The sequence below is a fragment of the Balaenoptera borealis genome (assembly GCF_965194805.1).
Source record: "Balaenoptera borealis genome assembly, chromosome: 17".
NCBI lineage: Eukaryota > Metazoa > Chordata > Mammalia > Artiodactyla > Balaenopteridae > Balaenoptera > Balaenoptera borealis.
The window spans coordinates 27471266-27543354 of NC_138876.1; the positions used below are offsets into that span (position 1 = coordinate 27471266).

Below are 72089 nucleotides of genomic sequence, written 5' to 3' on the forward strand. Positions count from 1 at the left end.
CACAGCCTTCCGACTCTTGACTGTCATATATCACCTGGCCAAAGAGTTTATTGAACGAGAAACCAATAACGCTGAAGAGCAATCAACCTTCCATCCAGCACCTCATTTTTCACATTTGTACCACATATGATCAATATTTACATCATACCCACACAGTGGGGAAATATGATCATAAATAAAATGACTTCTATGCCCTTAAGAAGCCCAGGTAAGTAGAAATGTAAATACAGATGCAAAATGAGAGGAAAACTTCTGTGCTAGAGGAGATAATAATGTTCTATGGCAGCAAGAAGAGAGAAAAACATTCTTCCTCAGGGAATTAGGAAAAGCTAGGCAAGGGGAAGATGATGTCTGAGTTTTAAGGATAACGATGAGGAGAAGGTGAAGAAATATAGGAAGATTTTTCAAGCATAAGGTACTACAGTGGATGAATGTATAGATAGGAGAGGAAATAATACTAGAAATACAGGTTGAGGCTATTGGGAAGAATTTTACAAACCCTATTCACTTCAGGGGCAGAATTGTGGTTTCAAATCAATTAGGATGATTCTGTTATGCACTGTGTAGAGCATCATTTTTCTTAAAATGGTTTTTAAGAAAAACCATTATTCTATTGGGTCAGGTATCATTATATACCAATCAACCGAGAAACCTGCTGTGCATGAGAAGCATGTTTGGGAAAGGGAAAATAGATGTTAACACTGCAAAAGAAAAAATCAGTTAGGATGCTTTGGGCTGGGGAAAAAAAAAAAACTCAAAAACTCAAAATGGCTTCCCTAAATATCTCACCTCATGAGAAATATTGAGATAGGCTCCTTTTAAGGTTGTTTATTTCAGAACTCATCAAAACCATCAAAGGCTCAGGTCTTTCCTTCTTTCACCTTGGCCACCCTCAATATATTGGCTGAGGCTTTGAAACTAGTCCCTTCACAGTTGCAAGATGGCTGTAGCAACTCCATGCATTACATCTTCGCACAACACAGCTCAAAGGCAAGAAGAATGTCTCGTCCTCTTACCCCTTTGTAAATACAGAAGAAATTGTTTCCAGAACACCTTAATAGATATTCCTCCAAGTCTAATGACTAAGAATTATGTTAGATGATTATTATTCCTAAGCCAATTAATAGTGAAGGGGAATGGAATTAACATGATTAGCTGAAAATAATCAAGATTCACCCAGTTCATATTGAAGTATATTGCCCCCAAATGCCAAATTTAAACCTAAGTTTGCTAGTTAGCTAAGGATAAAAAGAAGAAGGGTTATCAGGTAGTGATCAAATAGTGTTTTCCACAAGAAATTAGCCTAGGGGAGGAATTATTATTTTGGTATTATCGGGGTTTTCTTTGAAGACAAGACTCATCCTATCTCTGTCTCGCCTTACTCTATCTTCTTTATCATATTATCCTGTTTAACTTCTTCCATCAAGTTGATCAATTTCTGAAATTACCAATTTTGTATGCTAATTATATGTATGTCTTCAATCTCATTTCACTGTAGGGGGTCTTTTTCTTGCTCACCACTATATCCCAATGTTTAAAAGAGTGCCCACAATAAATATTTATTGGTGAAATTTATAAATGAACAATATTGTTTTCGTTCTGTGGACAATTCGATTAATGCAAATTTCTTATTTATTGAATATTTATCCTTTTTAAACTATTATATGTATAATTTGTGAAATATATGAAGTCATTCGAGGAAAGACAATAGGGCAGACAAAAAGAGAGGTACAGGAGGATTTTTCTTCCAAGGCACAATCTGCCAATCAAAAGTACAACTGGTTGCTTAATTTTAAAGCTTTAATTCTCTCTTCTAGACACTATATCAATAAGAAACCTAATATTCTGACTTTTCCAACTGAAGGGGAAAATGTTTAATAGCCTCAGTTCCTAGATACAGAGATGAATTCAAATTAAATACACAATAGACTTAGGCACATGTAGGAGCACTGTCATGATGTTATATACTACTTAGCCATGTTCAGCATCCAATACCACACTAGCTGTTGCAATCTCTTGCTATGACAGTCTTCTTTGGTTAATTTGATTTCAATTTGTCATACAGAATAAATTCTAAAAACTTTTGTACCTCCCACCAATGCTGAACTCATTAAAGATAATATGGAGAAATTTCTTAGTTTATTCTGGGTCAGAATGCCATAATTCTGGAGAAGGCACTGGTACTCCAAATATTAAGTGACTATTTTCAAATATCTTTCCACATTCTCCCTACAAGTTTAAAAATCAGTTGATCAGCCTGGGGCTGTCATAAATTTCCTGGAAAAATAAATGGTTGTCTTTACAGTAATAAGAATAAGAAGGAAAAAGCTGACCATTTCTGAGAATTTAGGAAGTGTCAGACACTATTCTCAGTATTACACATGAAATAATTCAATTAATCCTCACAACAACCCTATGGAATTATCCCCTTTTGACATAAAGGGAACTGTGGAACAGAGATGCTAAATGGCTTTTCAAAGCTCAGAGTAAGTGGCAAAGACAAGGCTCAAACCCAACAGGCTGGCTCCAGAATCCCTGCTCTTAACCACTTACATGCATGGTCTTTCAACTCCTCAACTGAATTACTGTCACTGAGGTCACAATGAAAGCAAGCTTTGAAAAGAAAAAAAAAATTTATATAAATTCATTTCCATTCCTCTAATTTTAAAAGAAAAGCAAAAGGAGGTAAACATAGGGCTAGGGAAAGGTGAAAGAAGGCTTCTTCCTATCATCTCTCCTTTGTACAATTTTCACTAAAGTTCTTGCTAGTGACCTTAGACTAGTATTGAATAGTCAACTTTTCTCAAAACCTCTTCAACATGAAAGTCTCACTCAATTATGTAAGGTAAGAAAAGAAATTAAGTAGACATTATACATCCTATTTTACAGATAAATATGTACCTATATAAATATGTAGACAGATATAAGGAACCTAAGATCTCAAATCTATATTCTGTCTTTAAAGGGGCATCCTTCCATAAAATATTCCTCAGTGATGTGTGTGCACAAAGAACAAAGAGAAGGAGATAAACACTTTGCATATTAGCTGGCGCGTTGATTCCAAACTCTACTTTAATTCCCTAATGTATTAGCTGGGCCACACAAAAAAAAACTACTTTGCCATAGCTGGAGGTAGACCCACTGCTGGAAACTAAATCAGGCTAGACAGTCTTCTCCATCCTTTCATCCCTAAATTCACACACAAATCGTAGATCTTACCATTTGATGGGGGGGCTTATTAGACTCCTCTCTTATGTTATTATTGCTCTTATGTATCCACTGAGACAAATGAAATGAGAAATACCATCTTTCAAGACTTTATTTATATCTTTTTCATATTATACCAGAAACTTCCAAATGTGCCAAGATAAAATCATCAATTAATTTTATCATGAGATCATTCTCTTAAGTTGAGAATTCACCTCATATTCTACTTCCCTGCTAGAAAAAGTTTCAGTTAAGTGGCCCAACCAAACCTAGCAGATAAGGCAATGCGATACGATCCAGATGACAGAATGGCCTGAATAATAGGATGCCCATAGAACAAAATGCCTCAAACTTTATTCTTCACTGTAAAATGTAACCAAGTAAGCTCTCCTCTATTATCAAGTTTATCTTTGTTCTCACAGAGAACAAGATCTAACTGTGGATTTTCTTTGTCTATAATTTCAAGGTATCCAGGATAATCACCTTTCATTTTCTCCAATAAACTCCAGATACCTGGATATATCAATCACAAAAATCAGTATCATTTTTCACACAATGATTTTTGCAAATATTATACATATATACATCACAGCCACCTGTCCAGTTAGGTGTTATTACCCTTATTTTACTTAAAATATTTTACTTACTTATTTTAATTAAGTAAAGAAATTAAGAATCAGAAAGTTCAAATTACTTGTAAGGTCACACAGCTAATTTAATCTCACCCAAAAATCTTTTTTATTTCCCTATTCATTATACTGTCTCATCTGAGCAACTTAATAACTCCCTTCATTTACTCAATGTTATTTCTCTCTCCTTCTTCCCTATTGAATGAACAAATAGGAAAGTATATTCCCAATTACAGCTTTTGTAAATGCAAGAAGGCCAGCCCCTCACCTTTGTGGCATCAATTAGAAACATGCTAGGAAACAACAGAAAACCAGACTCTGCTGTTTTCACAGCAAACATAAAAGCTATAATAATATTCTAAATTTTGAAAATGCCCATTAAGAGGATTTATATGCTTTATTTAAATTCGTCCTGTTTAATGTGTGATGAGTTCAGATATTTTCCCAACCAGTATTCTAATGTTTTCCATTTTATCAATGATGATAAACTTTTATGTTAAGAAGTTAATTCACTTTTTAAAAGTCAGTTTACTTTAGTGAAGAAAGTCATCACAAGTTCCCATTTTTTCCTGACTCAATATATAACTTACTTTTGGTGTTATGTAGGGCTTTTCCCTGAAATATACTTCTCTGTGTGTTTTCTAGGGTAAGAGTATTTCTCTCAGTGACACCTAGTCATTGAATAGTTGACTTCCAGTCTTGATAGATCATCAGTCTTGCAACTTAGAGTCTTCCAACTCTGGATTTATGTTCAGTGTCAAACTCTAATGACTTTATATGGGTGATTTTCTTCTTTCAGCAACAGGAAAAGTACTGCTATTAGACCTAGTTTTACATATCCTCTCATTCAGTCTAAAATTTCTGAGTCAAGCTAAGCATCTGCATTTTTTCTCTAAGTCACAGATACAATGTTTCAAAATAGGAAAACAACTCAAATAAGATAAAATCTTTGTTCTCTACATAATTACCAACTTCTGTCTAGGTTGAATAAAGATTTACCCTTTACGGACTCTAATGTTTCATGAAAAAACAAAGTATGGATATAGAGGAAGCACTTTCTGCCTTTAAAGAGTATTATCTAGACTACAAACTGCTTCACTGTAATGTTCCCTTAGAAACTGAAACAGCACTGGGGAGTTTCCAAATTTCCACTTAGTTTAAGAGATAGTCAGTACAAATCTACTCTCTTAAATCGAGAATTTGGACATGGATTTCCTTAAGTGAAGGTTCATATCCAGGATATATTAAGAGGGAACTAAAATTTGATGACGCAACATTATACTCTCTAAGGAGAATCTTCTAATTAGAAATCTCCCTACAAGTGAGAGTGGAGCTTAATTAATTTTGAATCCCACTCATTTTATGATGTTCCAGGATGCAACTGCTTTTCTCATATCAGTTCATTGAGTCTCTTTTAGTTTGAATATGATTATACCAGTTTTTAAAAAATATATTCAAAAGGAGATTCAACGCACATAAAGTTAATTTTAAGTCATTCTAAAACTCTTCTTATTCACTCAAAATTCAGTGACAATTCCAAACTATTTGTGAAGGTCTATTTAAAATATAGTATAATTTAACATATATAGTATTTAAGGATAGGCAATTTTAATAAAGGCTTAAAACTATATTCAGATTTATGGACGTCCAGTAAAATAAATATTTTTTAACTGAACCAATAAAATGTATTGTCTCTGAAGAGGTTCTCCCAGTAATTTTGGAATAAGGGGAGGAAATAAAGCTTCCCAGCTTTAGAGTGGGAGGAATATAATGTTCTTGGAAAATATCCATCTCTTTCCTGCTGTTCAATTAATTTCCTACTTTATTTCACTTTTCCTTTCTTCTTTTATAGTATTTATATATTTTCCATACGTAAATGATCTTTTTTCCTCTTTAGTTCTTGAACTTTCCATAATCTATATGTTTGAAAAATGTAGACTTGAAGCTTGATTAGTGATTCCAGGTAGAGATTTTCTTATTATGTTACTTAGAGACACATGCTGGGGTGTTATATTTAAAGACAGATGGCAAAAATCATATGAACACTCCATGTGGCTAGCTCTGTATCCATCAATTTTCAGCTGAGGAGGCTAGCTCAAGCATCTGCAATAACTGGTAGAAGAGAAAATAAAAATGGAGAAGACTAGAAATTTTCACTCACTAAAAAAGTGGTTTTATTTGCTCTGACACCAAAATATACTGAATTTGAAAGTTCTTCAGATGGTTGTGGTGTAAAGCACTCCTACAGAGAAGTGACTGTTTTCTAAATATACATAGCTCATTTCCTCTGAGTCGGAATTTTAACTGGGAGCCAGGAACATATACAGCTATCTTAATGTTTTATGGTGCCAGCAAATAGAACTACCTATCATATAGGATTGCTTCATTGCTAGATTCCAAAAGTGCTAGGTTCGAAACTAATAATATCACCCACAGATCCTCCCTTCTAGCCGTCCTCATCTTTATCTCAAAAATTTGCTACTGCTGTTAAATGTACATTTCTGCCCCTGAAAACCCTGTGCCTTTCAAGAAGCCAAGAATCTCATCCAAGAAAACAAACTCTCCATTGTTTCTGTGACTCACCAAGTTTCACTTTATCCTTAGGAATCCTGTTCCATCTGTGAAGTCCTGACTACAAGTTAGACCTCTCCAATAAAGTCCCTGCTCCAGTTCCCAGACTCTTTCCAAGGGCAGGTATGTCCCAGGAATCATTACTCCCATCATGACTCAGGTAACTCTGACTCCATCTCAGAGTGAAAGAGGACATATGTGCTCAATCACACAAATGTAAGGACGTCTAATTTAATGTAACAAGTTTATACACAGCCATATAAGCATATATTCACACAGACATGCACACACACACACACACACATGCACATGCACACATGTACTCACTCTCTCTCACTATTGATGTAAGAAAGTAAAAATCCTGAAAGGATGGAATAATATAGTACTATGGACTGAATATTTGTGACCCTTCATAATCCATATATTGAGACCTAATCCCCAATGTGATGATGTTTGAATTTAGGGCCTTTAGGAGTTTATCAGGTCATAAGGGTGGAGCCTTTGTGAATGGAATCAGTGTCCTTATAAAAGAAGCTACAGCTAGATTCTCACCCCTTACAACATGAGAGGACAGAGAGAAGATGGCCCCATCTACCTATGAACCTGAAACCAGACACTGAACCTGTTGATACCTTCATCTTAAACTTCCCTGCCTCCAGACTGTGAGAATAAATGTTTATAATCCATCCACTTTATGTTATTTTGTTACAGTAGCCCAAACAAACAAAAACATAAAGTATGAGAAACAAATATTAGAAGAGTGTTAAAATGTTAAAGTGATAAAATGATCAAATGAAAGCCAAACTGGTTATGAGAGGTTATGAGTAAGAAAGACAAAAAGTAGAAGAGACAGGGATTTGAGGAAATGAAAGAAACAGGAACAGAAAAGACTCTGAGTCAGAGGAAGATAGATGTTTTTGGTCAGCAACGTTACCAGGATAAGCTTACAACTAGTAAACAATATTACTTTCAGTCCTAACTGATGCCTTTGTCTTAGTCTTGAATGTTCTGCTAGTTTAATTCCTTAAACCTGCTCTAAGAGCTCAGGTAAAGCTCTCAACTAAAGTTTACCAAGAAATCTCTTGGAACACTTGGAGCATGAGTGCTTGGGAACAGGAGACACACCCAGACAAGAATAAATCTTTCTCTGAACTCAGTTCTGTATCTCTTCTCTTCTCGTCAAAAAAATCTTCTCAGCAGTTCATGAATTCTGCACCTACTACAAGCTGAACTGGTTCTAATATCCACCTTTAACATAGGTGAAAGGGTTGTTTATTTCAGAACTTTATAAAGACAACTAAAGAAATAATTGACAATAACAGAAACCATACTAGAGAACAAAATCTTAAAAAAAAAAAAAAGCTAACCTCAATCATTGAGACGAACACATCTTAGAGTTAACCCAATAAGTCACCTTAAGATGTATGGTCCACTCCTCATTTGCATAATCTCTTCCCCTTGAGTGTGGGCAAGACCTGTGACTTGCTTCTTACCAATAGACTATAACAAAGGTGATGGGCAACCATTCCCTTGACTACGTTACGTAATATAACAAAAATGATAGACTGTCAATCTCATGGTGACTCCATCTTAGACAACTGAGTTAATTAAATCTCTGGATGAGATCACAGGCCCAACTGCACCTTTATTTCAGCCTGGTTAGACTCTGAACAAAGGACCCAACTATCCCATGCACTGAGTCCTAGCACAAGGAAACTATGGAATAAAAAATGTGTTTTGTTTTGATCTGCCAAATATGTGGTAATTTTTTACATAGAAATAGAAAACTAAAACAAACATACATGCACATAAACCTATTCTGAATTGTTTATGACAACCTTCCTAATTTTAACCTTCTTAATTTTAACGGTCTCCCTGTATATTATATCAAGCATATTTTTAAATGCCATCACACGCACGTTAAGAATATTTTTACTATAAAAGTTTTTGGAGAGATTTTCATAATTTTGCTTATTTGAGAACAAATATTTCATTTCATTTTCCCTTGTTATTTTACCTCTATCCTAAGATATGACAGTTGAGTTAAGCTGCAATTAAACAAGTGATAAAATGTTATGCTCTATGGATATTTCCTTAAATGTTAACTTTCTTTAGTTTCCAAGATTTCCAATTCTAGAGTCATTTTTCTGGTTGTACATATATTTGTAGGTCATCTGAAAGTTTATAGCCCTACAAATTGTGCCTATATTACGTAATGGATAAAATGGCCCTGCACAAAAACAAATTATAAAGAATAAAAGACAGAGTTGTGAAATTCACTTCTAATTCTACTTCAATAAGCGTTTAATGAAACTTTTCGCAAACTCTGGCTGAGGGAAAAATTTCCCTGCTGGTTCTTTTCTTATCCTCTTTTTTTCATGGTCTAATTTGGGATCCTTGGCAGGCCCTATGTTGTGTTCCATCTTGATCCGCGTCGCATGTGAATATGCACTGAAAAGACAGCGCAGTCGCAAAGGCATTTCATTCTTTCTGAAGATAATGTTCCAAATGATCACTCTAAGAGTTTTTATGAATTAATGCGTATAGTTCCAGCTGTTCCCAACCCTATTAGTTACTACACAGATTGGTTCAAAAGCTAAAGTCATGGAGATCTTGTCTCCTTCAATTCTCTTGAAAATGACTGCCTCGGTTACCAATTTTTCTGGAAATGACTTCCCTAATTGGCTGAATCTATCTACCAGGCTTTGTGAACATTGCTCTTCTCTCTTCTGAGAAGAACCAACTCTAGGAGGGGTTTTATGTGGTTTTGCTGGGGAGGAAAAGCCTTTCAGGTCCTGAGCACTCCATCCTCAAGATGCTCACTCCCCTCAATATGAACCCAGTTCAGAAGTTATTCACTCCACAATGATTTCCTTATTGTGATATCAAACATCATCTTCCCACTACCACAGCCAGGATCTTGCTGTTAATCATTTTTTATCAACCATGTGTGACCTACATTTTCTCAACTTTTTTTTTACAACCATGTCTATGACTTTGGAAAGAAACAGACCCCTTAAGGGCAGTTACCGTGTACCAAAAGGAAAGGAGACTAAACAGAACATTTCCACTTAAACAAATCTAAACAGAAAAATATGACAATGGATAATGACATTTGAAGGTCATGAAAAGAAAGACAGTAGCAAAGGCATTTGAAGTACAACTTAAAAGAAAGAAGCATAACAGAAGATGGCTAGAAAGTGCCAGGCAGTATTTGCTACATTCTAAAAAGGGATTGCTGGATGTATTTCTCCATATGTCATTAAGAGGTATGCACTTGTCTTGGGTATCATACCAAGTCACATATAGAGACAGACCTCGATATCATTTTGGGCAGTAAAGGAAAGATGTGACAAAAGATTTGCTCTATCAAATTTCCAAGCAAAGATATGAATAATAGAGTCAAAACACCTAATGTTTTTTAAATTGTGTATGCTCTTGATAAAGATTAAATATTCTACTACATCAAAAACCTTTGAAAATCATACAACAATAATAATAGTCATTTGTTACATTATAATTAATATCAAAATATAGTATAGTATAATGACTAATCATCATGAATTTTGGAGTCAGATAAATCTGTGTTGGAATTCAGCACCCTCCATTTAGCAGTGGAAGGCCATGGAATGAGTGAATTAAACTTTCTAAGCCTTAGTTTCTTCATTTGTAAAATATAGGAAATAACCCTTTTTTCATGGCAAACAATAAATTAGATATGCTTTATATAGTGCTCATCATAGGGTCTAGCAATTAGTAAGTGTTCAGTATCTGCTAGCAAGTTTTATATTTACTTCAAATGTCTTATAGAGGAAATTATTTTTTATATTTATATAAAGAGAGGAAATTGTGAAGAAAAGGAAAATACAGCCAAAAATAATTAGTTGAAGACAGTGGTGAGATTAAAATACACATCATAAAGTCATACATACTCTGCTAGATATAAACCATGAATTTAACTCAGAGGTCCCTAGAAGCTGTTGTGAAGAGGAAAACGTGATCAGTCATCTGACTTTAAAAAAAAAAAAAAAATAGAAAGCCATGTTTAAAAGAAACCCAGATAGGGGAATTCCCTTGCAGTCCAGCGGTTAGGACTTGACGCTTTCACTGCCGTGGGCCCAGGTTCAACCTCTGGTCGAGGAAGTGAGATCCCACAAGCAGTGCAGCCAAAAATTTTTAAATAAATAAGTAAATAAAAGAAACCCAGATATTCTTAAAAAAATGTGTCACATCTCTACGTCCTCACAATAAGGCCTCTATGTGAGGTGTAAATATTTTCCTCAATTACTTTTTTACAGTAAAGCAAATAGACAAGTGTTTTGATTTTCTTATAACATCCCTCAAATTTGGCTAATGGAATAATACTAAAATGCAGTTTAGTGACAGTAATTTTAAAATGGTGCAGTTTGGGTGCATGACTTTCTGATGAAGAACAATACATCAATAAATAAGTCTTAGTAATAACCATCTTTCTGTAGCACTTTGAAATCCATGATTATTTTTAATTCTAAAAACTAGGTAAAGCAAGTATATTCGTCCTCATTTTATAGATATGGAAACTGAGTCTCAAACAGGCTCTATGATTTGCCCAGAGTTATGTAGGAGATCGTAACAGAGCACAGACTCTATCTTCTGTTTCTTAATCTCATACCCTTTTCACAAATCCCATTCCCTCTTCACAATAATGTTCTGAAATGGACTGACTATTGGAAAAACATAGAAAGGACTCTAGCTTCTGCCACTCTCAGGGATAGAAGCCATCTTGAACAACCTTGTTTTGACAGATAAAAATCAGATTGGAAAGTCTCAACCAGGCAGAGTTACTTCCATGATACTAGTGACTTGGGGGACTTCACAAAGGTAATTCTTAAAATGCAAGTCATCTATAAGCCATAAGAAAATAATAACAATAATGTTTTTTATTTTCATAGTGCTTTAGATTTCTCAAAATATTTGCATATGATAGTTTGTAGTTTCCTAAAGAAGGCTGACCCTGTTAAGGGGCAGCTTCTTTACAGCAAATGAGATGTCATTCAAGTACACCTTTTTCAGAGAGCTGCAGATTAAGCAAGAAAAATAAAACCAAATATGGACACTCTGAAACAAGATCCTTTTACACAGCACAACCTTAATAGGTGGCTTTTACGAATACATCCACATGGCATAGAAATTACTCGTATATTGAAAGAAAATAGTATACGTAGGGGCTTATTAATTTGTAAGCTGATATTTTATAGCACATAAGGAAGAAATGGCAAAACTCAGCAAAAAGTAAACATTTTAAAAAGGAAAAATTCATAACATATACTCAGACCTCAAAAAACAAAGATTCCAACTGCAGTTTGAAAAGGTTACACTGCTATTTTTAAATGCAACCCACAACTAAGTGCAAAACCTGGTTTTAGGGAAAATATTTGCTAAGTACTTAAATTATGGAATATTCTGGTTTCCAAAGGATGCAGATATTTGGTCTGTCAATAATTAAGTTTCTATGTTTCCTGTAGGAAGTTGGTGCAAGGATAAGGAATGGTGGTGTGAAATTCAACAGTTACTAAAATTGAGCAACTCGGAATGAAAAAGGGCTTTTTAAATTGTATTATCTAATATAGTCTGAATATGGCAATGACCTAAGGATTATGAATATGGAAAACATCTCATTTTGAGTCTAACGTTTTGATCCTAGTACCTCATTTTCTTCCAAGAAAATAACGTAATCAGGTTGAGAGAATACATGCAGAGCAAAGATTAGCCAATTTTAACTAATGCTTTCTGGAAATAGTGCACAGTGTACAAAAGGGGTTTTCATTACCTGGGTGACACATGGCTGGTGACAGGAACCTGACTTCACTGATTACTGAAGGCTTCCATCTGGTGGCAAAACATGCTCCTTGTTCATCTGATACAGGTTGAGATCTTAAGGCAGTGTCTGTCGGGGAACTGTCTTGAAAACAATCAATCCAACAAAGCCATAACCTCTCAGAACAAGACAGGTAAATTATTTCTTTGTAATCTATCAAAACCCCAACCAATAACCAAAAAATAGTTTTCTTATTTTTTAATTTTCAACTGAGAAAACAGAGCTGCTATTACAGTTGCATTTTGGAAATTATTATTTTGCTATTCAGACTGTAAAGCTCAAATTTTTTAAAAGGGTATATTGCATTTGTTCTTAAACAACATCTAGCAAAATATATACTCAGTAGATAGCAATTACTTGTGATAATATACCCTTTAGTAAAAGACCTTCCCATGGTCCTATATTTAATAAGGAACATAAGAGACTATCACTTGTTTCCTTTACTTATCTTCTTCTCCTGCTTTGTTCCTTTGTTCCTTTTGTTTGTTTTGTTCATCTATGAACATAGTTAGGTAATTAACATAAAGTAAATTTATGAAAAATGTAATATTTTTTAATCTATGAAGAGGACTCCAAAGGTGATGGAAAAGCTCATAGAAACATATTTGGCTCACTTTTTACTCAAAAATCATTTTGGTTGCCAGATACTGTTTTGATGTATAATACCAATTCTCAGTCTAAATGCAGATTCTGCTCCTATGACAACCTAAGCACAAATGCTTTTCCTTCTCCTGCCATTGAAATAGGTGCTGAGGACACCTTGTATGGCAACATCATTATTCCCAAGGCCTCTGGACTGGAATGATGAAGTACAGGTGACAACTTAAAACTGGCTGACATTTTCTGGATTTACTTTGTTGGAATCAATAAGGAAATAAGAGGAATAAAGGGGGGAATATTTATCCTACTTCTAGAAGGAGGTAAGAATGTTAGGAAGAAAACACATCCTCCACTTAAAAGGATTGAAGGAGAGTAAATGTCATCATGGGAAAGCTAGGGTTCTATTAGAAAAAGAAGATGAAGGGAATAGGAATGGGCAAAATGGGATGAGGAATGAATTTGGTAAAATAACAGGATACAAAATTAATGCACAGAAATCTCTTGCATTCCTATAGACTATTGATGAAAAATCTGAAAGAGAAATTAAGGAAACACTCTCATTTACCACTGCAACAAAAAGGATAAAATAAGGAGACAAAAGACCTGTATGCAGAAAACTATAAGACACTGATGAAAGAAACTGAAGATGATACAAACAGATGGAGAGATATACCATGTTCTTGGATTGGAAGAATCAACATTGTGAAAATGACTATACTACCCAAAGCAATCTACAAATTCAATGCAATCCTTATCAAGCTACCAGTGGCATTTTTCACAGAACTAGAACAAAAAATTTCGCAGTTTGTATGGAAACACAAAAGACCCCGAATAGCCAAATCAATCTTGAGAAAGAAAAATGGAGCTGGAGGAATCAGGCTCCCAGACTTCAGACTATACTATAAAGCTATAGTAAGCAAGACAGTATGGTACTGGCACAAAAACAGAAATATAGATCAATGAAACAGAATAGAAAGCCCAGAGATAAACCCACGCACATATGGTCACTTTATTTTTGATAAAGGAGACAAGAATACACAATGGAGAAAAGACAGCCTCTTCAGTAAGTGGTGCTGGGAAAATTGGACAACTACATGTAAAAGAATGAAATTAGAACACTCCTTAACACCATACACAAAAATAAACTGAAAATGGATTAAAGATGTAAATGTAAGGCCAGACACTATAAAACTCTTAGAGGAAAACATAGGCAGAGCACTCTATGACATAAATCACAGCAAGATCCTTTATGACTCACCTCCTAGAGAAATGGAAATAAAAACAAAAATAAACAAATGGGACTTAATGAAACTTCAAAGCTTTTGCACAGCAAAGGAAACCATAAACAAGATGAAAAGACAACACTTAGAATTGGAGAAAATATTTGCAAATGAAGCAACTGACAAAGGATTAATCTCCAAAATTCACAAGCAGCTCATGCAGCTCAATATCAAAAAAACAAACAATGCAATCTAAAAATGGGTAGAAGACCTAAATAGACATTTCTCCGAAGAAGATATACAGATTGCCAGCAAACACATGAAAGAATGCTCAATGTCACTAATCATTAGAGAAATGCAAATCAAAACTACAGTGAGGTATCACCTCACACCAGTCAGAGTGGCCATCATCAAAAAAATCTACAAACAATACGTGTTGGAGAGGGTGTGGAGAAAAGGGAACCCTCTTGCACTGTTGGTGGGAATGTAAATTGATACAGCCACTATGAAGAACAGTATGGAGGTTCCTTAAAAAACTAAAAATAGAACTACCATATGACCCAGCAGTCCCACTACTGGGCATATACCCTGAGAAAACCATAATTCAAAAAGAGTCATGTACCACAATGTTCATTGCAGCTCTATTTACAATAGCCAGGACATGGAAGCAACTTAAGTGTCCATCGACAGATGAATGGATAAAGAAGATATGGCACATATATACAATGGAATATTACTCAGCCATAAAAAGAAATGAAATTGAGTTATTTGTAGTGAGGTGGATGGACCTAGAGTCTGTCATGCAGAGTGAAGTAAGTCAGAAAGAGAAAAACAAATACCGTATGCTAACACATATATATGGAATCTAAAAAAAAAAAAAAAAAAATAAGTGGTTCTGAAGAACCTAAGGGCAGGACAGGAATAAAGATGCAGATGTTGAGAATGGACTTGAGGACACAGGGAGGGGGAAAGGTAAGATGGGGTGAAGTGAGAGAGTGGCATGCACTTATATATACTACCAAATGTAAAATAGATAGCTAGCGGGAAGCAGCTGCATAACACAGGGAGATCAGCTCGGTGCTTTGTGACCAGCTAGAGGGGTGGGATAGGGAGGGTGGGAGGGAGACACAAGAGGGAAGAGATATGGGGATATATGTATATGTATAGTTGATTCACTTTGTTATAAAGCAGAAACTAACACACCATTGTAAAGCAATTATACTCCAATAAAGATGTTAAAAAAAAAAAAAAAGGATGAGGATGAAAGGAATTTTCCTAATGGCAGAAGTCACAGCAGAAGTGTTTAGGAAGCCTGTGAGATGCGGAAGACTGGGTCAAAAAATGGAGGCAGATGGACAAGGGAACAGTATAGTAATGGGTCCTGCTGATGGATGACATAGGCAGTTGAGGTTCTAATGGTGACTAATCAGAAGAGGGATGTGAGCCATGATAGGATGAGTCCTGAGAAGGCCTTGAGAGACATCGAGTATGTTCGTGATGGATGTTTTGAGCCCAAGGAATGAGTGAACACCTTCTCAGAGGACTTTGGCCACAACCCCCAGTCACTCAAGGGCCTCTTCTCTCTTAACAGCAAAGCAGTGGTGCAGTCTAGGAAAGGACAGATCCTCGTGGACTAGGAGGCCAGGACCTATTGCTTTCCTTAGTGAGCGTGGTGTGGTACCTAAAGAACCTACATCATAAAAGTGATGGAAAAACTAAATCATTGCAGGATGTTTTGTCCTTGTGTTAATGGATATATTATTTTCACTAATATAGGATACTAAAGGATCTGTTATTGTTCTCTTCCCTTTCCCCCAAAAGTGACTAAAACTTGGTACTCTACCTCAGGCCTCTCTGCCTCAGAGAATCTGAGATTTGAAAGTAAAATCTGCTATGCATAAGCAATAACTCCCCCACAGGTTAAATCTGAGGTGAAGACACTTGGATGAACAGGATGAAGGCTGGTGCTGAGAAAGAAGACCAGTGAAAGAGAAGTTTCCTCAGGCAAGGTAGACTCTAGGGGCTTGGGGAGATGCCATGAATGCAGGTAATATCCCTGATGGTAATGCCTTGTGGGATACCCATGGAGGCCAAGAACTGGTCAGAAAAGGTCTTTAGGGACCAAATGTATGGTCCATGCATCCTCCCTAGGATTGCTGGAGAATGCATTTCTGAACTTGCAGAAAGCATCAGGGCTTGGTAGGTGGTGGAGGGAAAAATGGAAAGTAGCTTTTCCAGAAAAAGGAGCTACACGAACAGGGAGGGCCATTCCACCTCCCACATCTTTCTATATGCACATAAGCATCCTTCTTCCCCCTTCCAAATTTGGAATCCAAGGAGTGAGAAGACAATTAAAACACGTGACTGAGATTTCATTTCTCACCTCCTTAGAGAGTAGGGGCACGGAGACTGATTTTCTTTGAGTTAGAAAATTAAACCAAAATAACATTTCCTGTACTGATGTGTGAGAAGGAAATACTTATCACTTCCACATATAAAAAGTCCTTGCAAGTTATTTATGTTGGTTATTAGTCCAACTCCTCTCAATCTTCCAAAGTTGCTATCAAATCAGGATGTGCTGAAAGCCTACCATGTGCCAGGAGCAGTACATATATTACATGATTTAATCCTCACAAGTTTTCCAAATAAATAGCATCACCCCTATTTTTGAATTGAAGAAATGAACTCAGACAGATTAAGAAATTTGACCAAGGCCTCATAGATGGTAAGATGTTAGTCAGGATTTAAGTCTAAGGTTGTATAAATCCAAAATTCATGTTCTTTTATTTCACCACGCTGCTACAAAAAACATACATGGAAGTATTTTTTAATGCATAAAATGATACATAAATGAAAGCATCATTATTATGTTAAAGACTCTGGGGATCAGAGAACATAGGCATAGTATTCTCAGAGCTTTTTCTCATTTCCAGGCATAACAAGGGTACATGTGATTTTGAAGCAAATAACTTTGGGAGTAAAATGTAAAGAAATTGTATTTCTCTCTTAAAATATAGTTTCATAATGGTCAAATGTGGTTTTATAAAGAGTCAGGTATTCAGACAGGCTGTCATTAGAGTAGCTTCAATTCTCTTTTAAAAGTGATCAGATCATTAGAGCAAGTAATAGAACCAAGGTTATGTAAAATTAAATTTACTAGTAAAAAATCAGTTTTTAACCCAAGCTAAAGGGAAAAAAAAGATAAAAGTCACTCACTTCTGATTGGAAGAAAGTTCAGGGAAATGTACGTTGATCCGTGTGGGGGATACATGTAAGATCTATCGTTGTTGTTAATTCAGCACTGAAAAGAAGACTCTGGCTTCTGAAAAGCTCATGAAATTGACATAACTTCAGTGAAAGTAAATCTGAGCCTCAGATAGGGATTTCAAACTGTGTTCCACTCAAGTCTGGACGTTAAAATTTGGTGGTACTTAAAATCAGATTTTTATAATAAATGAATGTTAGTGTGTTTATACTTTATTAACTCAAATTATTGTATAATTACTCAACAGATGGTTGAAAAGCAGCAATGTGCCAGAAGGGAGATGAAGAGTTGGGAGAAAGGGCAGAATAAGGACAAGACTGAGACTCAAACAAGGAGGGAGTCAGGGAACAGATTCCCAGATGGTTCCAGAGAGGAGGCCCATGTGGTCAAGACACAGTGTTTTAGGACCCAACTCTCACAACAGAGGTTCTGGAACTAGTGAGCAGCATGGTTTTCAATCAAGAAGGTAGGATGGAGTAACCAAGAGATTGCTGCACATTAGATTCCCAAGCAAGAAATAGTTGATTTACAAGAGATCAATAAATATGACCCCCCAAACAGAAGATTGGTTCAGTCTTAGGGTAACTGGTCCAACTAGTCAAATAGTTGAAGTCAGGACTCCAGTTCTGGAAAGAGGGGGAGACAAGACAAGGACACTACTTAGACTGAATGAGGGCGGAACCTGGGTCGATACCCAGACCTGGGGATTGGACCAAAAACATAGGAAAAGAATAACAGATGAGGATGCGTGGATGTTTGGTCTTCTGAGCTGGTCAAAAACCCAAAGTTCTTCCCTTGTGCACCAGATACCGAGTCTACGGATGGAAAAGAACGTAGTGGGATAGGGTAGGGAGCACTGTACAGAGGTAAAGAAGTTGAAATCGAGTGCAGTAGTCATTACTAGGACACCAGATTTATTCCAATCTCCAATCAGCCATGTCAAACATGAGGAGGGTAGAGAAAGGGAAGCTTTGTTGAAGGCTTTTAAGTCACGCACAGGCCCTGTGAAAATTAATTCCTTTTCCAGGGAGAATATGAATTTATAGCCAGACTCAGCTTGGAATAGCTGGAAAGACCGAGGCTAACAAGTATATCATACCAAATGAAATGAACACATTTTAAAGCACCTATCTCCCCTTCGGAAACTGCTGACATTAGATCCTATATTCATTTAAACTAAACTGTGTTGTTTTCTCCCATTCAAATGTAAAAGTGTCCTAAGAGATTTAAAAGCAACCATTCAGCCGCTGTGACACAGCTGCTGTGTCACAGCTGCTGTGTCACTAAGCAGGTTAGCTAAGAGTTAGCTAAGAGGAGGGAAGGTTAAGAGGCACCTTGCAGAAGCCAATGTCAAAAGCCACTTATGTGGCCCAGGCTCCTGACTTCAATCCAGATGTCAAGATCAGTTCATTACTGGGGATTCTCCCTGCCCTGTATCTTGTCCAAAATGGATTAGCATCTTCAGGGCATTATTATGCCCTCTTTACTTTCTTATCATATTAACTTTCTTCCACAAAAGAAAACTCTTGCTGACATAAATGTTTGATTAGAAGCTTTCATATATCCCAATATGAAATGTTCCCTCTCAACCAGGGCTCATGAAATATACATCAAACAAGTTCTTTGTGCAGCATAAAACAAATTTCAATACTCCTCTTCAAATAAAATAATAACAGCGTTAGACTACTTCTAATTCCTATAATTGGCTTCTGGAGGTAGTTATTATAACCCAAGGATATACATACATGCAAATTCGATTTTTCAATTAACCTAACCTGCCAACCTGTGAATTCCAAAGACCAAGGATAATGACTTTTTTGGCTTTTGTTCCAATTATCTTACTAGGAGACATTAGATTGGGGTATTTTTCAGTCACCTTACTTGTAAAATTTTGCTAAACAATTCTTCATAATCCATTTTATTAATAATAGCCTTAGCTCTCAATTACATTAAAAGCTGTGGTACTACGGGGTTCAGCCCCAGATCTTATCTCTTTTCTATCTGCACTCATTCTTAGGCAATCCCCTCCAGTGTCAGAACTTTAAACATCATCTGTGAGAATATTACTGAGAATATAAATATAAGATTTATATTGAAAGATTCCATTACGACTCCATTTTTGGCAATTGAATAGTGTCAGTCCCTCAGATAAGAAACAAAAAAGAAGACATGTTTGAGAATGAAGATAATTAATTTATCTGGGAATTGATGGTTTGGGGGAACTAATGATATTGTCAAATGAAAATACCCAATAGAGTCTGGATATCTGGAGAGGGCCTGGACTAGCGATGTAATTTTGAGAGTCATCAGGAGATGATGAAAACCGTGGCTTTGGTGACATTACCAGCGAGTTTATGTCTCATGAAAAGAGAAGAACCAAGGTAGGAAACTCGGGAATACTAAAGAGTAAAGAGAGGGCAGAGGAAAGACACACACTGTTATGCTATGAACGTTTGACTCAAATGTTGAATCCTGACCCCCAAAGGTGATGATTGGAAGAGTGGGGTCTTTGGGAGGTGATTGGGTCATGAGGGTGGAGCCTTCATGAATGGAATTAGCCTTCTTATCAAAGAGATCCCACAGAGATCCTTAGCCTCTTCTAGTATGTAAGAATACAGCAAGAACATGCTGTCTAAGAACCAGGAAAAACACCGTCACCAGAACACAACCATGCTAGCACCTTGATCTTGGACTTTCCAGCCTCCAGAACTGTGAGAAATAAATTTCTGTTGTTTATAAACCACCCAGTATATGGCATTCTGTTATAGCAGCCTAAACAGACTAAGAGAGAAATTGGTACCAAGAAGTGGGGTACTGTTGTAACAAATATCTAAAAATGTGGAAGCAGCTTTGGAACTAGGTAATGGGCAGAGGCTGGAAGAATTTTGAGTTTCATGATAGCAAAGGCTCCTTTGCCATGAACGGACTATTAAGGGCAATTCTGGTGAGAGCTCAGAAGGGAAAAAAGAGAGCTGTAGAGAAAGCCTCAACTTCTTAGAGAATACCTAAGGAATCATAAACAGAATGTTGATAGAAATATATGAACCATAAAGGCCATTTGAATGAGGTCTCAGATGGAAATGGGGAACATGTTATTGGAAACTGGAGGAAAGGCTATCCTTGTTATAAAGTGGCAAAGAATTTCGTTGAATTGTGTTCATGTGCTGGTGCTTTATAGAAGGTAGAAATTGCAAGCTATGAAATTTTATCTTTAGCCAAAGAGATTTCTAAGCAAGGTTTGAAGGTGCGACTTGGCTCTTCCTGATTGCTTATAGTAAAACGTGAGAAGAGGGAAAATTACTTAAAGATGGAACTGTTAATCAAAAATGAAGCAGAACTTAGACATTTGGGAAATTCTCAGCCTATCCATATTGCAAAGAATAAGAACACTGAGGGTGTGGCCAAGTGACCTTTTCTTTACTTTTCTTTTTTTTTTTGACAAACATATCAACACAATTTATTTTCTCCTAGACTTCAGCTCTTAAGAAGAATGACTGCCAAATAGATACTAAAACATTGCTTCTTTTTCTATTTAGGTAAATATCACCACCCAAGTGACCTTTTCATAAGGAGATTAGTATGGATCAGTCATCTCTATAGAAACCAGGTGTCATTCTTTGCAACAATGGAAGAATGACTCTGAAAGCAATTCAGAGATCTTCACGGCTGCCACTCCCGTCACAGGCCAGAGTGCACAGGCTTGGGGGGTGTGGATGCCTTCACCTAGGTTTCAAAGGGCCACCTGGCAGAGCCACGGGAATAGGACCCCAAACTGCCAGAGCTTTGGAGCCCCAGCAGAGAGCCATGGCATGTGTGGAGCCCCACCAAGTGATGGGGGTGAAATTGCCACACCCTGTGGGTCTGGAAGGCAGAACACTGAGTTCAAGAGGACTGTTCTTGAGACATGGTCTAATGGAATTTGCTCCGTTAGGTTTTGGACTTGCTTGGGACCTATCACTCCTTTCTTCTGTTAAAAGATAAACTGAGGCATATTAAAATTTTTCAGAGTTTATTTGAACAAAAATTAGTTGGAATCAGGTGGCACCAAACCAGAAGTAGTTAGAATCACTTCACCAACAGAAACTAGAGGAAAAACTTTTATAGAGAAGATGCAGAATCAAAGCATAGCAATTATTTGATTGGCTACAGTTTAAGCAGTTGCCTTATTTGGGAAAGGCTAGTTGGCTGTTTGTGATTGGTTGTCCTTAGGTTTCAATTTCTTAACCTTGAGGCGTTACACATTTAGGTTTTGGTCCATTTATATAGGCTACTATGGCATTAAAGCCACCCCAGTCTCATGGCTTCTTTAATTGATTTAATACTTCTTACCTATTTCCCTCTTTTTAAATAGGAATGTCTATCCTATCTCTGTCCCACCAGTGCATTTTGGAAGCATATACAGTAAGTCACCTACATACGAAACTTCAAGTTTCGAACTTTCAAAGATGCGAACGTGTGTTTGCGTGTCCAATCACGTAAGTTAGTTCACGTGTCTGGCGTACATTGTCACGTGCGTGCATCCTCTACAAGTGGTTGCTGCAATGAAGGTTGCAGCAGCCGTTCAGAATGCAATCCAGTGCTACTGTGTCATCTATGATGAGAAAAAAAGAGCCACTACCCAGACATCACTAGATCGTTTTTTCAAGAGGATAGATAGAATTGAATGCCAGCCATCAACATCAGGCTTGATTGAAATTGCAGTTTGCCCTCCGTCTCCTATTGCGGATGATCCTTCAGCTCTACCATCTCCCACCTCCTCTCTCTCCTCCGGTCAGTAACTCTTCTTGCCTGTTCACTTGATGCCAGCCCCTGTATGCCAGCTGTTGTACTGTACTACCATACTTTTCAAGGTACTGTACTGTAAGATTAAAAATGTTTACTTTATTTTTTGTGTTTTTTAATGTATTATTTGTGTGAAAAGTATTATAAACCTGTTACAATACAGTACTATATAACCGATTGTGTTAGTTGGGTACCTAGGCTAACTTTGTTGGACTTAGCGAACTAATTAGACATACGAATGCGCTCTTGGAACGAAACTCATTTGTATGGAGGGGACTTACTGTAATTTGTTTGGTTTCACAGGTTCAGAGCTGGAGAGGAATTTTTCCTCTGGATAAACCTTACCTCAAGTCTCACCCATAACTGATTTAGATGATATTTAAATGAGACTTTGGACTTTAGACTTTAGCGTTGATGCTGGAATAAGTTAAGACTTTTAGGGTTGTTGGGGTGAAATGAATGTATTTTGTATGTGAAAAGGACATGAATTTGGAGGGTCCAGGGGAAAAATTCTATAGACTGAATGTTTGTATCCCTCCCCCAAAATTCCTATGTTGAAACCTAATCCCCAGTGTGATGATGTTTGGAGGTGGGGCCTTTGGGAGGTGATTAGGACGTGAGCATGGAGCTCTCAAGTGTTAATTCCTTCTGTTTCTCTATCTGGGGCTTTTTCCAGTGCCACAAGAGCTTGTTTGATGTGTATGCAAGGTAGTCCAAGATGCCAGGTAACCCTCAACCAGTGAGGGATGAGAGTTGTCTAATAAATAAGCCAGTTTCCTCTTCCACTGATGCGATAATACTGAAGTACATTCCACATGATTCCTCAGAAGATCCCCAGAATTGAGCCCCAGTTGTCCATGCTGGTAACCCACTCCTTCATGCTCTCTTCATTGGCTTTTCTACTTTTTCTCTCTCAGTGTCCCCACACTATCTCTTGTGCTTTCTGGAATCACCTCTCAAATAAAATATATGTAGTTATTTTACTGTCTCAAGGTCTGATTTGGGGTAAACCCAAACTAAAGAAAGTATCCTTCCTTCCTTAATATACAACTTAAGCATGTTTTAGGACTAGAAGTTAGAGCAAAGGAAAATATCCTGGGACAGGTCCAGAAATATGTAGGCCTGACACAGTACCTAAAAGCAGACAGCTTTAGTGATAGCTTCATCTTTGTATCAGATGCCTGCTTGTAGACAAGATCAGTTCTATTCAGATATAAGGATCTTAATCTCTGACTTTTTGTTTTTTAATTTGTAAAGTGTAAGCCACTGCTATGCTTTGGGGAACCAGATGACTTATGTTGGCTTCTGTATGTCTCTGCTTCGATCATTTTAGGAGGCATGTCATTTTCTGTGGGACGTGTCATTGCTCTGATAAGCTTCTCCCAAGCCAATGGAAAATGGGGACCACTTTAAATTTTCATTAGCTTCGTGATGCCTCATCCTACTTGTCATCCTGCTTGCCTGCTATTAGAGGGCAATTACTTGACGAGTTCTTTTAGAGGAATGAAAATGCTAAATGGTGTTCACTTAGTGGTAACTTAAAAATCTGATCTCATTACAGACCCAGAGATCCTGCTATAGGAGAAGCCCAGAGAGAGGTTGAATACACTTCATCAAGTGGAAAGAAGCTAGTTCCTGCTGGGATAGACATTGTAAAATATTCTTAATGGCACCTTCTCTCAAAAAGTTGACATTTGTTAGTCTCAGAGTTCAAGTGAGTGATTCTCTCATTGATTTCTAGATTATTTGAACCACCTCCTAATGTTAAAGTGACAAGACTTCATTTCATAAATTTAAATGGCTAAACCATATCTTCATTCTATCCCTACTTCGAATAGACCTACTCTTATGTTTGTGATGCCATGTTTACAACTCAGCATTTTGACTCATATGACTTTCTGTGGCTCTTCCAGAATACTGCCCATAGATTTTACTGTTGAAGTGATGTCTCTTCTTCTTTTAAAGCATAATAAATATAATAGCTAAACCAAATGACAACAGAGAAATCAAGCGGAAAACTCTAAGAAAACTCCACAAAATCTGCTCAGCTAGAATGAAAACATTGCTCTACCAAGTTGGACAGATTCTATAAGCCATTAGCATGTTTAAACTTTGGGGAAACTCATTTCAGCATTTGCTGCTTGCTTAAACTTGCCTAAGAGACTCAAAATGAAAAGATCACACACAATGAATAGCCACCCCAGTTGGCAAGTAGGTATTATGCACCCAGAAGAGGAAATAAAATCAGGGTCGGACCCATAGAATAAGCTTTATGAGCAAGATGTATATCATCAGTAGGGGGACTTCCTTATGGAGAGAGCACTCATGATACTACACAAAGTAGAGAAATTATATTAACTATGTGCCTTTGCAACCTGTCTGCTCCTCCCAGAATTTCCAGTCAACGAAACACAAGAAGGATCATCCCACTGGGGGCAGGATTTCTGAACTGGAGTCTCATTCTGAATGTTATTATTTTTTAAGGCAGTGATCCAAAAATTGAAAGTTAGAGTAGACTAGTGATTGTACCAATAGCTCAAGCCAAGCTAGAGAGGAGAAAGTGATTGCACATCTGCTCTGACTTTAATGCCAACTTTCCTTCCTGACACTAAGTTCTCAGAGAGCAGAGAGTGGGAGTGCCTAAATTGGGTACCATATAAATTAATCAGTCAGCTAGTTACAAATAAACTCATCCAGTCTGATATATCTCCACTTTATTAGAAAATAATGAGAATAAATTAGCAGTGGCGTTCTGTCCTGTACATATTTTATTCACTCTCATGGGTCTTTAATATTTTAAATATTGTATAGATATAATTAAAATTTTTAGCTCATTTGAAAAATATAGTTTCCTCTATTTACTAGATAAATCTGCTGCATTAAGAAGCTAAGGAGGAAAAAAGTTGTGTCATGTTTCTTTCCAAGAATGAGCCAAAGTGGGGCTTTCTACCTTGCTACTCTCTAGCTATACTAGAACCATGGACAAGTAGCTTACCCTCTCTAGGTCTCAAGTGCCTTATTTTTAAGGAGAGGAGATTGTCCTAGATCATTTGTACAGACTCTTGCAGCTATAACATTCAATAATTATTCAATGATCACAAATATTTTTATTTTGACATCCAATTTTGGGTTATTTCATTTTATTCCAAGTCAGAGGTTTTTTGTTTTTTGTTTTTTTAATAAAACTAGGAATATAGAATTGTTAACTTAGAAATACTCTGCCCAGGATCATCTCCATTTGGTTGGTTGTTTGTTTCTTTGTTTTATTGGGGTATAACTGCTTTACAATGCTGTGTTAGTTTCTGCTGTACAGCGAGGTGAATCAGCTCTATGTATACATATATCCCCTCTTTTTTGGATTTCCTTCCCGTTTAGCTCACCACAGAGCACTTAGTAGCGTTCCCTGTGCTATACAGCCGGTTCTCATTCGTTATCTATTTTTGATACAGAACAACCATTCAGATTTTCTAGCTAGTTATAATTCAAGGGTCATAACTCTTAGCCGTATTTGTGCCACTATGTGCCTGGCATCCTGCAAAGTGCTTTACATATATTGGCTCATTTGATCTGCATGTCAGCTCTGTGAGGAAATCAATTCAGAAAAATCAAAAACTCACCCATTATCTGGCTTTAGAAAGTAACTGAGGCAGGAATGGCTGGCTCAAAGCCCATGCTCTTCAGCGTTGCATTATAGTAACTTAATTAAGGGAAAGAAGAAAATACTTACATTGGGCACAGCCTTTCAGTAGAAAAAAGGTGTGGGTTGGCACATCCTGAGGAGCCAAGAAGTACTAACAGGTGTGCAGTAAAATCAGGACAGACATCCACTACTAGTGTTCTCCCAATTCACAAAAATCCAATGGCGGGTTGTAAACAATTCATTTGAAATAGTCATTTAAGATATGAACTATTTGAAAAAGACAAGCAGTTCTACCTGGTACATGAAGATTTATTTTGATTTCATCATAACTTCAGGAATGCACAGTTGTATTAAATGATTTCAGATTTTCTTTGAGAATGATAAAAGCATAGGTTGAGTTTATTTTTTTTTAATCTTATTTATTTTTGGCTGCATTGGGTCTTCGTTGCTACGCATGGGCCCTCTCTAGCTGCAGTGAGCGGGGGGCCACTCTTCGCTGTGGTGCATGGGCTTCTCATTGAGGTGGCTTCTCTTGCTGCGGAGCACAGGCTCTAGGCGTGTGGGCTTCAGTAGTTGCAGCACACGGGCCCAGTAGCTGTGGCGCATGGGCGCTAGAATGCGGGCTCTGTCTTCAAGGTCCCTTGTAAAATATTTTCTGTTAATTTCTTTACTTGAGTCCTTATGCCTCAGTTTTTGTTGAATAATAAATTATCTGTCATTGTAAACAAACAAACAAAAAATTACATAGTAAGTGATGTAAAGACTTGAACTCAGATCTTCAGAATGTGAGTGCAGCCTCAATCTCATGGGCAAGAAACAATACCTAATTTTTAAGAATGACTTTAAACAGTATTAAGATTTTTTTTAATGTCCAGCATTAACCTGGAGTAACATTCAGGCACTAGTTTGGAAAAATGTGCAATTGTTTTTCACACATATATTAAATACACAAGTATATTAAATATCTAACATGTTCCAGGTCCGAATCTAGGCATAAGAGAGAGGATAATACAAAATTAGTAATGTAGTTATTGCTACTGTGGAGCTCAAAGTCTAGTAAAAGAGAAAGACAAATAATTCCAATGAAATATATGCGTTGTAACACTATGAGCAACAATGACTACAGAGGAGAGAGCAACTACATGTGCTCAGAGATGAAGAAACTCTCACAGAAGAAGAGATATTTAGGTTGAAACTAGAAGAATAAATAAAATCTTGCTAGATAAAGTGGGAAAGGAGGCTTTCCAGACAAAGGGAACAGTGTGTGAAAATGCTTGGATACAAGAAAAAAAGAAACGTAGGTTCAGAGAATTTCAAGTGGTTTATTGTAATTGGAAAATGGAGTTTATGTTTGAGGGAAAGGAAATGCTGAATGAATCTGAAAAGAATAGAATGTGGCCATCTAGTCCTAAATTTTTTATGCCACACTAAGGAATTTGGACTTGATATGCAGTGATGAGCCATTGCATTTTAACCAAGAAAGAGACATAATCAGTTGTATAAGAGCACAATAATTCCGGTGGCAAGGTGGAGGTAGGACAAGAATGAGGTGGGAAGATCAGTTAGGAGGATACGTCAATTTTCCAGCTGGTGCTGAAGAGGACTTGGGTTACAGTAGGACTTGGGTTAACTTGGGTAACACTGTAACCCAGTAGGACTCGGTTTACAGTGTCAGTGGGTTGAAACAGTAGATTTAGAGATGCTTTGAATAGAAATCTCTTTTGTAAACTCCCTAGATGGCATCATCACCATCTCCTCTCCAGAGTCGGAACACTTTGTTCATTCTACAGTGATTATATTTGATTAGATGTCAATTTCAATTTCTAGAACTGTGATTTCATCAAGGACAGGAAATATGTCTTACTTTTCATGTTCCCACAGCAACAAACATAATATCTGGAACTAACAAGAACTCAGTAAGTTGTTGATAAATGCTTACTGATGTGTTCAGAAAATTATTGAGAAATTGTATATGTATAATGGTTACTCTTATGTATCTATTTGGTTAGACTATAGTACCTAGTTATGGAATGGAATTTTAATATAGTGTTGTTGTACAGATATTTTGTAGATGTGGTAAACATCTACAGTCAGTTGACTTTAAGTAAAGGAGATTTCCTCAACAATGAGGATAATGAGGTGGGCTTCATTCAATCAGTGGGAAGATCATAAAAGCCTTAAAAGAAAAACTAATTTCCTTGAGAAAGAAGAAATTCTGCCTTGAAACTGCCATCATCCAGTCCTGCCCAAGATGCTGCCAGACTGCCAGCCTGCCCTACAAATTTTAGACTTACCAGCCCCCCCTTGCATAAGCGAATTCATATTTATCAAATCTCATCTATATATTGATAGATCTTGACATATTTACAATTAAACCTGTTGGCTGAAGGAGAGGAGGGGGAGTTAGAAGAGAATGGAACCAGTGTTTGAAACTTAGCTAAATGCCACTTATCAAAATAAGGACCACCAGGAGAAAACCAGTTCAGGTTGAAACAGTGGCTTCACTTCTAGACATGTTGAATTTCAGATATGTGGAAAATTCCAGCAGATATGTAGAGGAGACAGATGGAAATAAGAATCTTCAGTTCGTAAGAGAAATTATTATAGTCAAAATATTTTATTCAGCCAGAATAAATAAAGTTTCTGGCTGCCTAAAAAGCACATACAACACACATTCACAGTCAGGTTGAAATTTACACACCATAACTCATATATAGAAAAGAAAAATCTAGCTCTAGTTATTGTCTGAACATAATTTACCTTCTAACCTATTCCACTCAAAATGTAAAACTTGTCTTGCAAAATAGCTCAGTGTTAACCTTGCTTAGTAAAATAACTCAGCATCTTCCCATTTAAAGCAATTTCTTCTGGGGTAAATATCTCCTCTAGCCAGAGTTGAAACTCGCCGTCAGGGCTGTTTCTCCCTCCACTAACTTTTCCTTCCCTAAGTTTGCTTATCACCAGGACAATCAGATGGGAGAAGAATGAGGGTTGTTTCTGTGTCCCACAAGCTGCCCTTGAGGTTGTCACTGACCTTCACTGAGATGTCCTCTTCCTGCCTACTTACTGGATACTCTATGCTTTTGTGTGCTTATAAGTGAGCCAGATCTATTTGGGATAAATTTGAGCTAGATATATCTGGAATCGAATCTCAGGTAAGTCACTTAGTAGCTGCAGGCCTTTGGGAAAGCTGCTTAACTTCACTGATTTTACCTTACTAATCTGAAAATAGAGTTCTTTTCTACTTCCTAGAGTAAAAAGCAAATTAGAAAGCAATTGTGCATAGAAGGACCCCATGCCACCAGAGGAATAGCCACACCCAGTGATAAACCCTTATACAGCAAACAAACAGTGCTCTCCGTATCAGAAACTCAGGTGATAATAAAACTAAGAGTTATTTTCCTCAGCTGAACCTGTATACAAATACAAAGATTTAGGCACTATACTGTTTAATATTGTGCCTGTTGTTTTGTATATCATTCCTGATATGCAATGATTAAGAGAAGAAAAAACTATAAGAAAATTTTCTCCTAGCATATAAAATTTTGTCCACAATCCCACAGGTTTAAGCAAAAAGACTATACTTTTAGAAGACAAACACTTTTAGGATGAGTAGAAACAATAAGTAATCTAAGATGTTTCTTTAAAGGGCTTTGCCTGGGTGGTTCTCACTGGCAGGGGCTGACATCACTGGTGCTTATCCTCTAAGTAAACCAAATGAAGTCCAATCATTTAATAACAATAATATGTCCTCTTTGCCTCTTAGCTCTTCCACAGGTGAAGCAAGATTATTTACACCAGGAATCAGCAAGCCATGCAGGAGACATCTGTGACATGTGTCATGAGTTCACAGCAGTGACATCTCCAAGGCAGCCACCCCACCCCCACCCCAAACCCCCCCACCTAGTGTTTACTTACGTAAGTCCAGACCAGAGGTGTCTGCTGATGATCAGCTGACACCTGTAGTTTCAAAACCGCTACAAAGGAAAGCAAGGAAATATCACAGAACCCCAAAGGAGGCTTTCTTAGGGAGAATGATTCCTACATGCAAAAAAAAAAAAAAAAATCGAAAATTAGCAGAACTATGGTGGTGTAGCTGCTGCTACAATGGCTGATTTCTGCCCTGCATCAGCATCAGTAGCTGCCAAGACATTTTGAAATGACTCATTTTTAGCAGTAAGGATGAGAATGGGGCTGGCTCTGGGGCTTGGAAGAACCGAAACCCACCGTGAGACACAACACAATGTCTGCTGTGTTGACAATTAGTTAACACTGCCTTAGTTTTTCTTGCCCTCACCCCATTCATATTATTTAGACTAGAACCTCCCAAATGTAATTTGGAGCCTCCCCTCCAAGCTTCTTGAAGGGAGGATCTTCCACAGTGATGAATGCTCATTTATTTTCATATGTGAAAACACCATATATCTCCTATCAGAAAAACAATTCTGTCTGCATTTTTAAAAATAGTTTATTCTTGTTCTCTTATTCTCTTCTGCTCCATTGCATGCTTTGAGTTACTTTTTCCCTCCTCTCAAGCTGTCAGTATTATCAGCTCTCTCATATGAATATAACACTCTACCTGGCAGGTTACAGCAAGCAAGGCAAAGACCATAAGGGCAGTCAGCTATCTGACTTAGGCTATTGTATTTAGGGTCCAATTAAATTTGTGCTCTCATATGTTTTAGGTTGGTTGTAGATTATAACAATAAGAAATAAGAAAAAAATTGTAAGTAAAAAGAGACATGAGCAAAAAACCTTAAAATATAGCACTAAGCTATTTATTTCATTCTCCTACTGTCAATAATACAATGAAAATTTCACTTTTCAAGCTGGCAAGAAAAAAAATTGAAATTCTCTGAATTGAATGCAATGAAATACATACACTTGTACTCTTGAGAGTAAGAGTTCTTACAACCTTTTAGGAGGCCAATTCAGTAACATTATCATTATTATTTAGTATCATTAAGGGCCTTAATGCATTCTGATTCTTTGCCTCAACAATTCTACTTCTAGGAATTTACTCTAATAATCAAAGACATATATAAAAATTTATTTACATTATTTATAACCAGAAAAAAATGTAGAAACAAATACCCAAAAGCAGGACAATGGTTAAGCAAATTATTGTATATCCGTATTATGGTCACTTTTAAAAATCATCTTAAAAAAATAAGAAAATGATCATAATATACTTGGTGAAAAATGTGACTATAAAATTATGTAAAATGTTTACTCCCCCCTGGGAAATAAATTCCTTTTTCGGAAAGCCATTTGGCAATGTTTCATTAAAGTTACATTTATATGCATATGTACATATAAATATATATGCACACATGTAAAATTTATGTACATACATATATATTTATACCTTTTAACTCAGTAAACCAATTTCTGGTCACCTATCCTAAGGAACTAATCCCAACAGATACAAAGATCTTTAGTAATTATTAATGATTTAATACTAAAAATATTAGAAAAGAAAGATTAATGTTTAAGCAAACAATAATAGGAAGGAGCTATTACAGGGACAATGAAGATAATGCAATAATATAAGAAGTGTCTGTAATCTGAAGAAAAGGAGGCTGAAAAGATGTTTATAGAATATAATTACAACTAGGAAAAATATGCATGCAGAGGAAGCATGACAAGTTATAAATAACTGAAAATAAAAATGCTAATGTTAGGGTGAAATGACCTTTGGGTTTTTGCTTTTTTCTATTTTTCTCTCATTTATTGAAATCTTTCTAATAAATATAATAAAGTGCTTAGAAAAGCATGGAAAAGGGGAAGTGACAGAAGTTTAACTGTAACACAAAGACGCAGCTTAGAACAACTGAGAAATGAGAATCCATGAGTCAGGAAAAAGCTCAGAAGGTAATTTCTCTGCTTCTGAAGGGAGCAATCGGATTTGAGGCTGAGTTAGTGAGGAGTATACCCAGAAAGAGGAGGATTCAGATGCCTCAAGAACTTGGGATCCTGAAAGAATACTAAGTTTGGCCTTGCAGTGTGATGATTTACTGGGGATGGGAGGAGGGGGGCAGATTAATGTTAACACTTTTAATGCATGCCAGTCTGAGTGAAGTGGTAGATTTTAAATTGTGTCCAATATTTACAGGGTCCACGTTCAAGCTCTGCTAATGGCAGGAAAAGAGCTACTCTCTGGAGTATATACCAAGTAGGAGGTTGACAAGAGGTCCCAAAAGATATCTGAGAGCCAGAAAAAAAGCAAGAGACAATGTCATGGTAGCCAAATTGGAAACTTTGAGCAGATGTGAGAAAAAATACCAATATTGTACCATGAAATACCTACTCCCAGATTATCAAAAGCAGAACCAAATCAGCTGATCCTACCGACCTAGTCCTAGCCAAAAGGGAAAAACCTGAATGGAGCATGGAAGAAGGTGAAGGTGGGACCAAGAATTGCAATAAAACCCTTCATTCCAATCAAAACTTTAGCTTTCCATTTATCGAGTTTTCACAGATGGCAAAAGCCTACCTTACATAATAGGCATGATCCATCACAATAAAATAGCATTAAAAAGTTTCATGTCACAAAACAGAGCAAAGCAAATTATAGTTCCACCAGCTGAGCGGGGACTTGGAAATGCTTCCTTAACTTGATGTTTTACCATAAAAACACTAAGCACTGAATTAGTTTAATCTGTTTTTCAGACAGAGAACATGATATCAAGCCAAGATGACACAGAATGAAACACAAAGGCCCCTGGCAGTCAGTACACTGAGACTCTACCAATAGGTAGGTACAGATATGAGTTTACCCAATGGCTACCTTTAACATTAGGTGTGAACAAGAGAGGTGAACAGATTGAATTTGATGTGTTAAGTGCTGAAGGAGGAAGAAGGGAGATGTGACGTCAGCTGACCATCTTCCACTCCCTGTGGAAGTGCCGGATGTTCTTGATTTCCACACCAGCTTCAATTGCTGTTCCCAGCACCAGCTGCAGGGGGTATGAGAAATTCCGAGGGTTGTCCAAACAGATGCCCGTGATGATTGTTACCATGCTGCTGGGGTCAGGGGTTCCTGGCTGGGATGAGTCCAGCAGACCTTTGCAGAAGTCAAGAATGTTATAGAGGTCCCAGGCATCAGAGTCTGCCCTGGTCATCCTGGGCCTCACTGACCTCGTAGACACAAAGGACTGGCAGAAAATGTACTGGTTCCCTCCCTTCAGCTCATCCTCTAGGAAGGTGATGGCTGCCAAAGCCCAGCAGTCTTCCCTCCTCAGGACGTACAATATGTCGACCACGATCTTGCGTATGATGAGGAGAAACTTACCACTGGTGGCAAGCTGCTCGATGACTGGAAGATGTTCACAGAGGGCCCGAGGGTCAGGGAACAGGTAAGGGGTCAAGGCTGACTGAATCTGGAGGTGCCTGAGGATCTTCTCCAGCTGCACCACTTCACTCTGAAGCCAGAGCTGAACTATGTCTTTGGAAAACCTGATCCTTGAAGTCCCCTCTAGAAACTGCTGGGACGGGTTGCCTGGTCCTTCAAACCCAGAGCTCACAAAGACCCCCAAATTAGACATGAACCTCGGGAACGGTCCAGGGAGTGTCGTTGCTAAGTGGCCAAAGCTTCTGAGGAAACAGATGCGCACAGCAGCTTCATCCTGGGAGCTGAGTAGAGGTGGGTCTTGCTCCAAGCCAGCCCTCTCCTGGGAAGCCTGCCGGGGCGAGTGCTGGCCCAGGGCGATGTCCTCAGGGAGCTGCAGGCACCTGGGAAGGTTTGGGCCCTTACAGCTCTGCAGCAGATCACGGAGCTGGTGGGACAGGCCCCGGCCTGGCTCCTGAAGGGCTCCACGGAGGGCAGCAGGTTCAGCAGCACAGACAGGTGATCCCACAGGCGAAGTGGACTCCGCCAGTGTGAGGCGAGGAGGCTGTGGTTGGTGCGGAGCCAGCCTAGGATCACCTTGACGGTGGGCAGCAGGCCCTCTGCAGAGAGGATCTGCAATTTCTTTTGAATGGTCTGGAGATTGTTGCAAGACTGGCTGATGGAGGCCTTCTGCCCCAAGTAGGAGCCAGCGGGAGGCTCTGTCTCAGGAAAGCTGCTCACACCATCCTCTGTGCCAGATGCACTGCTGGAGGCATCAGAAAACTGTGGCTGAAGACAGGAGCCAAGTGCAAACCATGTTTTACTGGGAGCTTGTGGCTCAACGTGGCTGGCAGGTTAGCAGAACTTCCTGTTTTTTAGTGACCTAATAGACGAGGTCACTCGTCTGGGACCTCTATAACATTCTTGACTTTTTCAAAGGTCTGCTGGACTCATCCCAGCCAGGGACCCCTGACCCCAGCAGCATGACAACAATCATCACGGGCATCTGTTTGGACAACCCTAGGAATTTCTCATACCCCCTGCAGCTGGTGCTGGGAGGTTGACGTGTCTCCAACTTATCCACCGGATGGGCAACTTGACCTTTGGATTTGGCCCCATGCTCCTGCATTGCTTCTGGATTCAGGGAGCCACTTTCCTCTTCATCAGTTGTGTCTGAATAAGTAGTTTCACTACTGATTTCTGAGCTGGCTTGCGAGCATAAGGATAGTTTTCATCTTCATCTATCTCATCTGAGTCACAGCAAGAATGAAAACTGGCTTCCGAGTTGTAACCCTCACTGGAAACGTAAGATGACCTGTGGTTCTTCTGAGATCTGCTGTGGTGGGGCCCAGGGCAGGGGGCTGGAAGGTCTTGTTGCTCCTCCCCAGCTTATATCTTCTGTTGGTCTTCCTTGTCCCTGGGGACATCCACCTCTGGAGTCAGCTTCCCTTTCCGGAGCTCAGCCTGGATGCGGGTAGTCACATGTTGAATTAAATGAGAGAAAAGGGTCAAGGTGAAGGTGACCACTGGCCTGTGCTGCTTCGAGCCTGTTGTCCTCAGGCTGTGCACACTCATGAGGCAAAGAACCACCATGTGGAAGATGAGGAGGTGTGGGAGGAACAGATAGCCCCTTGGGGGCTTCCTCTGGAGGCCTGGCTCAGGTCGGATGGGCACGGCTGATAGGAAAGGCAGAGACGGAAGTCTTCCAGAACCAGCTGGCACAGGGCCATGAGCCTGGTTGCTTTGAATTTCCGCTGAGGCTGCAAGAGGCTCTGAAGGTAGAGGAAGCTAATCAGCAGCTTTTGTTATCCCAACACTGCCTCTGGCTGGGAGATAGCTTCTTTCTCTGGTACCTTTTCAGCTGGCTGTACCTTTTTCCCGCATGACCATAGAATCCTTTGAGGTTCCAAGATGCCCCTTGAAAAGGCACTTCCGAGCGGAGGCAGTGCTGGTAGAAGTACGTGGCTTCAATGTCATAGTACTTACTTCCTGTGAGAGCCCCCAGCTGGTTGAAGGGCACGCCCATGTGCAGGGCCACTGGCATGGCTCGGTGTAACACCTCTCCACCAAGTCCTTGGTGGCCAGGGCTGGGAACTCATTCTGAAAGCGTAACAAGTCTTCCAGGTACAGCCGACAGCGGTGGCAGGCCATTCGCACCCAGGCCACCTCTTCTTCTGAGGCAGGATCTGCTTTCTTGCAGCCAATCAAGTGGATGGCACTGTGAGGCCCATCAGTGTAGCTTAGTAACCTCAGGTCACAGTGCTCCTGCAGGAACAGGAAGACATGGTCATAGAACCTGAGGCCACCCTTCAGGTGAGCCCGCAAGGCGCCTTCCCACTGTGTGAAGGTGTCCACGTGTTTTGGTCCTCAACAGCAGCGTAGCCACGTCAGCGTACATTTTCCTCCATAACAGCTCTTCTGCTTTCCTCCCATAATCCACTGGGTGAAGGAACATGAGTTTAAGGCAGACTTGCTGAACCACATCCCTGAGGGCCAGGACATGAGGCTTGAAAACCTCTTTGTGAGCACTTCCTTTTCGAAGGAGAAGGTCAAGACGCTGAGCTGCCAAGCAAACATCCTGGTAGAGGAGTCTGGCCTTCAGGGCTTCTGCCTGGCTTCTCTCCATAAGGCTGGACTCTTTTCTCATGGTGCCTATCTTCTGAGAAAAGACAAAAACTACATATTAGTACCCACCCACAGAGACCAAAAATAATAACAATAATAATCACCAGAGCAACACAGTGGGGATGTATAAAGCCTTTTGACGTGAAGCAGGAACTCACACTTCAGATCTCAGTTTAAACACCGTTGCGTCCAGGAGGCCAACTCGAACTCCCCAAATTAGGTTAGATGCGTCCCCTTCACACTGAGCTGGCTTCCTTTGGGTTTCTGGGACTCAGCTGGCTATGAGTTTTTCTTGACTCTGTTTCTCCTACCATAGCACATCCATTATCTATCATTCTTGCTCCCAAACTGGACCACAAAGTTCTCTGAGGGAAAGGTTAGAGGTCAATTCACCATTTAGCTCCTAGTACCGAACGATATCTAGTTCAAGCAGAGGCTCAGTAAAGAAAAGTGAATGGAAGAAGTTTGTTCCAAAAGTCAGTTCCTCAATTATCATTTTCAATTCAACGATTATAATGTATCAAAGCACTCCATTATACTATTCAAAATACATGTCTAAAAGTAAAATAAAATGTAATGTAATCTCCTTAACTGCAAAAAAAAAAAAGGAAAATAATCCCTTATCAAAATTTAAATTTAATCAAGCTTGTGGATTTTTTGGAGAATTCAACCTAGATTCTATGTAGTTAAAAGTATTTGTATTATAAATATATCTAAAGAGATATAATATTTAAATATATTAAATAATGTTTAATACAAAAACTATAAAATTCCTTATCTCTCAGTAGAATTTGCTTTTAGACTCTCGGGATGGAGGGAGAAGAGAAATACACCTTATAATATAAACAGAATTCGTATAAAAGAAAATGCAAACACAAAATAAAAAATGTCTTGCTTCCTCATTCTAAAAGAAAAGCAAATTAAAGCAAACTACAGGCAATAATTTAATTACGTCAACGTAGTAAAACATATTTTAAATTATAATACACGATGCTCAAAGCCATGGTGAAACTTGTATAGACTTACACAGCTGGAAGCATTACAAGTTTTAAACATATTTTTGTTTGTTATACCATTTATGTCCATATTCTTTATCCAGCAACCTTATTCATAGGAATGATGCCTAAGGAAATAAATTTAACAAAAGCAAAAAGCTACATTAATAAGAGGTCCATTCCAAATGTATCTTTAATAAAGGAAAGGAAGGGTGGGAGGGAGGGAGGGAGGAAGGAAGAAAATTAAAATTAACCTAAATATTCTATGGTCAATGAATTGCTCATACATGTCTACATGTATGATAGAAAGTCATTATGTCCATTAAATATAATAATTATATAGACAAAAATAATAATTACTTGGAAAAAGTGGAATATGAAACAATACATAAATGGAAAATTACATCTTCAAAAACTAAAATGTAATGTGTAAAAATTAAGAGGTTAGCATGACAATGACTGCGGTTTTTTCCCCCAAAGTTCCTTAATACTGCTATTGTCAGTCATTCTAATACAACTTATTAGTTGGTACAATTTATGAATCTACATTTTTGTATGACTGGCATTTAAAAAGAGGAAAAATAATAATAATTCAGTAACTAGAATAAATAGCATTAAAATGTCAAGTACATAAAACTCATTGAATACATAGAGTATCCATAGAGCTAGAATAGCATATGAAATACCTATGATCTGTTACTAGGATGTGAAAAGTTAAATGAGGGATGGGGGCAGAGTAAGAGAAAGAATTTGGGCAGGAGTGCAAGGAAACAGCCAGAACACAGAAGTTGAACCAGCAGTTGCCAGAGCTTTCAAAATCTCCAGAGCAAAATCTCCATCCACCAACATGAGGCTTTTCCTGGAATGGTACATAAATGGTTAGCCTGGCCTTTCTCAGTCCTGAGAAAGCTGAATGAAGGAAGAGAGAGAATCTACTGAAAAAAACACCTGGAGAAGAGAGATCTAGGTTAGATTCAAAGCCACACACACACTTTATGTAAAGGAAATTTCACTCCCTAAGAAGCCTAAGAGCCAGAAGCCAGAATTTCCAAGCAAGGGAGAGAAAAAAATCTAATACCCCAAATTTGTTAGACTATTTTGGGAGACACAGATTCCATTTGAAAGCCAGATGGGAAGAGGAGTGGACTGAAGTCATTTTTACTGGCCTCTTCTCCCTTCCCCTTAACCTCTAACCACACCTATTGACTTCCAATGACAACACCCTGCTGCAGCCCTTCCAGGATGGCTGTGGAAAACCCGTTGCCCAAAATAATAGGCCTACAGTCACCCAGGTTTGGACAAAGCTCACAAATAGGCTTTAAGTCATCTCTCAAACCCCCAAGTTTGCCAGCTCTGATACAAGGACCGGCATAAATCTATGAAATGAATACGGAATGATTTTCTCACACTTAAACTTATTTCCAGACTGAACAATTCCTAGGAATGGTCCATTCTCTCTGAATGAACATAAATGTGAGCTGGCTCCTGGCTGCACTTCACTCCAACACTAATATAAGGCCCACATAATCACTTACTTCCCAGACCTCTGTCTTCCTTGGGGGACATTTGGATAAACTGCCCAGCAGGCTTCCTGATACAAGGCAACTCGGCACAGCTGTTCCCAGTGCAGCCAGGAACCAGTCACAAGCAATTCTGTGACATTTGGACTAAAACTCCTGAAGTCCAGAAGCTTATTTATGAGAAGAAAAACATTAAATCCCCTCCTTGAGATGGACCAAAGGAGACTCTCCTGTAACCATGCATCTGAACTCACCGGGAAGCTCTGACCTCCAGAGCTTACTCCTGCTCAGCTTGCTGGTTTCCCAGGCTTGGATCCCACACGCTAAGCTCTCAAATCCTCTGGAATCTATTACTTTTTTGACATACCTGGATTGACTCTGCATAATTGGCATGAGCTGGGTACACTCTGGCCAAGAAGGCTGACTAAAGCTGCTTCCCCAGGCAGGTAACACAGGACCAGATATAACCCTGATAGATTTGGAAAATCCATAGCCCTAAGCCATACAGAAAACTAGGTCTGGGTAAAATGTATCTCTGTGACCCAAGAGTTAGACATATCTTGCACGAAAAGGATGATTAAAAGGGGCCTTCCTCCATAAAGACAGAACCATAGCTGTTTCCTTGTCTTCACTCGGTCCAATCTAGTCATAAAAACTGGTTCTCTAGAGCCTTGTATTATCACAGGCCTCAAGAAATCCTTGAAATATAGCCTCGGGGAGGAAAAAAAAAAAAAACTCCTGAGCAAAGAGACTGAATATAAACATATCTTGTCCCCCCTCCCCCCGCCACCCTTGGTCATCCTCTGCATAGCCTAGAGTAATAGAGACTTCACTTCCTAAGGAAAAAGGGTGATCCACAGCCATTATGGAATTATATATCAGCTTAGTTCACCAGATTTGGGATGGCTTTGGTGTTCTTTATCAAAACTCCAAGAAGAAAACATAGGAGTAAATGTTTTTGACGTTGGGTTATACAGACTTCTTAGACACAACACCAGAAAGCAAGAGACCAAACTAAACCTCTTATGAGGAATATTTTCATGAACTTAAATGTTCATTTTACATTTTTATGCTAAAAGGGGATTATTTATCATCACCTGAATAGAAAGTTTAAAAAAGAAGGAATTTCCTTCTGATAGTGACACTCGGTTGTCATATGTTCTAGCTGTTAATGTGACTTTAGAAAGGGTTTGTGTATGCCTGAGTGGTGTCTTCTGGAATCTTCAGGGAAGCAGGTGTTCTGCACGGTTTGGGGCTACCATTTCTAGCACTTTCCAGAAATTATCTGGTACTGTGAAATATAACAATACATATTAAAAGAATCAGATATTTGCTTCAGTTTGTCTCTAAGCAATTAAACATAAAGAAGCAAAAAAAAAAAAAAAACGTCAGAGACAAGTTATATAATTTAAAAATTGGTTTTCAAGCACTAAACAGAACAGTACATCTCTTCCATAAATACCAAATATCCTATGTTTAGGATGAAGACATGGAAATATTTGTTTTTAATTTGTCCATACTTACCACTGGTAGATATGTTTCCTGCTGTTCAAAAACATAATAGTTGAAGGCAAAGCAGTAAACCTTTTAGAAAAAATTATTTTCATGCCCTCAAGGTAGAGAAGAAAAAATTTTTAAACAGAACTCAAAATTAAATACATGCTGACCAAAAAAAAGAAAAGACTGGTATATTCAATTGTATTAAAATTAAGAACTTCAATTCAAAAAAAATTTAATGTACTAAAAATTCTATTAGTAAAGGGTGTTTGCAGCATGCATAATAATAAATGACTAATATCAAAAATATTATTTTTAAGTCTATGAGTTACAAAGGAAAAATACAGTCTAATCAGGCACTTCAAAAATAAAGGACACTCAAACAGACCTTTGAAAACAGGCTCAATTTCATTAGTAATCAGAGATTTGCAAATTAAAATCACAAGGAAGTACGGAGCACATCCTCCAGGTTGGCAAAAACTTTTAAAGTCTGACAACATCAAGTATTTGCAAGGATACGGGATAAGAAGAACTTTCATACATGGCTGATATAATTACTTTGAAAATAGTTTGGCCTGATGTGGTATAGCTGAACATTCACATACCTTACAATCCAGCACCTCCATTTTTAGATTTAAATGGTGGGAAATCTCCTGCACCTGTGCACCAGTTGACATATTAAAAAGTATTTCTAACAGCATTGTCTTTAATAGATAAAAACAAAAACAAACAAAGCAAAAACTGGAAATAACCTGATGGTATATCAATAGTAAGTTGAATAAATAAATTGTAATACATACAGCAGTACATGTTTTTACCATACAGTGGTAAAAATAAATGAAACATGCTGCATATATCCATATGGATGTGTTAAACATAGTGTTGAACAAAAGCAGTAAGCCACAGAAAAATGTATAAAATATGATGGTATTTATACCCAGGCCCAAAATAGACAAAATTAAGTAAAGTATTGCCTATGGATACATACTGAGATAGTAAAAACATAAAAGTAAAGGAGTGATTATCACAAAAGCTAAGATTGCATTTTGGACTGGGCAATTGTTGGGAAGAGGGCTAAATCAGGAGGTGTACACATTGGGGGTAAGGTGTCTTTAAACACTAATAATATTTATTTCTTCAACGAGATTATGTGGGATGGATATGTATACACACACACACACATATACACATGTGTGTGTATATATATATATATATAAAACATTATACTTGTGTGTAAATTACACAATTTAAAAAATCTGAAAACGTAATTCATCATATAAAAAAGACACACTACTATGTATACTACAGATTTTTATTATTATGCTTTTAGGGAATTGCTAGATTGACTCTTGTGGTTAACTTGATAATAAATGTCATTAAACATTAACTGGTTTTGTTTTCTATTAAATAGGCTGATTGAATCTAATCAAGATGTTCAAAATGATGAAAACAATTTTCTGTGTAGGGTAGGAATTAGAAAAACAGAAAGAAATAAAGAAAAGAAAAGAGTAGAATCACCTCTCGAATAACCTATCAAAACACAAATGATTCCCAGATAGTTGAGATAAATGAGTGGCCAGTCACTTGCACAATTAAGACAGTATGATGTGTAAGATCCCTTTTAGTCTAAGTCTAATATGCTTTAAAAAATAATTATACCACAAATCTTCTAGGCACAAAACACTGCCTATTGCCAGTTATAGTGTACTGACAAATTCTTATTTTGATTTTATTTTCTCCCAACATGAGCCATGAAATTCAAGCTGCGATTAAAGATTAGCTCTCAAGTGTAAACGATAATGTTTTTTCATCTATTACTACAAACCATATTTCCTATTGGAAGCAATGTGGCTTTATGAGATAGCCCTTATAAAAGAGCTTAATAATTACCAATTTTACACCTAATTCTCAGAAGTAAGGTGCCATTTCTTGGTGACTATGTTCAAGAATAAAACTGTTGGAAATAATATGTACCTATAGGTATATCACAGGGAAATCCTACATGATAATAAACTTTGGAGGAAGTCTCTAAGATAGATATTTGTAAAGGAAATATCTCAAGTCAAGATCACAAAAATGTGAGGTGGTTCCACTGTGTCTGTGAGCCACTATTTTCTGCTCCACAATCCTTATTTTAAGAACATGGACAAATTGCAAAATATCCAGGAAAGTGTTTGAGATGATTAGGGATATAGACATCATCATCTTAAAGTTTAAGGGGAAAAAAAAAAGCCTGCATGGTCTAAGGACATTTATCCTAAATAAGAGAGAAGAGAACACTAACAGGAAACCATCTAGATATCTTCAAATATTCAGAAGACTACGATAATGAGATATACACCTTTTTCTGTATGGCACAAAGGGAAGTCAGTGTATCTTTATGTAGATGTTAAAAAGACAGGTTTCAATTCAAGAAAAAAATAAAAGGAGAACTTTTAATTACAGCTATCCAAAAATGTCAATAAATGGTCTGACTGATAAGGTGGTAATCTAGTCATGGAAGGGGTTTAATCAAAAACTTATAGACCATCACACATCCTGTAGATGAGCTTTTCTTTTGTGTGGTAGATTGACTTAAATGACTGCTAACGTTCCTTTTTAAATCAAAGATTCTCAAGTTTCCTCCCATGATGATTCATTAACCTATTTTCAGAAGTTGCTTACCAAAATGCTATGGGTTTATATAAAAACTAAAGTCATGTTATCTGAACATTCATTTTAGCCAAATAAGTTAGAAAATAAGTGCTTTTCCTTCATTTGATTATTTTGATTGCCCTCGATGGTATAATCATCATTACCAAATTTGGACAGGGTTAATCTGGAACACAACCTGTGGCTTTTAAATAAGAGCTGCCGTAGTTTAAAAATAGTCCAGATGAACAAAGGAAATTGCTATTTCAATTCAAAGGAGAACTGACGCTAGCAAGTACCAGCGTGTTGATGGAAGAGTGTGTACAATCATTGTCTAAAAGCAAACACTTCAGTCAAAGAGAACTGCAAGGACAGACCTCTTCTCTTTTTACAGTATAAAATCTGAACTTTCCTGTCAGTGACAAGGTTAAAGCAGTACACCACCCACTCAGAAAATGAATCAGACACAAAGAGGCAGATTCTCCCAGAACTTAAAGCACTTCTGAAAGCTGCCTTAACTCTTTCACAATACAGGGAAACAACAACAAAAAAAGGAAAGTATCCAAAAATACTTTTGTAGGTATAAAAAGTTAATACATTTAATGCTATTACTCATGTTGGGACAATGGAAAGCATTCCAAATGTCCAACATTAGGGGATAATTAATAAATTATAATTTATCCAAGCAATATAATATTACAGTATTCTGAAATCATTACACTCATTATGTGTCATAACTATAAACCTTAAAATGACCGGTGCTAGGTAGACAATAAAACATCACAAATCTACAGGTGTGTGTTACGTTTAAAAAATACATAAAAATATTAGAAGGCCAGACAAGATAGCAATCTACCACAGGATGCTGGCTTTGCACCTGTGCTTGACCCTAGAGAAGCTGCACAAAGAAGAGGGAGATGAGTGGATCTCAGAACATCATGCAGATGACATGATCTTATACATCAAATAACTATTAAAACTAATAAATGAATTCAGTAACATTTAGGATACAAAATCAACATACAAAAATCAGTTGTGTTTCTATACACTAACAACAAACTATCCAAAAGAGGCATTAAGAAGATAATCCCATTTACAATAACAACAAAAAAGTAAAATAAAATATTTAGAAATAAATTTTAACCAAGGACATGAAAGATTTGTTTGCTGAAAACTATAAAACACTGATGAAAGAAATCAAAGAAAATACAAATAATGGAAAGATAGCTCATGTTCGTTGATTGGAAGATTTAATATTGTCAAAATGTCCACGCTACCCAAAACGATCTATAGATTCAATGCAACCCCCATCAAGATTCCAATGGAATTTTTATAGAAATGGAAAAACCAATCCTAAATTCATATGGAACCAGAAAAGACCCCAAAATAGTTAAAGAAATCTTAAGCAAGAACAAAAAATTTGGAGATATCACATCTCCTGACTTTATGCTACAAAACTATAGTAATCAAAGCACTATGGCACTGACATTAAAATAGACAAATGGACCAATGGAACAGCAAAGAGATCACATAAACCCACACATATACAGTCCACTAATTTTTGACAAAGACACAAAGAATATACAATGGAGAAAGGATAGTTTATTCAATAAATGGTGTTGGGAAAACTGGATATCTACCTGCAAAAGAATGAAATTGGATCCTTATCTTACACCATATACAAAAATGAACTCAAAGTGGATTAAAGACTTAAATACAAGACCTGAATCCATAAAACTCCTAGAAGAAAATATAGGGATTAAGCTCCTTGACGCTGGTCTTGGTGATTAATTTTTGTATCTGACACCAAAAGCACAGGCAACAAAAGCAAAAATGAACAAGTGGAACTATGTCAAACTAAAAACCTCCTCAAGGCAATGAAACAGTTAACAAATTGAGAGGGCAGCCTATTGAATGGGAGAACATAGTTACAAATCAATATTTGATGAGGGGTTAACATCCAAAATATGTAAGGAACTCATACAACTCAATATCAAAAAATCCCAATAACTCAACTTAAAAATGTGCAAAAATCCCTAAATAGACATTTTGCTAAAGAAGACATATAAATGGCCTATAGGTATATGAAAAGATGCTCAACATCACTAATCATCTGGGAAAGGCAAATCAAAACCACAGTGAGATATCACCTCACACCTGTTAGAACGGCTATTATCAAAAGACAAGGGCTTCCCTGGTGGCGCAGTGGTTGAGAATCTGCCTGCTAATGCAGGGGACACGGGTTCGAGCCCTGGTCTGGGAAGATCCCACATGCCGCGGAGCAACTAGGCCCGTGAGCCACAACTACTGAGCCTGCGCATCTGGAGCCTGTGCTCCGCAACAAGAGAGGCCGCGATAGTGAGAGGCCCGCGCACTGCGATGAAGAATGGCCCCCGCTTGCCGCAACTAGAGAAAGCCCTCGCACAGAAACGAAGACCCAACATAGCAATCAATCAATCAATAAATAAATCTTTAAAAAAAAAAAAAAAGGCAAAAGACAACAAGTATTGGTAATAATATGGAGAAAAGGGAACCCTTGTACACTGTTGGTAAGAATGTAAATTGGTACAACCATTATGGAAAACAGTAAGGAAGTTCCTCAAAAATAGAAGTACCATATGATCCAGCAATCTCACTCTGGGTATATATCCAGAGAAAATAAAATATTTCAAAGAGACATCTGTGCTCCCATGTTTACTGCAGCATTATTCACAATAGCCAAGATGTGAAACAACCTAAGTGTCCATCAACAGATGAACAGGTAAAGAAAATTTGGTATGTATATACAATTGATTATTATTCTGCCTTTTAGAAAGTAAATCCTGCCATTTGTGACAAAATGGATGAGACTGGAGGACATTATGCTAAATGAAATAATCGAGACAAATATTGCATGATCTCACTTATATATGTAATCTTAAAAAAAAAAAGTTGAGCTCATAGTAACAGAGAGTAGAATGGTAGATACCAGAGTCTGGGGGGAGGAGGGAAAAGGGGAGATATTGATCACAAGATACAAAATTTCAGTTACAAGATAAACAAGTTTGGGGACCTAATGTACAGCATGATGACAATAATAATAATGTATTGTATACTTGAAATTGCTAAGAGAGAAAATCTCAGGTGTTCTCAACACAAAAAAATAGTAACTATGGAAGATTGATGGATATGTTAATTAGTTTGTGGTAATCATTTCACATTTTATACATATATCAAAACATCATGCTATATACCTTAAATATATACAATTTTTATTAGCCAAAAGTAAATACATCAAAAAATTTTTAAACATATAACTGTCAGAAACCTCTAAGGAAACAAGTTGGTTGGGTCCCAGTCAGGTGGGGGTAATGAGGGAAGAGGAGAAGGGCAACCCAGAACAGAAGAGGGTCCAAAACCATGATCATGGGAATAGATTGAGGAGAACTTCCTTGTTTGGGCTTTGATGCTACCTCACATAGTCCTGGATCATAGGCAGTAGGAGCCAGCCAGGATCAGCCAGAGCTAAATAGAAGCTTCAGGGTAATATCCAGGCAGGGATGGATCCTGGAACTAGTGAGGAGAAGCAGAAAACAAGAGGTGCACGTAGGTGGGCCAACACCTAATTATTAGTTTACTTCTCCTTTTATCCCATTAAGTCAGCAGCTCTCAAAACTTGGTTCCTGATTGGCAGCATCAGCATCAACTGGTAACTTCTTCTTCTTTTTTTTTCTTTGAAGTAAAGGGTGGAATTTAATCTTTATTTACAGGACACTACAAGATACGAAATTCCACATAGAAATAAGAAACCCATTGAGAGGAGAAGCTTCATACAGTATGTACAGTTTGGAACTGTTCAAGTATAGTTTCATTGTAAAAAGCGCTACAATAACAAACCACATTTAAAAAGAGTTCTTAGTAGAGAAACAGTAAGACAAACTTATACCAAACGTAGTACACAGCAAACAACTTTATGCCTCAGATGTACAATCTAAAAGTTGAAGGTCCCAGCAGTGCCATCCTGAACTTGGAATGTATAGCCTTCAGAGGTAGTTTCTGGCACAACATTTTGATCTTCCTCTTCCTCCACAGAGAAATACTTCTCAATCAGGTTTAATGAAGCTTTGTACACAGACTCATTTTCATGGTTCTGTAGAGCTTAAATTTTGTCCAAACCTCCACATTCTTCAATCATTATACTAAGTTTCTCAGTTTTGCCTAGTTTCTTAGCAGCCTGAAAGATATTTGAAATGGCATCCAGAATAACAAGATTAATTTTGGTATCTTTCACAGTTAGGAGGTTCATCAACGGCTCTATTATGAACAAGGTATATAATCTGCTCAACTGTTCCACCACGTGTATAGTTGGTCACAGCCCATACAGCTTCCTTTTGCGTCTTAAAGTCTGCCTTAGAGAGAATGCCAACAAGGAATGGGACTAATCCATGATTTACAACTTGTATCTGGTCCTGTGGCCAGCCATGATGTTTGACGTTGTCCACATAGCTTCCTTCTGAATATTAGTTTTGGAGTTTGTTAGCAGTGCTCCTGCATCTATTACAACCTGAGTCTGTTCATCTGCCCCATTGACAATATTCCCTATGGCTCTTTGCGCAGGAGTCACGATTGGCAATTCAGTAGCTCCTAAAAGCTTCACAAGTTTGGGTACAACCCCAGTTTTCACAACCATTTCAATTGGTTCATTTGGACCATTAGTAAGGTAGGAAATAGCCCAGCAGATATCAGCTAATACTTCTGGATCATCATGATGCAGGAGATGACCTGAAGGAGGAAGAATCTGCTCAACAGCATCTAAGGGGGGTGCAGGATTCTTGTTGCGACAAAGATTTGAAGTGTCCAGGTAAGATTATGTAAGTAACCACATCCTAAAGATGACATATCAGGACCCACCAGAAGTGCCAACAGTGGGTCAACTGCACCATACTTGATAACTGGGTCTTGGAAAACTGAACCATCATCTGCAATGTTTCCTAGAGCCCATACAGCCTTGTTCACTGATGTAAGTGTGGGAAGATGCCAACAGAGAAACGAATGCTGGGATGGCACCTCCATCTATCACAACCTTGGTCTGTTCTGATGTCCCGGAAGCAATGTTACTGAAGGCCCAAGCGGATTCAAACTGAATGGGACTACAATCAGTTCTGCCCAAGAAGGACACAAATTTTGTAATCAAACCAGCCCAGATTATGTTGTCTATGGGGGGCTGTTCTTTCCTAGAAAGCACTTTCCTGGCAGCTTGAGTAGCTTGGAGCTGGCTTTCCAAATTGTTGCTATTTATGCCTTTGACAGTGTCATCAACAGACCAATTTACAGTGCCCTGGTTGTTGCGGTTTTCTTGCAGTAGAGAAGTAGCGTCATCAGGAAAAGAGCTGACATTTCTCCTTTCAGCATCTGGTCATCCTTCTTAGCTTTCCTCAGCTCCACATTAACTTCTATTTGGTGCTGCCTCATTTCTGTACTGTCTTTCCCCTTGTTCTTGTATCTGTTAAGGCAGGCAGCTGGCGAATTAACATTCTCCTTGGTGGACATGGTTATGAGACAAAGGGAGAAAGCTACACAGACAGCTTAAGCTTCCACAGGAGGTGGTATGGGGTGCACAGGCTGTGGGTCGGTTGCCCTCAAAACGTCCACCACGGTCAGCCCAAGGATGGTGTCAACTGGTAACTTCTTAGAAATGTAAATACTCTTCTCCATCGCAAACTTACTGTACCAGAAAGTCTGGGGAGTTGGGCCCAGCATTCTATGTTTTAACAAGCATGACTGATGATTCTGATGCACACTAAAATTATAGAATCACTGGTCTAGGTGATTTTATCCAAGACAAGCAATCATCGGGAAAGAACTGTGCCCTGAGGGAGAGAGACAGTGGGTCGTTGAGAGGTAAGGCAAAATCAAGCGTTGGGGAGGAAGGGATGTAAAGAGGGCATGGTCTAGCCCAGATGGCAAGATCAGAGGCTCCCCACCCTACCGTATCTCCCTGGAACCTACTCCCTAAATTCAACAGGAGGAGCACAAGTTCTATAGAAGAAAGACAACAAATGCAACACTCTGTGGTAGAAGAAGCCAAATTAATGGATTGGTTAAAATAAGAATTTTAAGTAAAATAAAATTTTAATAAAATATTTATCCACAAAGAAACAAAACAGAATGTTACAAACAAGAACCAGGAACAGAATCCCAAGGAGCCAGAATCTGGAGATTCTGAGTATGAAAAATACAATCGTTGAAATAAAAAACTCAAAAGGGGAGTTGAAAAGCACAGAGGATAGCGCTATGAAGAAAGTACCTTAAAAATACAGGTGGAGTGAATGAGATCTGAATGATACCATTTATATAAAGTAAAAGCACAGATAAACAAAACAGCACAATATATATTTCCAAAATGTGTGTATGTATACAACTCAATGAACATAGATTAAAGAATAGAATAACTAAGGGGATGTGAAATTGGAGTAGGGATGAAAATGAAGAAGAAAGATAAAATAAAATGAGAGAGGCCTTGAACAGACCACTGATGTACTCTGCTATGACAGAAAGCATGATAAACTCAGGTCTCTGCCTCCGAGGACCAAAAATAAGATCCTTTTTAAAAGAATCCTATTTTTAAAAGTTGTAATGGAATACACAAGATAATAATAGTTGTGTAAGTATAGGATAAGTTTATGGACATGTTTGCCCATAATTTTAAAGCATTGTAATTTTTTCATTTTATAATAATATCTAATCTAAAAATGAATGCTTTCCTCTAGGGAGTAATTTATATGCTGAGATACTCTGACTTTAATCAATTTATACATTTGCAATATTGAACTGAAGTTTTTTGCAGTTATGAATCACATGAAAAACAGTACCTTCAACAATGCAATGCCATTTTAAGACATTAATCCTCAAGATAACAATACAGACTTTCCAGTCAGTAAATGTCATCCAAAAAGAGAAAATTTGTCTTCATTTAAATTATCTAAGCTTCTGAAACTTGTGTGTCAGTTGCTTTGCTTTATTCATCAAAAATTCCTTTTCTAGTGTTCAACCAGGTTAATGATAAACAGCCTTTACATAGTAAGGTCAAATTGCCTGACATTTCTCTCTAGATATATGTGAAAATTAGAACTGTCCCAATCTGCATTCTTGACAGCACATTACTTTACTTTTGAATATTGCATTTAAATCTTGTGTTATTGTGCCAATATATTTTTGAGATGAAATTCACAGAACACAAAATTAGCCATTTCAAAGTATAATTTGGTAGCATTTAGTAGATTCACAATGGCATGAAACCATCACTGCTATCATTTCAAAATATTTTCATCATCACACAACATTGTAAATCAACTATACTCCAATATAAAATAAAATTTTTTTTAAATTTTCATCAGCCCTGAAGGAGATTCTGTACCAATTTAACTAGTCACTTTCCAGTTCCCTCCTCCCCTGCCTCTGGCAACCACTTTCGGTCTTTCTTTCTGTCTCTCTGCATTTCCCTATACTGGATATTTCATATAAATGGAATCATACAGTATGTTAGTGTTGCTTTTTATATCACTTCTGAAGGAAACCACTTTAAGTGCATGAGAAATTAAAATCTCCGATTGGGACATCCCTAATGGTTTAATCCATATCGGTTTTCAATTAAATATCATTGTTTATATCTATAAACTCCAAACTTAATGGAATATTGAGAAGAAGCTAAACAATGGAGCAAATACAAATGATACACATCTGCCTAAGTCTAGCCTCATCCCCGTCCCCTGCCCTTCCAATCCCTAAAGCTCACTAAACAGCTTCCTCCCAATGTCCTGAATCTCAGGAACACACCATGCCTATTCACGCCTCCCTGTCTTTGTGCATACAAATCCCTGGAATGCATTTCCCTCTGACTGCCTAAAGAACCCTTACTCAGGACTAAGTTAAAAAGACGGGAATAAAGACACAGACCTATTAGAGAATGGACTTGAAGATATGGGGAGGGGGAAGGGTAAGATGTGACAAAGTGAGAGAGTGGCATGGACATATATACACTACCAAACGTAAAATAGATAGCCAGTGGGAAGCAGCCGCGTAGCACAGGGAGATCAGCTCTGTGCTTTGTGACCACCTAGAGGGGTGGGATAGGGAGTGTGGCAGGGAGGTGCAAGAGGGAAGAGATATGGGAACATATGTATATGTATAGCTGGTTCACTTTGTTATACAGCAGAAACTAACACACCATTGTAAAGCAATTATACTCCAATAAAGATGTTAAAAAAACAAAAAACAAAAAAACATCACCTGCTCTTCCAAAGTCTCCATCCTAAATGTTCTCTGACTCCTTCTGCACCACTGTATCACCACCCTGCCTTGCTCTTGCCTCTCACACTGTACCTCCCAAATCATGCTGTAAGTAATACATTTATATGTTAGTCTTTTCTTGACACTGAATTCTTTTGTACCCCTAGTGCCTAGCACAGTAACTGTAACTTTCTAAAAAAAATCAAAGAACTGAATGGATAAGATTGAAAGGATGGGCAAAGTGATCACAAATATTCCGCGGACCCTAGTTAGATAATATTTGATGAATAACAGTGGTCCTCACATTTTGGTCCCTGGACAAGCAGCCTGAGCCCCCCCTGAGAGCTTGTTCCAAACGCAAATTCTTGGGCCAAACTCAAGACCTACTGAGTCAGAAACTCTGGGAGGAGGGGCCTAGCAATTTGGGTTTTAAAAAGCCCTCCAGATGATTGCAATGCGCACTCAAGTTGGAACCACTGATCTAGAAAATCGAGAACGACAGAACAGCTATCTTAACTTGGCCTCTGGAAAAACACACCTCCTGGTTTTCCTGTGACCTCAGAGACTGCTCTTCCCAAGTATCCTTTATTGAATCCTCCTCCTTTTGCCCACACCCCAATGCTGGAGTGCCTCTGGGGTCATGCCTCAGGTCTCTTCTCTGTCTGCACTCACTCTAAGCCCATGTATACCTTCTGTACACTGATGATACCCAAATTTATATCTGCAACCCCACCAGGCCCATATAAATCTACCTTGTCAGTTTCTCCACTTGGATGTCTGCTAGGTATCTATGAACTCTTAATCTTACTCATACACCTATGATTCTCCACTCTGCCTTCTCCATCTCAGCAGACTTGTTTACCAAGTTTCTCAGACCAAAAACCTTGAGGTCATCCTTGATTCTTTTTCTTTTTATAACACCTTACAACCAACCACCCATCAGCATATTTATTCCTGAAACTTCCAAAATATATCCTCAACCGTTTCTCATCATCACTGCTGTGCCACCCATAGTCCCAGCCGCCATTACCTTTTGCTTGGATTACTGCACTAGATGAGTCTCTCTGCTAACATTCCTACTCTAGCACCAAACACACATCCATTCAATTCTACACACACCAGCCAAAATATTAACCAGATTATTCCATTTCCCATCACACATTTATTTTTAACATCCAAATCCTTTCCATGGCCTATAAAACACTACATTAACTTGCCCCACAAACCCATGACCACCATCCTCCTAACCATTCTGATATCCTTTTCTTCAAACACTCAGCGATTCACTTCAGTGGCTATGCTTATACTACTCCCTCTGTTTATAATAGTCTTCCCAGGACTCCTAGGAAGCTCTCCAACACTCTCTTCATCCCTGTCTCCTGAAACTCTTTCTAAAACAGCACCTACCCTTACCGTCTACCTCACTACTTTGTGTTAAGCACTGTTTATATTAGTTGTCTATTGCTGAATAACAAGTTACCCCAAAACTCAGTGGCTTAAACAACACACATTAATTATCTCACAGTTTCTGTGGGTCAGGAGTCCAGGTACAGCTGAGATGGGTCCTCTGCTTCAGGGCGTCTCACAAGGCTGCAATCAAGCTTCGAATGGGAAACAATCCACTTCCAAACTCACTGAATGATTGTTGGCAGAATTCAATTCCTTGAGGACTGTAGGACTGAGGGTCTCAGTTCCTTGCCACATGGGCCTCGGCAACATGCCTCTTATTTCATCAAAACCCACAAGGGAGAAAGTCTTCTGCAAGATGGAAGTCACAGTATTCTATAACCTAATCATGGAAATGACATCCCATCACCTTCTCCATAATCTGTTGGTTAGAAGCAAGTCACTAGGTATAGCCCTTGGGCAAGGGGAGGAGTTTACACAAAAGGGCAAGAATACCAGGAAGCAAGATCATTGGGGGGCATCGTAAAGGCTGTCTATCACAGGGGCCTAAGCATATTTCATATGCGTGAGTACATTCCTGGAAGGGAGTTGTTTTTTCCCACTTTAAGACAGATACTGAGACGGGTGAGGTTAATTAATTTGACCAAATTCATGTAACTTGTAAAGATTTGGTCTCAGTTTGAACTCAGGTCTGCCAGACTCCACCATGATCTTAATGACAACACCATCCTGCTTGATCTGCAATATGTTGCAATTATAACTCCTTTGAGCCTCATTTTTCTCATCTGTTAAGAGAACTGAACTAGAAGTCCTCTTAAGGCTCTTATGTCTATGATACAGTGTGATGCTGATGACAGAAACTGTTAACAAATTCAACTTACTCCTCACTCCTGCCCTGATCCTAATGGTGAATCCATAAAGAATATTCTGTTCCTTCTGTTGAGAGAGGATGCAGAGGATGTGGTTAGACACAGACATACCTCATGATTTTTTTAAATTATATACCAAATCAACATAATTTCAAGCAGATGATGTCTATGGCCTTATGTCCTATGTGAACTGAACAGGGAGGTGAAGTTTAGCTCTTCGTTTTTTTTTTTTTAATAAATTTATTTATTTTATTATTTTATTTAATTTATTTATTGTTTTTGGTTGCGTTGGGTCTTCGTTGCTGCGCGCGGGCTTTTCTCCGGTTGCGGTGAGTGGGGGCTACTCTCTGTTGCGGTGCGCGGGCTTCTCATGGTGGCCTCTCTTGTTGCGGAGAACGGCTCTAGGCGTGTGGGCTTCAGTAGTTGTGGCACGTGGGCTCAGTAGTTGTGGCTCATGGGGCTCTAGAGTGCAGGCTCAGTAGTTGTGGCACATGGGCCTAGTTGCTCCGTGGCATGTGGTATCCTCCCAGACCAGGGCTTGAACCCATGGCCCCTGCATCGGCAGGCGGACTCCCAAGCCCCTAGCTCTTCTTTTTTATTGTTCCCAATTTTCTCTTTTATCTTATTTCCTGGGAAAATTCCCATATGCTTTTCAATTTACAGAAGCTGCAATCTGAGACACCATTACTTCTCAGGCTTTCCTTTATTCCCACTTTGAGCTCTTCTTTTCAGCAATGTATGTAAGTCAAATAAGAAAAAAAAAACTACATTATGAAATAAAAAGAGATAACTACTGCATATGTCATTCAATATTTATTCTATTAAATTTCCTAGAACATTTAGCTCAGAAACCTTATGTATGTATGATAAAGCCAAAATGGTCATTTGCAACTAAAATAAAACCCTACTTTAATAGACTGAACTCAGCCTGCCTGGAAGTGATATTAATATCTGATTTTCCAAACTGATTTAGGACTTCTTTTCATTTAATCAACAATTGTATATCTTATTTCCATAATGAATACTCAAGGGAATGATACATTTATGAGCACATTATTTCAGTACAAATCAAACTATCACAGTTACTCACTCTTCACACAAGTAATTCAGTTCAAATCTGTATTAAGTACATCAAGTATTAAATGTACAATCAAGCAATGCTTCTTATGCTTGAATGGTTACCCAACCAAGCAATCCAGCAAAAAGAAAACATATGTCAACTAAATTTTGGTATACAACCCAAGTACAGTGAAAGGTTAATAATTACAGTGCCTTGCATATGGTAAATGCCCAATAAACACTGAATATCTGAAGAAACACGAGAAAGATTAACCATCCAGGAATTTAGGATCTAAAGAGTCAATATCATTGCATGTTTGTTTCCAAAAATGTTTCTGGAGTGCCTATTAAATACCAGGAGTTCCCATGGTGCTGGGAAACTGGATTTTTTAAAATCTGTAAAACAGGAACACTATACTCAAGTAAAGAAGCTATGTAGAGTGCTGTGTGAAATACAATGTAAGTTTAGAACTGTGGTAACACCCTGAATTCAGAGACCACCTGAACCAGTTCTTAGAAGTTAATTAGAATTAGAACAAGCATAAAAGAAGAAATAGAAATTCCAAGAAGGTGGAATCTCAGCAGCAAAGCAAGGAAAAACAAGATTTGTCAAAAACAGAAGGTAAGGAATAAGTAATAGAAACACCAGAGTCTAAAGCTTTAAAAACGGTAACAGGTTATTCAAATATTTGCTTGTTTCTTTGTTAATGTGGGATGAGCAACATGCCTGTACCCTTTAAGGGAAAAAAAAAAAAAAGTAAAGAAGGTTTAGATAATATGTAATCTGATGAAAAATATTCAGTTTAGTGGTTTAGATTTTATATTAGTTTATATTAGGGCTGCCTTAACAATGTACCACAGACTGGAGAGCTTAAACAACAGACACTTATATTCTCATAATTCTGGAGGCTAGAAGTCCAAGATCTATCCATTAACAAGGTTGATTTCTTCTGAGGCCTTTCTGGCTTATAGATGACTGACTTCTCCCTGTGGTGTTCCCTCTGTGTGTGTCTATGTCCTAATCTCTTTTTATGAGGACACCAGCCATATTGGATTAAAGCCCACCCTAATGACCTCATTTAATTTAATTACCTCCTTAAAGATTCTTTCTGCAAATATGATCACATTCTGAGATACTGCAGGTTAGGACTTCAAAGTATAAACGGGGGTGAGGGACCCAATTAATCATATAACATACATGTTTACATGAGTTTAAGAGTAGAATATCCAAAAAGAGATATCCTTAAATCATGGTAATTGTATTACAGGACAAGAGTATGTGTAAGAGGTCATATGCAGAGATTTAGCGCTGGATTGTATCTCCATGGAGATGATAACTGAAATGATGAAAGTGAAAAAGCCTCCCCCCCACCAACACACACAATCTGTAGACAGAAAACTGCAGCAAGCCAAGAAAAACATATTCTTGATTTCCCTCTGTTCTTCACTTTAAGCACCTAGAAACAATCTAAATGTAAATCATAATGTGTTAAAGCTGGGGAAACCTTAAAGCTAATTGGGACACACTCTTATCATTCCACTGAGGAAAATAAAGACCTAAAGGCTGAGTGTCTCGCCTTGAATGATTCATTTAATAACCACGATTTCAGTTAATTATGTTTTAAAGAAACTTGAAGCTTTTTAAAGAACTTTGAATTTTGTGTGTGCTTGGTATATGTAAGTTTTAAGTACATGGCTATAGATGAATTCTGAGCATATTTACCCAGACCTGTGTTGTCCAGTTCAGTACCCACTAGACACATGGGTCTACTTAAATTTAAATTATTAACATTTAATAAAATTAAAAATTCAGTGCCCCTATCACACTAGCTACACTTCAAGAGCATGTATGGTTAGTAGCTACCATATTGCACAGTATAGATACAGAGTAGTTCTGTCATTGCACAAAGTTCTATTGGAAAGTGCCAGTTCAGAATATTCCAGAAATCAGAGAGCTACTATTTCTAGAAAGGGAGCTCAGTTTTATAATTCTCTCAGATTATAAAATACAACAGGTGGTAGCTCATTTCAATTACAAACCCCCCCATATATTCTCTGGCAGGAAGAAACTCCTTTCAAATTTTCCCTTCACATTTTTCAGATTCCCATTGACCTTCATCAATGTGAGGTTAAACCTGATTTTTGAAAGACAAAAAACTAATAAAGTCACATAACTGAATTTAATCAATGAGTAACATTTTGGAACAACCTAAAATGGCCCAGCATAAATTCTAGATTATTCCAAAATCTTTTCTTTCCTAAAGAAACCCTGTAGATTTTTCCTCAGTTTCTGAAACACGCTGGTCAAATCTATGAATGGTAGGTGATTATTTATTATTTCATCTAAATGTTGAATTAGCCATGAGAAATTCCTTCACTCGTATGCAAATTTTAACCAAGAAATTAAAGTCATGAAGGCTGCTCCTAAATTCATGAAGAATTACAGAACAATATGAAACCCACAAAAATGAATCACTTTATTTTTTAGCAAGAATATAGTTTGATGAAGTTTACGTTTTTACAGAGGAAAGAGAATGTTATGAGAGGTAGGAGGTATTGGAACAATGCGCATGTGAGTGAGATTTGCCTTAAGAGCAGGTTCCGAAGCCCAGAGTGTTCCTCAAAGTGAAGTGTGTGCGTCCCCAGAAACAGCAGAGAAAATGCAGAATCCAGAACCAAACCTACAAAACCAGAGTCTCTGTGGAGGGAGCACTGGAATTTTTTTTTTTAATAAATTTATTTCTTTATTTGTTTGTTTTTTTATTTTTGGCTGTGTTGGGTCATCGTTGCTGAGCGTGGGCTTTCTCTAGTTGCAGAGAGCGGGGGCTACTCTTCGTTGTGGTGCGCGGGATTCTCATTGCGTGGCTTCTCTTGTTGCAGAGCGGGGACGGGCTCTAGGCGCGCGGCCTTCAGTAGTTGTAGCACACAGGCTCAGTAGTTGTGGCTTGCGGGCTCTTGAGCGCAGGCTCAGTAACTGTGGTGCACGGGCTTAGCTGCTCCGCGGCATGTGGGATCTTCCTGGACCAGGGCTCAAACCCGTGTCCCCTGCATTGGCAGGCGGATTCTTAACCCGCTGCGCCACCAGGGAAGCCCAGCACTGGAATTTGCATTTTAAAGTGCTCCCAAGGTAATTTTTCTGTCTACCAAAATTTGAGGGGACTGTGAATGCTGAAATCTAATTGAAGGCTCTTATATTTGGCATAATATCTACAAAACTAATTACCTGTTCTGGCCATGGGAGTTTCATACCCAGGCATGAAAGAGCCCCTTAGAGAGCAGATATCATTACATGTAATTGTTTTTCTTTTTGGAAACAGGAATAGTAACCTTAGTTTTAATTATAATTAGAAAGTCAGAATATCCTACACACTGCTGATAGCTATATAGCTGTACGCCCAATTATATGATCCTTTTGGATAAGTGATATAGAGATAAACAATATCTGAAGGTCATTTTTAGTCTTAGCATCTTATATCCTCTCTTTTATTAATGTGCAATTTTTTTAACTTTGATGATCAGAATGAAGAAGTCTAGGCTCAAAATATATGTCTAAGGAATTAAAAATGTAAGTAAATACTAACAATGCGAAAGGGCATCTAATTTTGAAACATTAATCTGTTATTTAAAAAAGAAAAAAAGTAGTAAGATATATTACTCGAGTTAACATATAAAAGTCTAAAATTAGTGAACTAATTTTATCTAACATTTGGTCAAATAGCAAAAAGAAAGAAAAAGGAGGTGAGTACATTCAATTTGTACAATTGATCTCGTCCAGTGACTATTATGCAAATACGCAGAGAATGCACTTGGATTTGAAGAAAGGTGATCAGTATTTTTTTACAGTCTAAAATGTTTTCATAAAGGAGGTAATTATATATATATATATATATCTACACATGTATATTAGTGTATATACATACATATCAGTGTATATACACATATATACATACTGTTAAAAGATAAACTGAGGTATATTAAAATTTTAAAGAGTTTGTTTGAGCAAAACTCAGTTCCAGTGGGGCAGTACCAGACCAGAAGTGGTTAGGGGTGTCCCACCCACAGGAATCAGGGAAAGACTTATATAGAGAAGGTGTTGAAGCGAAGAAAGGAAATTATTTGATTGACTATAGCTTAAAGTCTAGTTGACTGTTCATGATTAGTTGTCCTTAGCATTTTGATTTCTAACCATGAGACATTTACAGGCTTCGATTTTGGTTTGCTTACATAGGCTGCCTGGGCATTAGGAGCCATCTGAGTCCAACTGCCTCCTTGTTTAATTAATTTAAATATATATTAATTAAACAATTTAATTATTTAAACAACTAACTTATTTAATTATTAAATCAGACATTTAATTTAATTAATTAAATAGCTATACACATCTAATCACATGACTTATTTTACAAAGCTGCATTCTTAATACCTGAGACCCCACATGATTAGTTTTGTTTTTGTTTTCCCTTTTGTTCTAATGTCATTCTGTTGTACTTCTGCAATAGTTAAGAAGAGAGCCTAAAGGGATGTGAATGAAGAATACACACTTCCTTCCTTAAGAGCTAACTGAGCACCTACTATGTGCCCAGCACTCATCCATGCCCTTTTTACACACTTCAGTGCATTCCTAAAACCCAGCCAATGCAACACTGGGCTCCATCTTGTGCCAGTGAGCAAGCCAGCAAGAAATCCTCAGAAAATCTCATTTACATTCTGAGATATGCTGCTGTCTGAGTCCTCACCTACTCTCAGGGAGAAAGGGGTGGATATTGTACTGAACTACAATACAGTAAAACTACTTTCCACCTGCTAAATCATTTTACTTAGCAAGTGCTCTCAGTGTTTCTGGCAGAGTCCAAAGACTGGTGAGTAGCAAAGAAGCATTTTTTCCTTTCTTTTTAGAAGCTTGAGCCCTCTTCATCAGTTGATTGCTGTTCAAATTAAGTGAAATGGTGACGGGAGTAGGCTAAGAGGGCTCATCCAATTCTCTTTTTTTAATACTAGCGACAGGATCTATCACCCATTTGAAAGACATTCAGTCCCTGAAAACAAGATCTTAACGCTTCATCAAAGCTTGAGAAAGCCTGAGGATGTTTTGGAAGATAGACAGTTAGGTGTGTCTGCAGGGTTTGCTGCTTTCCCCTTCTCTCTCTTTCACTTCTTTTATCCTCAGCTCTGAGTTCTTTTATCATTAGCTAAACAGCAGTCAAGGAGCCTGAGGCAGTAAGTAGTATCTGAAAGGCACCCATTAAAACGACTGGAGACCAAGTCCTTTACACAGATGGCACATCACAGACTTTACCTGATCCTGGTCAGTCAGATAACTAAGCACTATTAAGCACAAACCCAAGGAGAAAAATGAGGATTATCAGAGAAAACTTACATCACTACCAGGAGGAAACATAATCCTCTGAATGCATGCAAGTATTGGGTTATTTTTTATCTCCCTTCTTAGACCATAAGCTCCTTGGAGGTAAAAATATCTCATGCATCTCTCCAACTTTGGTAGACACAGGGGTGGCTCATGGTAAATGTTCAAAAACGACTCAAGGAATAAATGGGAATTCATTAATGCATGCAAGTGTTTTCCTTCTGTTACTTCAAAGAATCCCTCTCTGATTTTTTTGTTTGATTGTGATCTCAGAGCCAGAAATGTCAGCTTTCAGTCCAGTTTATCTTTCTGTACCTCTCATATTAGACTATTGCAATTTTCCTCCAGTTAAGTGCCTAGAGTTTTTCTATCCTCAGTACTACATACAGCACTGAATTCATCTTCTCTAAAATATTGCTTTAATCATGTTAATTCTCTGCAGAGAAACCTTGTATGATTCCTCATTCTGTGGCAAATGAAGTCCAAAACTCCATATCTGGCACTCAAGACACCTCATTCACCAGCCAAATTTCTTGTTTCACCACCGTTCCTTCATTTAGCCAATGTTCTTCCAGACAGAGGCACTGACTTTGCATCAGTCTGCAAACATGCCCTCAGATGTCCATTTCACTTTATTTGCTCCTCACCAAAAATTTACCCAAGGCCTATTACTAGCGAAGAATTGTGCTAAATGTTAGTGTTGCTATAAACTTATATTTACTTTGTTTTCATCAGTAAAATCATGTTATTTCACTAGTGTCATTTGATTTAAAGGGGATCTACTGTGAATCTCATTATAGATAGAAAGTTCCTTTTCTATTTATTTCCTTTTCTCTATGTGTATGTCTCTTTTTTTACTTAATTTTTTGCCTAATATTTGCTATAAAAAAATCATTGTGATGTGGATTTTGTTTATCAAGAGTGCTCGGAAATTGAAACTGTTTCCATGATGGAAACTGTGAATCAATAAAAATGGAAATCTATAAAACATAAAGTAGAAACAAAAAGAGATAGAGGTGAAGTTTCCCAAAAATTTTGCATCAGGACATACAATATCAGGTTTCATGATTCGTAACTTTTGGAACCTTTTACACCGCATTTAAAATTACAATCATGTCAGAAATAAAATCTTTAGGGGCTTCCCTGGTGGCACAGTGGTTGAGAATCTGCCTGCCAATGCAGGGGACACAGGTTCGAGCCCTGGTCTGGGAGGATCCCACGTGCCGCGGAGCGACTAGGCCCATGAGCCACAGTTGCTGAGCCTGCGCGTCTGGAGCCTGTGCTCCGCAACAAGAGAGGCCACGATAGTGAGAGGCCCGTGCACCGCGATGAAGAGTGGCCCCCACTTGCCGCAACTAGAGAAAGCCCTCGCACAGAAACGAAGACCCAACACAGCCATAAATAAATAAATTTTAAAAAATCTTTAGAACTCACTCAACAAGAGAATTTTCAATATTGAATCACTCAGTATTCTAAAACATAAATATTTATTAGCAAATGGTATTAGATATATCAAACACCAAATAAAAATTTAATATCTTCTTTTTACTTGTAACAATTATTGTCTACTTATCTACAGGTGAAATAAAGTAGTATACATCTCAGGAATAATGAAAAGCCCTATTCTGCAGTTGTAATCATGTGCAGTAGTAGCAATAATTATTGTTAAGAAGTATTAGTGATACAAATTATTTTCCTGCCAACTTTTCCTTCATTCTCAATTCAGTGGTTTTCATGGATCTTTGTAGGACTTAGGAAAACTCTGAATGTAAGAATCTAAATATTTTCACTGCTGACCAAAACACTTCCAGAAATTCAAAATCTGCTTTATTTGTGAGTTTCAAAAGGATCTAAGGGATGTTCATCTATCCAATTCATTTAGTAAATATTTATTTGATACCTATTATAGTCCAGGTACTAAGTTAAAAATACATTTTCAAAGAGCTTACTATCTCGTGTGATAATGAGAAACTGATGAAATAGTATCTATAGTCATATTTGAGCAATGAGCTTTTGGCCACTGAGAATATCTGTACATCAGAGAACGGTGATAAAAACCATCAACTTTGCACTCAGTCATATAGGGTTCAAACAGATTCTTAGTCTTACTTTTGATAGGGATAGAGTAAAGGGACAAAGTAGGTAATTAAATAGTTAATCCCACTAGGGGATTGTAAGTAAAAAAAAGAAGTATGGGAGACCCCTGTAAGTTAATGATCACTCAAGAAAGCAGGTTTTCTTAACCACAAAACCAAGCAGGTTTGCTTAACAAAAAAACCATGCAATAGAAGCATGAGACATGCCTCAAAACAATAAACAAATGGTGGCATGAGACCTATATTCTGCCCAATGAGCTCAGTAAGTTAATGACCCTTAGGACATGCTCTCTGCACACATAAAAAACAATAATTTATGGAAAGGTGACATTTCAAAGTGAAAGACCCTTATTGTACTGAGACCTGAAATAATTTTTCCATAGTGCCATGACAGTCCTGGCTTGACCAGGTAAGGAAAAGAAAACTCTCCTGCCCAACCTGGAGGAAGAGCTGATGATGGAAGTATGATGTCTACTCAAGAATGAGGAAGAAGGTGGTCTTTTCCCCCTCCCCACTCTTTCTTTCATTATAAAACTGTAGCCCACTGAGTACTCAGGGCGGCGCAATGCTCGCCTGCCTGCTTGTAAGCCTCACAAGAATCCTATTCTAATAAACCACTTCTTATCTATCATTTTGCCTCTCGCTGAATTCTTTCTGTGCTGAGACATAAAGGACCAGAGCTCCTTGGAGCCCCCCTGAAATGCCACCTAGTGGTTTCACTTTCTGTGAAAGCAGGTCACTTAACCTTTCTGGTCTACTAAGTTTCTTCACCTAAAAAATAAGAATTTACGAACATCTACTTTGTAGGGTTGTTTTGATGGTAAAACATTTCCTGGCACAAGGTAATTGCTCTGTAAATAATTGTTGTCATTTTTGTTGCTATTGTTAGCAGTGGAAGTGGTAGTATTTCAAAGGTAGTGCTCAGCTCTGAAGAATGTAACCTAACCAAGAGAAGGAAGTGTATGTCAGTTAAAGGGGACAGCAAGCAAGTGAAAAGAGGTTTGAAAAAGTGTATATTAAAAAAAAAATTAATTCTTATTCTCATATTGTATACCTGTTGGGACACTGGCCTGAGAAGAGATGAAAGATAAGTTAAGGCAAGGTTGTAAAAATTAAAATTGTCATACTCTCCATCCAAGACAGACTGGGATTTGTCTACAGTTGTTAGACTAGAAAGACAGTGGTGTCTAGAAAAAACGCTGAACTCAAGTACAAGCAACAAAATCTTTACTGTGGGGGAAAAGCACATATTAACTCTATCCCACAAGGCATGATTCACATGCACTTGGCATCTCAACAATTTTGAAAAGTCACATACAGACACACACACACACAAAATGTATCTATTCTCTACACCAAAGGGAACCTGTAAACTAAGGAATACTTCTGCTAAATGAGGGGATTTTTTTTTCCTTTTAAAATAATTAAAATCTATTCCAGGCTCATCATTTTCTTTTTAGAATTGTCATTACTGTTGACAAGAGGTTAAAAATTTAAAACAAAAACAAAACAAAAAAAAAAAAAAAAAAAAAAAAAAAAAAATTTAAAACAAAATCACTTTTTTCCGGTTGACAGAGCTCTGTAGACAGAAGCATTAGTCCATATTCAACTGATCAATTAACATCTCAAATAAAAATGTATTGTGCCAATATATTTCATTTTGAAAACAAAATTTCTACTCTATGTCAATGCTCTGAAAAATGTAGAGATCAAAACGAATATGTTGAAATCCTTAGGTGATTCTATCCATTTTCTTTTTTTCCAGGTTTTTTGAGATATAATTGGCATATAACACTGTGTAAGTTTTAGGGTATACAAGGTGTTGATTTAATACACTTATATATTATGAAATGATTACAACCATAGCATTAGCTAATACCTCCATCATGTTACATAATTACCAGTTCTTTTTTTGTGGTGAGAACGTTTAAGATGTATTCTCTTAGCTACTTGCAAGTATATAATACAGTATTATTAACTATAATCACCGTGCCTTACATTAGATCTTCAGAACTTATTCATCTTATAACTGGAAGTTTGTACCCTTTGACCAACATACCTCCATTTCTCCCACCCCCCCAGCCTCTGGCAACCACCATTCAACTACCTATTTCCATGAGTTTGGCTTTCTTAGATTCCACATAGATGTCAGATCATATAGTATTTGTCTTTCTCTATCTGACTTATTTCACTTAGCACAGTGCCCTCAAGGTCAATCCATGTCATAGCAAATGGAAGGACTTCCTTCTTTCTCGTGGCTGAGTAATATTCCATTGTGGTACATATGAATACATACCACATCTTCTTTATCCATCCACCTATTGACAGACCCTTAGGTTGTTCCCATATCTTGGCTACTGTGAATAATGCTGCAAGAAACATGGGAGTGCAGATATCTCTTTGAGATACTGATTTCACTTCCTTCACATATATACCTAGAAGTGCAATTGCTGGATCTTATGGTAGTTCTATTTTTAATTTTTTGAGGAACCCCCGTGTTGTTTTCCATAGTTGCTGCATCAATTTACATTCCCATCAACAGTGCACAAGGGTTTGTCCACTTTCAAAATTGATATATTCCAAATGAAACTGGCCACACAAACACTGCTCAAAGACAAAAAAAACAAATATATCCAAGATATAAGGTCTCTTAGCTAAGATTTGAGTAACCAAGAAACAAACAAACAGAAACAAACCTCCCAGGTGTGTGAAGTTTCAAGAGGTAAGAGAGGAGAACATTCGCCTAGACAGCATCATTACTTACAGTTATTTCACCACGTGTCCTTAATATCCAAATAAAGTCAGATGTAAACTTGACTTCTAGCTGTGTTAAGTGAGCTTAAGCAAATCATCTCATATTGTTGGGTGTTGTTTCTCAATTTTAGACCACCTATAACTGAATCACCTAGAATACTTATTAAAAATGAAAATTTATGGGCTCCACCCTGGAATTAGTGAAGTAGAATATCTGCAGAATAGGACCCATAAATCTGAATTTTTGACAAACTTTCTTTGATAATTTCCATAAACAAGAAATTTGAGAATCAACATGGTTGGATTTCAATTTCACTTTCCAAAAGATAAAGGATTTCAAGTTAAAAATAGTTATTGAGCATCTACCATGCACCTTATTCTGTGCTAAGTGATAGAAGGGATGTCAGGCCAATTCTTACCCTCAAGAAGCTTACAACAGTGTGGGAGTCTGGTAGCAAAGTATAAGATAAGACTGGAGAGATAAGGCATAGCCATCACATGTGGCCATCATGACAGTCAAGCCAAGAAGTAATGTTTCAGTGGTAACAGGAATGGAGCAAGAGAGAATGGGTAAGAAAGACACTGCACAGGTAGATTCCACATGATTTGGTAGTTGCTTGGGTATAGGAAACTCAGAAGGGTCAAAGATGACTGAAGTTTAGAACTGGAGCATTAGAAGGACAGTAGCCATCAGGGTGAGGGGTTAAATATTCCAGGAAGACACAATTTAATTGAGGGCATTCAAAGAAAGGTCAGGGCTAGAGATGAAGATTTGGAAGATAGAATCATAGAGGTAATAAATAGAGTTGTGGGAACAAATGAGACCTCAAAAGGAGAAAGAAAACAAAGGTTGAAGGAACAGAACGTTAGTGAATGTTTACATTTAAGGGGACAGGGAAAACTTCAACTATGAAGACTTCTCTGACAGGCAGATAGTGTTAAACATCTTCTTTGTGCCACATTTTGTCTTTAATCTCTCTAACATAGCTCCTGTCAAACTGTTTCACTTTTTCTTGTCTACCTGCCTGTCCCCATTATTAGACTATGAGTTTTTTATGAGCTATATTCATCTCTCAATCACAAGCACTAGTTCTGAAACTTAGTAGTACATCATGGGTTCCCAAAGGGTAAAGGGATTAATGGATGGATGGATGGATGGATGAAAAGATGAGGGAAGGACATAGAGTGAAGGAGACAAAATGGAGGGTGAAAGAGAGGGATCAAACCAGAACAGTGCTACAGAGGTAAAGGAAAGAAAGAATTTTAAAACCTACAATGTCAAAAAACAAACAAAAACCAAAAACAACCAACCCTACAATGTCTCTCATCACCTCTAAAATGTAATAAATCTGAAGCGAAGGGTTTGAAGGTTAACTATCTTAAAAGTACCTCATGAGATCATTGTTTAATGTGTGATTCCTGGTAGTTCTAAATACATCCAGAATTTCAGAATCCAAACTCTTCTCGCTTCTGATATTTTGATTCAAGACATCATCAACTCTCACCTGTATTGTTGCAAATTTCTCCTGAATGATTTCTCTGCTCCCACCCTTGTCTTTCTATAGCCCATTTTGCAAAACAGCAGCCAGAATGATCCTTTGTGAACAGAAGTCAGGTCTTGCTGTTCCTGTGCTCAAATCTTTCAGTGATTTCCCTTCTCACTCAAAGTGAAGCCAGTCTTTAAAATGGAACACAGTGCCCTACATGACTTCCCACTCTCTTCTACCATCCACCCCAAAATATTGCTTCTCCATCCTCTTCTCCTTCACCTTTCCCCACTGCTGTCTCTACTGTAGCCACACAGATCTCCGTGTTATTTCTCCACCATTCCAAGCATGCTTCTGTTTCAGGAATTCTGTACCTGGAATTTCCTCAGCCTGGAATTCTCTCTCCCCTGATATCCACCTGGCTCACTCCCTCATCTTCTTTGCTCAGTTGGCAACTTCTCCTGAGGACTTCTCAGTGAAGCCTTGCCTTCCACACTATTTAAAATTGTAACCCATCCAGCACTCCCCCTGCTCCTTCCCTGTTATTTTTCTCCATAGCACGTGTCATTATCTGACATACTTTTTTTTTTCTTTTTCTTAAACTTTTAATTTTATATTGGAGTATAGTTGATTAACAATGTTGTGTTACTTTCAGGTATACAGCCAAGTGATTCAGTTACACATACACATGTATCTATTCTTTTTCAAATTCTTTTCCCATTTAGGTTGTTATATAATATTGAGCAGAGTTCCCTGTGTTATACAGTAGGTCCTTGTTGGTTATCCATTTTAAATATAGCTGACACACTTTATATTTGTCCATTTCAGTCCCCACATCTGCAAATCCTACTCATCCTTCAAAACCCTCCAGAATTTTACTATAGGTCCTCCCCAACAATGGCGACCCCCAACATTCGCTCCTGTTTCTGCAATCTACCAGACTTGATTAGGCACCATATCACTTTTTACGGACAGTTATTTCACACTGTTACACTAAGTGACCAGGTTTTCACTTGTTTTTACCCCTCAGCAAAGCTGTCAGCCTCTTGAAAGCAAACACCATCACGTGATTCTTTTGTATAGTCTCTCTTGTCACTCAATGCGGTCCTAAACAGATAACATGGTTTGGTTTCAATAAATATTTTAAGGAACGAACAGGTAATATCAATAATACTAGTTACTATTTGTAGACTTATTACCACATGGCAGGCACAGTAACCCAGGAAACAATGTGGCATTATTACCATTTTGCAGGTGAGAATTGAGTAGCTGGCCCGAGATCTTCAGTTTGTAGGAGACAAAGTAGAGGATCTAAACCAAGGTCTGTTTAACTCCACTCTCCACCTTCTACTCCTCCTCCATCACTTCTCCAAAATTAATAACTTCTATTCATTAAGCACTACTATGAACAAGGCACAATGCCAGACACTTTACACACGTTTTCTCACTTCACCCTCAGAACAACACCATGGGGTAGACATTACCAACTTTGTTCTGCAAATGAGAAAACTGTAGCTCAGAGTGTCAAGCACCTTGGCTCAGAACCTATCCTGATAAGTGACAGCATCACAGTGTTGACCAGTCTACTTAGTTAAAATGATCATATTAATTGTGCAGGTGCTGCTTTGCAATTCAGACATAGAACAGTTGGAATGAACAATTATACCCTGAATTCTCTGAGTTTTGTTGGAGCTTATGTAGCTCTTATCAGTAAATCCCAACGATCCCAGAAATTACCTCACTTTGTAGACTATTCCTCTCTCTTAATCTTTTATCAAGTCCTGGTATTTAACTTCTGCAACAGGAGAAAAGTGTGTAGACAGGGTGATGACAATCTCAAAGGGGATTTTCATAATCCCATTTGTTTTGGCCAGGTTTAAGTTTAAACTAGAATAAGTGTGTTTCCTTCTCTCATTTGTATGTCTGTGAGTATTGTGTGTGTGTATGTGAGAGAGAGAGAGAGAGAGGAAGAGACAGAGGCAGAGACAGAGACAGAGAGAAGGACAAAGGACAGAGAGAGGGAGGGAGGGTTAGCTCTTCCTCAATTCCTTAATTCCCAGAGTCTGAAAAAATATAACAGCTGGACCTTGCAAAACCCCTGGATTACCAGTGATAGTCAAGGAGCACCCCAAGAGGTATCGCTAACCTCCAAGAAGCTTTCTGAAGCCTGCCTTTGAGTGATTGAGGGATTGGGGGACAAAATTCAAATTCTGCCCTTAAGAAATCAGAACACTAGTCTTCAAAAGGAGAAGCCGTTGAGAATAGAAAAATAAATTTTAAAATGAAAGGAAGATTTATTGAGCAGGGAACAATGACTCCAAGAAAGAGCGAGAACAGAAAGCCTAAATCACATCTCTCAAACATGGGGCTCAATTGCATGGCCCTTAATTCAAACCAGTGAATTTTCCTCCATTGAAAGGATTAGTAAAACGATAGCTCATTTCTCAAGTGCTGCCTATGGCCAAGTTGTGGTGTTTTTTGGGTTTGAGGGGTGTGTGTGTGTGTGTGTGTGTGTGTCTGTGTGTGTGTCCGTGTGTGTCTGTGTGTGTCTGTATGTGTGTGTGTGTGTCTGTCTGTGTGTGTGTCTGTGTGTGTCCATGTGTGTCTGTATCTTTGTGTCTCTCTGTGTCTGTGTCTGTGTCTGTGTGTGTCCATGTCTGTGTGTCTGTGTGTATCTGTGTGTGTGTCCGTGTGTGTGTGCCTGTGTGTGTCTGTGTCCGTGTCTGTGTGTGTGTGTCCGTGTCTGTGTGTGTCTGCTGTGTGTATGTGTCCCTGTGTGTGTGTCTGTGTGTGTCCATGTCTGTGTGTGTCTGTGTGTCTGTGTGTATCTGTGTATCTGTGTGTGTATCCGTGTGTGTGTATCTGTGTGTGTGTCTGTGCCTGTGTGTGTCTGTGTGTATCTGTGTGTGTGTCTCTGTGTGTGTGTGTCTCTGTGTGTGTGTGTCTGTGTATCTGTGTGTGTGTGTGTGTGTTTAGGAATAGCTTCAGCACAGCACTTTGATCATTATCAAACTACTCCTTTCATAGTATCACAGAGAAGTAATACAGCGTATGGGTTTACACAAAGCTCCAAAAGCCTTAGGGCCCCTCCCTTCTCTTCTTTCAGCCCCATTTGTCTGCACACAACCACCCCCTCTGCCTGCCAGTGAGAGACTGCCAGTTGGGACAGAAACAGGAGGATTTCTGAGCCTCAAAATCCTCTGAACAGACACATGAAAGAATGCTCAACATCATTAATCATTAGAGAAATGCAAATCAAAACTACAATGAGATATCATCTCACACCGTCAGAATGGCCATCATCAAAAAATCTACAAACAATAAATGCTGGAGAGGGTGTGGAGAAAAGGGAACCCTCTTGCACTGTTGGTGGGAATGTAAATTGATACAGCCACTATGGAGAACAGTATGGAGGTTCCTTAAAAAACTACAAACAGAACTACCATACGACCCAGCAATCCCACTACTGGGCATATATCCTGAGAAAACCATAATTCAAAAAGAGTCATGTACCACAATGTTCATTGCAGCTCTATTTACAATAGCCAGGACATGGAAGCAACCTAAGTGTCCATCATCGGATGAATGGATAAAGAAGATGTGGCATATATATACAATGGAATATTACTCAGCCATAAAAAGAAACGAAATGGAGGTATTTGTAGTGAGGTGGATGGAGCTAGAGTCTGTCATACGGAGCGAAGTAAGTCAGAAAGAGAAAAACAAATACAGTATGCTAACACATATATGGAATCTAAGGGAAAAAATAAAAAAGGTCATGAAGAACCTAGTGGCAAGACAGGAATAAAGACACAGACCTACTAGAGAATGGACTTGAGGATATGGGGAGGGGGAAGGGTAAGATGTGACAGGGTGAGAGGGAGGCATGGACATATACACACTACCAAATGTAAAATAGATAGCTAGTGGGAAGCAGCCGCATAGCACAGGGAGATCAGTTCGGTGCTTTGTGACCACCTAAAGGGGTGGGATAGGGAGGGTGGGAGGGAGGGAGATGCAAGAGGGAAGAGATATGGGAACATATGTATATGTATAACTGATTCACTTTGTTATAAAGCAGAAACTAAGACACCATTTTAAAGCAATTATACTCCAATAAAGATGTTAAAAAAAAAACAAAAAACCTCTGAAGCTTTATCCTCAGCTCAAGTAGAAAGTAGTTATAAAAGACCTCTTGAATTAGAAAAAATAATTTGTGCTTTAGTATTCAAATTGTGTACATGAACAGCCTGTTTTTCAGATCTGATTCTTTAGAATCAGTTATGTGATTCTTGAGAAACAGTTATTTAAAATTATAACTAGAAATACAAATACAATAAGACAGAGAAAAGAAAAGTAGAGGAATGAAGGAAGGCAAGAGATTATAGAAAGGGGAGGAGGGAGGAGAGGTAGATAAAAACGAGTTCTCCCTGTTAGAAGCCAGGTTGTACTTTTTTATGTTGTTCACTCCTGCCATCTAGTGGTTGTAATGTAGTAATGCTTAAGTCAGATCTCTGAAATCACAAAACAATAGAACTTTTTTTAAAAAATAAATTTATTTATTTATTTTTGGCTGCATTGAGTCTTCATTGCTGTGCGTGGGCTTTCTCTAGTTGCGGCGAGCGGGGGCTACTATTCGTTGTGGTGCACGGGCTTCTCATTGCGGTGGCTTCTCTTGTTGCAGAGCATAGGCTCTAGGTGCGTGGGCTCAGTAGTTGTGGCACGCGGGCTCAGTAGTTGTGGCTCATGGGCTCTAGAGCGCAGGCTCAGTAGTTGTGGTGCACAGGCTTAGTTGCTCCACAGCTTGTGGGATCTTCCCGGACTAGGGCTCGAACCTGTGTCCCCTGCATTGGCAGGCGGATTCTTAACCACTGTGCCACCAGGGAATTCCCAACAATAGTACTCTTGAAATAAAGTTGTGATGAGTCATTCACCCGACCTCTGTAACAAGTTCCATCCCTTCCTCTGGTCTAGACATGATTGTGAATGGTCTGCATCTGTTAATGTCCACAGCATTTCAATACAGAGCCAAGGCGCCAAAGATTAAACAAATTCTAAGAAGTTCCATGATCTCAGTTACCCAGTGTCCCAACACTGGACAAGTTCCCAGAAAACTTACATCCTGGAATTCTAGCATTTCAACAAGTTCCTTTTTCTAAATATTGAATGACCCAATATAACTCCATTCCTTGCAAGATATTATTAAACCTAAGAGAAAATATTCTAATAAAATAGAACTATAGTCTCTAGGCACTGATTCAATAATCAAAAACATCCCCTGCCTTTTTTATGCTTGATGGAAAGAGTACCTCGATTGTACACGATATAGTCTCTACTTTTAAATTTTTTTCAAGTTTTCTTTTTAATGAACTTGCTTCAAAATATTTTTCTCAGAGACAAGACTTTTCCATTGCAGGGGAGGGAAAATAATTGTCCTCTACCCTTAGAGGTTCTCGGCTGAGGCACACCTCCCCCCATAGTAAAAGACAGATTAACAAAAGAAAAATGAACAGAAGCTTAATAACATGTATACCTCCTGTACACATGGGAGCTACTCAGGAAAACTGAGTAACTCCCCAAAATGGCCCAAGCTACTACCTTAAATACCACCTCCAGCTAAAAACAGAAGAAGACCTTGGGGTTGGGGGTAGTTATGGGAGGTTACTAGGAAAAGCACAGCAAACAAGGGTAAACTTGTTATACAGATTTAAATTGTTGCCTTCTCCTTTGATAAGAGTTTCTGGAGATTTAGAATCACCCTCTCTTCCTGGAAGAAAGAGGAAGACATTCTTAAAATGGTCATTTCCCTTAGAAATGTAAACGTCTCTCACAAAAGATAACTTCTACTCAGTTTTCCGAGCATTCACCTGTGTCTGCTGTTTCTTAAAAATAACCAACTCAAAACAATCCATATGCCATAGAGGCATGTTTTGGGGTGGTATATTTTGCTCCCCTTCACCATATCAGTGGTCATCAGGCCATTGTAGGAGGTTCTGTTGCAAATTCAGATGTGCCGACTCAGCTGCTCTGTTGGAGGCTTGCAGTAGCTCTGTGAAGATAGTAGTACATTGCAGAAATGGCTGAAGGGCTGTGAGATAAAAGTTTTACAAGAGCTGGATACCTGCGGTGAGGGGCCTGATCTCTGCAAACAAGGTACCAGAAGCACTGTTTCTACATTTTTTAAGGGGGAAAAAACACAAGGAAAGCCAATCTGAGAAGTAATGAGCTGCAAGCATGACCAACTCACTTTCTGGAAGAGAGTTTTGAAAAGGGATAAACCGTTCCCATGTGGATGACGAGCACAGAGCTGGAAAGTGACAGGCTGCAACAGAGAAGCCCAAGGCACATTTTCAAAAAGAGAATTGGGTTGGGGGAGTGTTTGACCTAGACTTTGTCAACCAAGAAACCCAGAAGA

The 72089-nt window shown here is 38.1% G+C and overlaps 2 pseudogenes across 2 annotated transcripts; both read right to left on the minus strand.

Moving 5' to 3' along the window:
* Positions 1-9668: 9668 nt before the first annotated feature.
* LOC309615162 (nonsense-mediated mRNA decay factor SMG5-like) lies at positions 9669-37525 on the minus strand (annotated as a pseudogene). Its single transcript has 2 exons — positions 34167-37525; positions 9669-33969 (listed from the first exon to the last, which is right to left on the minus strand). The product of its transcript is annotated as a nonsense-mediated mRNA decay factor SMG5-like (transcript).
* Positions 37526-45982: 8457 nt separating this feature from the next.
* LOC309615077 (importin subunit alpha-1 pseudogene) lies at positions 45983-51802 on the minus strand (annotated as a pseudogene). Its single transcript has one exon. The product of its transcript is annotated as an importin subunit alpha-1 pseudogene (transcript).
* Between the last annotated feature and the right edge of the window lie 20287 nt (positions 51803-72089).